This window comes from Saccoglossus kowalevskii, chromosome 5, assembly GCF_978046115.1.
Source record: "Saccoglossus kowalevskii chromosome 5, keSacKowa6.1, whole genome shotgun sequence".
In the NCBI taxonomy this organism is placed as follows: domain Eukaryota; kingdom Metazoa; phylum Hemichordata; class Enteropneusta; family Harrimaniidae; genus Saccoglossus; species Saccoglossus kowalevskii.
Window position 1 is genome coordinate 19,713,123 of NC_140645.1, and position 72,089 is coordinate 19,785,211.

Sequence of the window (72,089 nt, forward strand, 5' to 3'; positions counted from 1 at the left end):
TTTCATACCTTTTAGAGGGTCTATGTTGATACCAAATAATCCAATTATGTGGCAATATGGTGATGGCAGCGATGCTGCGCACAAGCAATCAGACTGATGTATACTTGGGAAAAGTTACTACAGAGGAGATTAATGTTGTTTTTATCATTATTGTTACTTCCATTATTAAACTAAAATTAGTTCGAGTGAATAACTCACAGGATGGCACACCCATTTCAAACCAAGTGTAACATATAAAACACATGATTAGAGACGAAATGACGCAACAGAGATATTTGATTTTGTGTGACGAACGTTTTTTTCAGGACGGGCATGCAAATATTCAATGAATATACCCACTTACAAAGAGCAAATGTTTTGTGGAATTAGCATTATTGATCGATCACATATAAATACTCTGTAGTAACTCTGTTACGGTGCAGTTGTCGTAAACCTCTGGCGCATGATATTTCACGGAGACAGAAACTTAACATTTACTTGTCCAACATTGTCACGATAGTTTTCAAGATCATCCTGTATAAACAACTTTGCCAATCAATATTTTATTCATTCCCACACAGATATGAATAAAATCGATTTGATCAAAATTGTATCTGGTATACTGGGACCTCTTGTGTTCCCACCTCCAAGCGTACGGGCTTTACCAGAACAATCATGCTATAACAAGCTTAACATAAACAATATCCTATTATGAATGCTTCAATTCACATTAACATTTATAACAAAGGAATGAAGGCGTTGCTAAATGGTTCCGTGACCTGTCTCTGTTCAGTGTGTCTTTCACCTCATTTTGAACTTTTGGCAATGACAAACAACATTTTCGAACGGTTTGAGATTTGTTAGGAAAGTACTGTTGATGTATTCGGGTTAATATAGTCACTAAGCGTTCTAAATATAGTCACTAAGCGTTCTACTGCAGTGTCGCATCCCAGATTATATACTAACTTTCTCACGCCACCTGTGTGTAAGATAGAACGAGATGAGATGTGATAAGATAAGATCAAATAAGATAATAACATGATCTGAGCAGATAAGATAACGATAAGATCAAACAAATTAAGATCATATAATCATAGTATTTGCTTGAATACTAAACGGAGTAAATTAAGAACGAGTCTTTCGTTTGAGTGAATCGATGAATTTACCTTTGTTTCAACACTAAACATACTAGTATCTTCATGTTCATTGCAAATGGAATACAGGTTTATGTGTTGTGGTGTTCTGTACAAATACTTGACACGTGTCTGGGCTCATCGTAATTGGTTGATATATTATTTTATTCAAGTAGGTTAAAATATATGCTATATCTAGGACGTTTATAACGTGACCCATAAACATCAATATCTCGTGAAAGTTAGCTGATTAGCCATTTCAACGGACCTAATTTCAAGGGAAAAGCATACTCAAAGAGTTACAAAAATGCAATAAAATATTATAAATTGACATTAAACAATAGTTACACATATGTTAAAAAGATCAAGTCAAAGTTGATTAAACTTTTTATCCGATTTAAATTTAAAACTGGACACAACGTTAGAAAGGCCAATGCACAGGTAGAAACCGCTCTATGCCTGGGCGATTTCACAGTAGTTATTGCTGGAGGTACATGTAGACATACATTCAGAATGCCCAGTATTATAATTGTGAACTTGCACATTCTTGTTAAATAGTTGAGAGAGATATCTAGGTATTGCGTGATGATACCCTGGTTCGCAGCAACATTTCATTATAGAAAGAGATGGATGTTGACTATACGTATATTATGGTTGCAGACTTCCTGTCTATTGTGCCCCGTATTACGGTGAATTGTATAACTAAATCGTTTCCAGCTTTTCATCTATATGCTTTTGTTGATGATGTAATATATAATTAAATTGGAAGACATCCAGACAGTTTAGTAAATCAGCGACGAAAGGTGAATGCCTTTTTTAGAATAACACAAACATGTTCCTGTATATTCACCACCACCACATCTCACTCGCTCGGTGTGAGTGAGTGAGAGTTACAGAAGATGGACACAGTTTAAAAGTGGTAAAACCTTAAAATCGGCTACAAGAAAAAAATGGTCACAGCTTTAAATAGACTATAACAAGAATATGGTCAGACTAAAAGAGAATGAGGATGAGAACAACTTGAAATGGCTAACCCAACTTGATATCGGCTACAGCGAGAGATTGCTGCAAGCATTCCCTCTATTGTGATCATTAGTTCAGCGTACTACTATGTCACGTTTTTAACCTGTGTGTGTTTGTTGACGATGTGAACGTGTTTAATCTCAATACATTCAGACAGTTTGGTGTAAAAAGGTGAAGGCTTATTTCAGATAGATGAACAGATGTGAATGTAATTAAACAAAGCCACCGTCATCAACTGTTGCGTTTCACATTAGGTCATCCAACGTTTTCGGTGGATATGTATTTTATTGAAAACTGTGTAATTTTATATTTTCCCAAGACTGCAGTAGAGTGTGAATAAGAACACTTTTTAAAAAGAAGGAACTGGTTAAAGCATTACTATAAATGTTTGTATTTAACAGGTATACATGACACACAATATATATATATATATATATATATATATATATATATATATATATATATATATATATATATATATATATATATATATATATATATATATATATATATATATATATATATATATATATTACTTCTTAAATCACTGAAAAAAACCCGGAAAGATCTGATGAGTAATACTCATTTAATTGATCATTTTGACTTCACAATTAAAACAAAGATATACACTTATTTGCATATTAACAGATGAATAGTGGCGTTGCTGCATTGTTTTTGTAAATGATCATAAAATATTCCATATCTAATGTTTTGATGTTCAGTATATTGTAGATGATAGGTAAGCATCTAAAGCTACTTCTGTGTAACTTGTTTATTTTGTAAATGCATTGGAATGTAAAAATTTAATAGTATTTCCATTTAGAGGTCTGAAATTTTCATAGAATAATAAGATATATATATGTATAGATTCTATAAAATATAGAAATTCTTTTTGATAAACATGTGCCAAAAAAAAAGTTTAACTTATAATCAAATTCGTATAACTTGGTTGTAAGCAATCAACTCATGTATGTGAGATACTACCTGAAGCCATTTAATTATAACTATTGTAAACTGGCTGATTTATGCAAATTAGTAATTTTTCCATTCGCGTTGTTTTCTTAAAACAAGAAGGCTCAAACTGAAATAGCTCCTAAAATTTTGCTATGTTTCCCATGAGACTTTTCAACTATGTTGGTGGATTTGAGTTCTGGATTTTGTGTTTTGTTCTCTTGCAACACTAATCACGCCTATTGAAAAACAAATGGCGCGTCTGACGCCATTATCTTGGATAACTTGGATGTTGTTTTGTAGATACACTCGCTATCGACGTATTACAAACGATTGTTTAAAAATAATGTTGGCACGTTTATATATCTCTCACCAACGAGTAATGCCACTGAGATGAGATGGCTCTATGCACTTAACAACAAATCGAACTGACATGAGTTGGCCGTTGCTACAACATTGTTCCTGCAACAAATACGTGTTCACAGTCTATCATGTTCATAAAGCTCAAGATAGTCAACGGTGTCAAGATGAGGTGTGAAAAAAACTACTGTTGATTGTGTAAGGCGAGAACTTATTAAACGTAGGTCACCAACCCAAAACACACACATGCCAGATCAAGCCATACAAATCAGTTCAGGCGGCGAATACATAAGACGAAAATAACAATGAACAATGTTTTAATAACAGCATGGGGTGTTATGATGGTTTTGCTTTAATGGTTTAATGGATTAATGATCGCACGTGCTTATCAGTTGCGTTCACGCACAGCTCCTTAGCACGGGCTAAGAGGTCAAATTCCTTAGCCCGTGCTAAGAAAACGTGCGTGAACGCTTAGCACGGGCTAAGGAATGCTAAGTACTGGTTAAATCTGATCCGAATTTAAGACGCGGTCTAGACCCTTAGCACGGGCTAACGAAGTATGCGCGAACGCTTAGCCCAGGGCTAAGCGCCCTCTGCGGCGACCTTTGGGTGTGAAATTGTCCCATGTTCGAGTCTATTTCTTCAGTCATTACTACGCGCTCGCTTCCACACTGATCGGGTCGCTGTAGTAGAGCGTACAGCAGCTCCAATTGTGGACAAAATAAATTTGGTTCGCTGTCTACGACATGCATTAATAAAACTCTGTATTCTGTTACGCCCGTTGTATACTGTTTCTGTGCATCCAAATAAGTTGGGTCCGTCTTCTCTCGCGTTCCTGTGCACGTCGCTTCAAAATTAGAACGAAACATGCCAGCAGCAGAAATAGAATCTCGCGCATATCATCCATTTTTCGTTCGTAAATAGCGGCTTACCAAAGGTCACCGTCTAATGGCACCCCTTAGCCCGTGCACAGTGGTGTTGAGGGACTGTGGCCCGTGCTAACGACTGGCCCTCCCTGTGCGTGGACGCAATTGGGTCTAGCCGAAATGCAAATATGCTAGATAAGCCTAAATCAGCTTAAATCTTAGCCCGTACTTCGTGTAACGTGAACACAACTAACAGGTCTCCAATTCACCCCACTGTGTTCTGTGTTGTCACCTAAATCACGGTTACTAAAATTGTATTACTAGTCTGAGCTAAAAGTAACCATGGAAACCTCATCTGTAGCCGATGAATTACAAAGACGCTATGAAAGAGAATTGGAAGTGGCGAATTGTCGCCTTACGACGGAGAAAATTTTAAATTACGTTTTTAACATCACCAGTTATACACGCATTTTCAGCGGCAATCCTTCCTATGGGGTATGCATTTTTTATCTTAGTTGCTGTTCCAAGGAGTTCAGGGCACACCTTCTAAATATACACGTGTAAAGTTTAACTTTACGGCGGTGACCTGAATTAATTGCGAAAAACTATTATGAATAACATTTTAAATTAGTATGTAATAGGACATTTATGGGTTTATGTGACTTGGTAGTTTTGTTTGTTACCATTATCCGCCATTTTATGGTCTCTGTTCGTTGTGGTTTGATGTAAAAGCTAATAGTTCCGTGACTATCCAATACTATACACCAAGTGTTTGCAGGTGAACGTTCGACTTAGAGTAGCGTCACAATTTGTAATAGTTTTGTAAAATTCGGGTAAGCATGAGTCGTTGACATTACTTGCCATGAACGAACTATGAACGTGGCTACTGTATTACTGACGTAATCGACTGAATCACGTGAATCCCGCAAACTGCATAACAGTTCTTAATCAGACGTGTAATATAACTATGCTAGGATGTACGTTATAACAACATTTTTATGAATAACTTTTCACGATTTTCACCGGCGATATTGCTGTTTATCTGCCCGGGAGTTTAAGTTGTCGTCTGCATTCTCCAGAGATAACAATGTCCCTCCGTTTATTCTCATTTTAAGAACATCATTTTAAAAAATCATTTAGTTGAAAATAAATAAACGAAATAGATAAACGGGATATACTGCGCATATCCATATACTGACAGCATCTCAAGAACATACTGACAACATCTCAAGAACATACTGACAACATCTCAATAACATACTGACAACATCTCAAGAACACACTGACAACATCTCAAGAACATACTGACAACATCTCAAGAACACACTGACAACATCTCAAGAACAAACTGACAACATCTCAAGAACATACTGACAACATCTCAAGAACACACTCACAACATCTCAGGAACATACTGACAACATCTCAAGAATATACTGACAACATCTCAAGAACACACTGACAACGTCTCAAGAACATACTGACAACATCTCAAGAACACACTGACAACATCTCAAGAACATACTGACAGCATCTCAAGAACACACTGACAACATCTCAAGAACATACTGACAACATCTCAAGAATATACTGACAGTATCTCAAGAACACACTGACAACATCTCAAGAACATACTGACAACATCTCAAGAATATACTGACAGCATCTCAAGAACACACTGACAACATCTCAAGAACACACTGACAACATCTCAAGAACACACTGACAACATCTCAAGAACATACTGACAGCATCTCAAGAACACACTGACAACATCTCAAGAACACACTAACAACATCTCAAGAACATACTGACAACACCTCAAGAACACACTGACAACATCTCAAGAACACACTGACAACATCTCAAGAACATACTGACAACATCTCAAGAACACACTGACAACATCTCAAGAACATACTGACAGCATCTCAAGAACACACTGACAACATCTCAAGAACATACTGACAACATCTCAAGAATATACTGACAGCATCTCAAGAACACACTGACAACATCTCAAGAACACACTGACAACATCTCAAGAACATACTGACAACACCTCAAGAACACACTGACAACATCTCAAGAACACACTGACAACATCTCAAGAACATACTGACAACATCTCAAGAACATACTGACAACATCTCAAGAACATACTGACAGCATCTCAAGAACACACTGACAACATCTCAAGAACATACTGACAACATCTCAAGAACATACTGACAACATCTCAAGAACACACTGACAACATCTCAAGAACATACTGACAGCATCTCAAGAACACACTGACAGCATCTCAAGAACACACTGACAACATCTCAAGAACATACTGACAACATCTCAAGAATATACTGACAGCATCTCAAGAACACACTGACAACATCTCAAGAACACACTGACAACATCTCAAGAACACACTGACAACATCTCAAGAACATACTGACAGCATCTCAAGAACACACTGACAACATCTCAAGAACATACTGACAACATCTCAAGAATATACTGACAGCATCTCAAGAACACACTGACAACATCTCAAGAACACACTGACAACATCTCAAGAACATACTGACAACACCTCAAGAACACACTGACAACATCTCAAGAACACACTGACAACATCTCAAGAACATACTGACAACATCTCAAGAACACACTGACAACATCTCAAGAACATACTGACAGCATCTCAAGAACACACTGACAACATCTCAAGAACATACTGACAACATCTCAAGAATATACTGACAGCATCTCAAGAACACACTGACAACATCTCAAGAACACACTGACAACATCTCAAGAACATACTGACAACATCTCAAGAACACACTGACAACATCTCAAGAACATACTGACAATATCTCAAGAACATACTGACAACATCTCAAGATGGAAATAAAGGACCACGCACTCATTATTTGAGCCCATCTTTTATCCAACAATAATAAACCTATATGGGACCCTTTATTTCAATTACAATACCTTTATTTCAATATCAAATGTCAAATTGAATAAACGCCGGTCGTAGCTTACGAACCGCCGAATGAAGTTGAAACTTGCTCTACGTGGTATTGACCGACCAATGAGAACGTCACGGTGACTTTGCGTAATCGGCAGCAAAACAAACTCATTGAACGATTTAAAAAAAAAAAAAAATTCTCACGAAATTAAGTAAATTTTCAGACTCCACAACGACTGGCGTAACGTAAAGTAAAACGAAGACGGTTGCGCCGATCCACCCTCTACCAGAGGACAATACCTGTAGAACACAGTTAACAGACAATAAAGAAGCTATAATCCATTCTACTCATTCAACTTATAACGGCAAACGAATGGTTCACCATAGCAAAGTCAACGAACCGAACAGTACCCACTCTTGTTTGTCGTCTTGATTTGATATAACATCAAGCAGTAACAACACATCGCCTCGGGGGGGGGGGGGACCAAGAGCGCAGCCAAACTTTGCTTATGCCTAGTTGTGCCGGTTGCATGTGGTTGGAATGGAGGGTAAACACAAAAAGTAATGCCACGTATGTAACAGTTCAACGTGGAGACGAATATTGCTACGCTTCAGTAACGCTTCGTGCTATGGCTGAAAGGGTGTGTGACTATATGCAAAACACAGAAGTTGGTCAACCACGGAAATCAACATGTAGGAGACGATTTTTCTAACAAAAGTCTTCCACGTTCCAGCTTGTTCGATATACTGCATTATCGTATAGCATAATCGTCCCTGTCATTATTCGCGTTTAAATTTGAGATGAAGCCGGTAAACAAAGCAAAAACAAAAACATTGTCATGAATTGAAAGCACCTTGCAAGTTTGACCTCTCGTGTCTGTAAACTGTTCTTATTAGTACCCTGGTTCTTTGAAGAGTGTTGTTGTATTGTGTCAGTCATAGCGTTGTTTACGTAGATAGTTTTGATGCGCACAATGTGTCTATAGTAGAACGTTGACTACGCATAACAACGCTACATGCATTTCGTAACAACACCGTTTCGCACCTGGTCGCAAATAACTTGTTTCATCAAACGATAATTGCCGCATCAGAGCTGCCGAACATCGTTATTATTTGAGATACAATCTCTGCCTCAAACTTTCCAGATATATTTCTTGAAAAATCTTCTCCTCCACGAACATTATGAAACAGAATATCACTAAACGGTATTCAAGTAGTTGAACGACATGAACGTTCCCGCCACAATTTTTCATATTGTTTTGTATCTTTTCTCTAATTTCTTTGATAATTCTGGTGGAATGGATATATTTCTATTTGCTTCATTTTTAGAAAAAATCGGAAAACATTAAGCAGATTTATTCGTATAATGAAAATGTCTTTATATATCTATGTTTTTTTTCTAGTGTGTGTTTTAATAGTGGCTGGACAAAACGATACTTTTACCTGCACCACATGCGAATACGACGAAGGTCTTTCCTATTCACTAAACCGAACATGTCTGACAGATCCAGGGTCAGTTTCGCTTATTTCAAACTGTACGACAAAGTGTTACACAGCAGCCGCCTACTACGGTAAGTTAAGAACCTCGATGCGTTCGTTGGAATCATAATAACCAAAGACAATAATGTCTTTGTAATAACACGGGCAGTCAATCAATTAAAAATGCGTGCCCTTAAAATTTGTATATAAATATTGTCATCATGTTCTTGAAATATTGTCATTATGTTCTAGAGCGTATTGCTGCACATGTTTTTTTTTTAATTTTTTTTTATGTTTCGAATGGAGATGTTCATTTCAATCATGATCGTCACTGCCTTTTCACTGTTTTGTGTTTGTTTAAATACATGTAATAGGTGATTTTCCGTTCAACTGCGAGAACTCGAGTATTGCGTAAAAGACGCGGACCGAACGTCTGCCGCAAAAATCGAACGATTTGATTCGAACTCGAATTTCCTTTTTTATAGCTCAAATTCGAAGACCGATCTTTGTCAGGAGAATATTAAGTTTAGATACCTTTATTTCATCGAAATTGACCATTATCAAATGTGTACAGCGGTGAAATATCTCCCAAAATACGATCGCGTTTGTCTAATCTCACAAGGTGTTTATCGTCACTACGACGCTGTGACCGTTGTTTGTCCCGACTTTACGTTGGATTTCACGCACAACGCGGGATCTCGCAGTGAATGGAAATATGGCCTATTATGAAGAATCCCTGCTGCGCGGGTGTGTATGTGTGTTGGGAGGGGGTGGTGAAAAACTTGTTTAAAAGAATATACATTTATGTTGACTTCTCTTCAAATGGTGAATCCCGTGACCACAGATGCAATGATCCATGTACGTTTATTGTATGTTTATTTAGTTAATGACGTCAACACGTTGCGATGTGGTGGGATGGAGGGAGGGGGCGGAAGTTCGTCAAGGTGCCAACCATCTCATAATTTATTCGAATAGCGCCCCAGCGAGCCCATCAATCATGCCTGAACAGTCGGCTTCTCTCCATTGTTTAGGCAACGATATGAAGAACTCTATCTCACTGAAGCTACCAGTGATTCGGGACTATACCTTATGTGTGTCCCCAAATCGTACAATATCATGGGATATATACGTATTGTGTCAATATAGACAGATATATAAGTATATACGGAAAAAGATATATATATATATAGAGAGAGGGATAACTTGAAAGAAAGAGAGAGAGAGAATGAGAGAGAAGGTTGTCCGCAGTTTTGGTTTGTATCTTCGCGCACGCGTGGCACGTCACGTGGTAACTAACGAAAGTCACACGATAACGGCTATATAGCGGTAATGTTTTTTGTCCTCGATAGGGAACAATCTGCGTGTCAGCAGAGGCTGTGATATTGACCTGGAATTCAGCTGGACAAACGATTGTGCATATTCTCAGTTTGGTGTTGTTTATGGCGGATATGTCTGTACATGTGACACCCAAGATAATTGTAATTCCGACGATACAGGTAAGGCTGTATATTTCATTCCAGATATTATTATACATCTGTCACCGTAACGCCATAAGTTACAGCGTACCGTAATTTTGCGGTATTTTACGGGGTATTTTCATCCCACCATATAAGGAAATGCGAATTCCAAATATGGAATGTTTACGCGCGTAGGCGTCCTATAATAATCATAAAAACAAACATGGCTGCCACCAGGGTTTGAAGAAGTTCGTTGATTCTGTTCTAAACATTTTGGATTTCGGCATTCCCATGGCGTGTCCTTGGAAGGAAAAGATGTATAATGATAAGGTTATTACGAGAATAGCTCAAAGTATGCTCTCAGACAGTACGCCGCACTGCGCTGCATACTTTGAGGTATTCTCGTAATAACATCATATTATATTTTATTATCATTTTTGTTTCGATACCGTGTTGATATACGACCTAAATTTTGACTTATATAATACTGATAATTTGCATAAAAAAAAAACTACTGAATTACGCATGCTCGTTTGATTAGTAGTACGTAACTATAATGTACAATTACACAGTTCATTGTACCATTTAACGAATGCTTGTTCTGCGAGTAACCAAAGCAACGTTTTTACTTTACTACGATGCATCATTATACTCAAGCTACCGATTATATGTGAAAAATTCTGTTTTGAACTTCGAACGCAGGGCATTTTAGATGCTACCAATGTGATTCAAGAGAAGACGATGATTGCTATGCCAATCTCAATACGAATCTACCTGTAGCGTGTTTGACCGGTCACACGAAGTGCATTATGGAGACCATGGAACCGTATCCAGAAACCGCTGCTCGTAAGTAGCAGCACCTTTCCTCTCACATTCCGCGATATAGTCGCGCCCTCTAGCGACGGAGAACTTATGTGACGTAAATCATCGCAAAGAGCGCCGTTCACAAGGTTGATGTGAGGTAGTCCGTTGAAGTTTCTTAATGAGTTTGCTATGTTTTAAATGGCGAAAAACTGCATAACCAGATTTATCTATTTGATCGTAAGAAGAATTGATTCGGCGACTTGTAGTTGATTAACATTAGTCCAAGGTTTATGTTAAAGCGCGGTGGTCGTCGCGCAGCGCATGTTCGAATTTCATGTAAATAAACAATGTATTTTACACGCGTTGTATACGTCGCTATGAGTCCCATATCGAACAGGACGCGGCACGACGACTGCCGCCCTTTGAATGCCATGAGCGGAGTGCCGTGACAGCTAGTGAGGGGACGTTCATATTTGAAACTTGTTTTGTTTTGTCTGATAACACTCATGCATACCTTTCTCAGGGAAAAGGTACACAGAGGTTGGTGTCAATCAGAGTACGTTCCCTAGAGAATGCAAAGAAACTCGTGATTAAATTGTGAAACTAGTACTGCATGACAATATACAGATTACCAGGCCCCTTCGGCAAACGACACACCCACCCTCGCCTGTAGAGGGCGCGCGACTTTGACTACACAGAAGTCCCGTGATTTGTTTAGTTGAACCATGGAAGGTACTACCTTCCATGTATGTACTTACGTAGTGTATTTTTTCATTTATCACAAGACGTTATTTAACATTTTTCTCAAACATTTCAGAGTACAGTGGACTAGATATATATGACTACGTCAGGCGTTATTGCGCTGACACCGACTACGGGAAGGAAGGCATATTCATAGATTTTCACCTGGCGTCGTTACATTGCTATCATTCGTGCGACACGTCAGCCTGCAACGACCAGCAAGACGGTAGGTAGACGCCAAGAGATATATTCTCTTCGAATACATTGTTAGGAAATCGTAAATAACATATGACGTCACGGAAATGGCTTTAAATTCGATGGTGGAAATTGTGATTGCTATGGCAACCGACGTTTGTCTGATGTTAAAGCGGAAGGGTCGTCACCTGCGCACGCGCGGGAATTGAGTCCCAACCGACGATAACAACACACGCTAAAAATGCTCATGGGTAGACGCTTGTGACAATGACACGCTATGGCCATCCAACGCATGCGCAGGTGACGACTCCCTCGCGTTAAATACTGTATTTGATTGCAGTACATAACCAAAAGAATACATTTTCGCGCTGTTCAGTCGTGCACCTTATGACGTCATGAAAACCGTACTACACAATTAATGATGACGTGGCACACAAAAAGGGGGGACTCGTACAACTGGGCAAACAAACCCCTTTACCTTAACAGTATAAACAGTCTGCCAGATAAATACAATTATTGCAATTAGCGAGATGGAGGTTTACTTTATATAACTGGGTATTAATGAAGTTGTGATGACAATGACACGCTACCATCGCCACATTGTTGCATACACCGTGACGACAACTAATCGCCATATTTTGCTTTCTAGTCTGCATAACTGTGAAAGCTATCACATGTCAAAGCTGTTTTTATATCGTCGGACGTCAGGCATCGGACAGCAATTGTCTGACCAATCCAAACGCCGTATCGACTATCCCGTGCTACAATAAATGCTACACGAAAGGCTGGCACAACAGTCTTGGTAAGTATACATTTTCTGTGACCTTAGTATATCCCATAATGCACTTTGACCCCGCGAGACTTCTGGTTTTCAAATGCAGAATTTTTTTTGGGAAGAAATGTTGAGAGGAGTAATAATACTGCAAATGTTTTATCGTGTCGACCATTTTTATATAAATCGTAAAAACCTACACTAACTAATTATTTCAGAAAAATGTCATTTGTGATGTAAAAAAGTCAGACGTAAAAATGTCTTTCAATAATCTGTCTGAAACCGTATATCGAATGTGATTGGCCATTAGACCGCGGATTTGGGGTGCTGGTGTATTACAGAGGAATTTAGAAAAACAGATATTTGTTTAAAACAAATAACACCACATACATTTGATGAAGGATATAGCAACGTGAAAATTAGCTAAAAAGCGGAGAAAACAAATAATTTAATAATTAGTTTTACCATATCCTCTCACAGCGTTTCTAAAGACCAACTATTATTAGACGATTTAAAAGTTGTTTTTATGACGGACTCATTTTACCCACAATGCATGTTTCGCCATAATGCAGCACATACCCTGTCAAATAAAACAAATCTATTTTTGGTTATTTTTTTTTCTGATTAGGTGGTCAGCAGATATCGCGTGGTTGCGACTCGGCATACAACTATGAATGGACAAACACGTGTAGATATGTAGTTGATGGCGTAGACCTGGTGTACACATGTACATGTGACGTCGATACATGTAATGCGGACGATTCAGGTACAAACAGAAACCTCCATAACCGGATCCGGAAAACCTCCATAACCGGATCCGGAAGTACATACACATCCTTTATTTAAACCTTTCTAGCTTACTATGGGGTATATCTCGGATGGGATAAATTAGGAGACGAACTAATCTGATTTTACTTGTTTTAGGCACACTGGGTGTTTCAGGTACTGCCCTTGTTTCTTATAGTAGATTTTATATATTAAAGGGCGGTGGTCGTCGCGTCGCGTCCTGTTCGATATGGGACTCATAGCGACGTATACAACTCGTGTAAAATACATTGTTTATTTACACGAAATTCGAGCACGCGCTGCGCGACGACCACCACGCTTTAAATATATCTGGCTGTTGTTTTCGAAGACAGATTACTACCCATAAAGATAGTTCCAGTTGCCATAGTCTTTTGAGTGTACAAATCTTTGTACTGGACAAAATCGTATGCCATAATAAAAAAAAAATCGTGACAATCAGAATTACCTGTCTTATGACAATATACTATTTTTTTCATTTTATGTCATCGTACGATATTTGTATAGATATATCGAGATCCAATGTGAATGGTTCAAACATCTTCGTTTTCTTGTTTTTTTAACCATTTTTTTCGCAAAAAGTAGTTCCGTGACCATACGTTTTATGTGAGTTATGTGAATAACAGCATGACATAAAACCACAGTGTGAAAATTACCGAAATCTCAATATCCGTTTTAATACTCGCGAATGATCTTATTGATCAATTATAGTTAATTAAATATTTAAATTATTTGAAGCAGAATGCTGCGACCACTGTTCTTATATTACTAATATACATCTGTAAATACCCGGATATGTGACATTTAGATGTCCCGCCCCGTATTTATTATCAGAGGAACCATCGTGTGTAATTCAATTATGTCAACAGATTATATGTGGTGTTATTATTGTGATTCTGCCGAAGATGACAATTGCTACGACGTTGAAAACAATCTCAATCTGTTATTACCCAGCGTTACCGGAAGTAGATACTGCACATTCGAAACTATGGCACCGTACGCGGACAAGATATCTAGTAAGTTGAAGCGGGGGAGTCGTCATCTCCGCCTGTTGCAAATGGCCATAGCGTGTCATTGTTTACAAACAAGCGTCTACCCATGAGGCTTTGCGGTTTTTAGCAAGTGTTGTTATCGTCACATAGGACTCAATTCCCGCGCACGCACAGGTGACGACCCCTCCGCTTCAAAACAAAACTTAAATTCTGTAAAATAATTTATTTCCGTTTTGAATTCATTTCGCTATTTTTGCTGAAGGAGTGAAAATAGAATATAACTTTTTCCTATATTTCACATTCAACACATCAAAAATTCAGAGAAAGTAAATTCCATACAAAACACCGTGACCCAAAAGGCCTTTTTAGCGAAAATTGATTCCAGCTAAAATAAATTACTAGTATTTTACAGTACACGGTAATCAGAACTCGTCGAAGAATTTTAGTAAAGTATGTCTAATACAAATGCAATTTTAGTTTACTTTACTTTACGTGCAAACAATATAACATTTTGCATTATTCATGCTTTCAGAATACATGTATCTAGGCAAATATATATATTCTGATTTCAGCTGTGTTTCTTGTGTTAGACCCTGTTATTTCAATGTAAGATATCCTGATATTGATAAACAAACACAAAATCGATTTGTTGATTGTTTTCTTGATTAGCTTTTGGCGATAACCAACTGTACAACTACATGAAGCGTTACAGCAGTGACATCTACTATGGCCCAGATGGCATATGTGTCGATTACAATAACGTCGCCCTGCGTTGCTACTATTCTTGCCACGAAGAGGGCTGTCACCAATATGAGGATTACCGTACGTTTTGTTTTCATTGTGTCTTTGTCTCATCATATTATACACTGTGCGCAATAGACTATGTTGCGTTCACTGCGAGATTCCGCGTTATTCGTGAAATCGAACGTCAAACAGAACAAACAAAGGTCATAGCGTCATAGTGCGTCAAAACATCGCCTGGGATTCGATAACCGCGAAAGCAGTTTGAGGATATTTCCACCCGTATTCGTTATACACATTTTGATGATGGTCGATTTTGATAAAATAAAGGTATTTCTAAATATCGGAATTTTGACAATGAGTTATAAAAACAACAAGTAATCAAAATCAAATCATTCGATTTTACGGCAGACGTTTAGTCCGCGCCTTTCACGAAATTCGCGAGATCTCGCAGTGAATGGATATTTATCTATCGACCACATACGCAAATGGCCGCCGAGACCTCGCCGAAAGCCACGCGACTTATTTCCCCAAATACTGTTTTTTGCGTCCACTGATTTTTAAAACATATATTTGAAACAGCGGTCGCGATGATGGAGAGAACGAAACACTATTTGGCTCTCTCGCTCTCGACGAGATTTCGACGGTCATTTGCGAAAATTAACATATCCACAAAACACATTCATTATAGCTTTTTTGTTTGTGATTGCGACTATTCTAAATACGATTTGGTAAAATTATGATTTGGCATTTGGGTTGAAAATATTTACATAAAACCTTCCGAAGATTTTTAAACAATCAGTCATAGACCTTATATACCATTGACCATGGTGTCAGCGTCTCGGCGGTGTATCAAGAATTGCCAGAGAAAACTATGCTGTATGACTAATTCAAACGCTAAATACCGCGAGAGTATGACACTATTAATCAGTACGTACCAATTAAGGTAGCGGGACTATTATTTGCATACTTGTTTTCATATTCTAATTGTGACCAAATGACCACAGATAGACCCAGGAAAGTATATATTTTTGGAATCGCCAGACTCCAAGCTTTTCAAAGGTGTGTTTGCCATGTCCGTATCTGCATTCTACGGTGCGTTACTTAATCAAAAGTAAAAAATTACTTTTTTTGTAAAAAAAATAATTACGCATTTATGCTGGTGATTAGAAGTTTTTTTCCACTTTTCCTAGTTGTTCAATAGTCTGGTAAATTGAATGTGTCTGGTCAGTTTGATTCAAGCAACGCGTTTTAAAAAGTAGTGTCCTGAATTTTAATTTCTGTTTTAGTCGCATTGCCCCCAACTCAAACCACAACACATTGGTAAATAATCCATGAAATAGTTTGTCTGGACACATTCAAGTTCCTCGCATTGTCACCTTAAAGCTGTGAAAATTTGGTGTTAATCCGACGACAATAAGTATACGTTATTTTTGATTAAAGACCTTGTATTTTGAAAAACATAAACTCTTAGAAAACGTCGATGAATTCACAGCAAAGATTTTCAAGCTTGTTTATCGGCACAAGCGACTTGTTTTCCCATCAAAGTCTGTTTTAACATGTGTAGGGGCATCCAAATGTGTAAGGCTATTGGAAACCAACAAAATAAAGGAATAGGATAGCTATAGTTCAATAAAATTGGCAGATGAAAACACCAAAATCAATGATTTTTTTCAGTGGCTGTGTGACCTTGGGTCTGACACATTCATATGCAAATGACTAATCTGTGAAATAAACAGGGGCGGAGACAAACCACTCAAATGTTTGGAAACACTAATTGTGTGTCAGATAGCTACTGATAACACATCCTAACATTGCTTTGTCTTGAGTTTATCTTTGAAACTTATAGGCATACAGATTAAACCCGTGTTGTTGATTTTGGAAAACACTACTGAAGCTGCCTTGCTTCCCTTCAGAAAATCTACATTTTAACCAACTTACATGACATTCTAGGTTACGTTGACTTTATCAGATGAAAGTTTATAGTGCATTTCACCAAATAATAAATAAATGTGAAAATCGTAATTTTCAACACAAATAATAGTCTCGCTACCTTAATACAAATGAAATACTGGTTATGTTTTTTTCAGAATGTATAAGTTCCATCGACATAAGTGAGCCAATCATGTGCGTGTCATGTGACTACAACTCGGCAGCTTATGACTACAACCGTGAATGCCTCACCGACCCGTCGTCCATGCCAACCACGGAATGCAACTCCACGTGCATTACGCGTGCATATTATTTGGACGGTAAGTGACACATATCCAATTCAGTTTTCCAACATCGTCATGTTTTGAGCGAAGCAGTCAAAGGAGAGATACTTAATGCAAATGATTTGTCTTGATTTTCAGGAAATCTTCAGATGCACCGTGGTTGTGATTGCAACAACATTTATACAGATATTAAAAATGAATGTCGGTATACCGAAGCCGAAGGCAAAGACGACATATACGTATGTACGTGTAGTGGCGAGGACCTGTGTAACAGTGACGATTCTCGTAAGTGTAACCGGGTTTCCGTCAATGGGTCGGGGCTTCTGTGAGCCCGTGTACTGGTTTGTCACGAAGACAATCTACATTCATATAGCTGTTTTGGTAACTGTGAAACCAATTATTTTCACTGCCATTCAACTTCACTATTTTGATGTTTTAAGTTTGAATTTTGCTTTTTGGCGGAGAAACAATAAGTTCTATTGTTATTCTACATGTTCACCTCGATTTAGATTGGTGAATTTTATTTATCAGCAAAAATAGCGAAATGCTTGCTGTTATAACGCCACTGGTGGCGCTGTTTACAATCGAGACTTATTGGGGCTTGCCGTAGTTCATTCAGATTTGAGTGTAAACCGTAGAAACAGTTGTTAAATTTGGTGACCAGTTTAGAATGATAGAATGTGTTTACAGTCTTCAAATAACCACAACTGATAGAGTAGGGTTAAATACCAAATATACGTGATTCCGGCGTTTCGTACTATATGCTTTCTATTAATAATTTCACTTTCAAATAATATTCATGTGATACTGTAAAACATGTCTTTTTCGCGAATTTAGCAAGAGAACTGATTCGCTAATTCAAGATGTCGCTAATGTCTTTATTATCAATTCAAAATGGCCGCTAAACAAAGAAATCAACAATGACAAGAGAGATTCGCTAAATCAACATTTCGGTATTACGTCATTTTACCACAATTCGCTAAAATTGCATACCGCTTTTTCAACATGTTTTACAGTATATTTACGTCATAACCTCGTTGAAGTTTATTAGCATATTGTGTACACAGTGCGCATGCTTCGGGCTCTTTATCCGTATTCCACAACGCATGCGTTATCACAGTGAGGTCAATTGAAGGTTGTGTTCGTATCGAAGCGACGCTACCAGCTATATACAAGAGCTAGCAAACCACACCAACCCAGCGAAAGCTGAGAATTTGTACACACTCTCACCATGTCATACGCTGTAATATGCAATTACAATTCCGGTTTCCCCATAACTCTGTGTACGTAGCAAGATACAATACTTTAGTGTGGAAGTGTCTCAGACTTTAAATTAAATTTCGAAGATACAAACTGTCAGGGCGCTAGTATCCCGAGTGTTATCTTTCCGGTAGATTGTGTATTTCGCACCTTAATGCAAAAATTAATTAGAAAATAAATATTCATCCACGCGTTTTAATCAATGTGCAATAATAACTGGCCGCTCATCTGTAAACGGTTTTCATGTTTATCTTCACTTTTTGTTTTCTCACTTGCTGCAGACTATCATCAATGTTACCAGTGCGATTCTAGAAATGACTTCTCTTGTTATAGTCAGTATTATTTAGATTCGCCGCAACCATGTGTCACAGGTCACAGAGCGTGCGTAACAGAAGTCATGGAGCCCTACGACCAGCGTAAGTGGATACTTTCTATGTAAACCCACAATGACTTCACAATATTTCTTTATTTTATGTTGCGCCCTCTATCGACAAAACGCCCCGTGGCGTTAAAATAACATTCATTGGTTTATGCAATGTCGTTCAGTTACACTCTGTTGGATTGCGTAGTCACTAAGAATGTATCAAATCTTTCAAAAATAGTATTTTATTTATTGACGGGCGAACGTCACAGAAGTACTTTGTCGTTAGAGGGCGCCACCTTCACCACAGCACAGAGGCCCAGGAGTCCATATTGTTAATAATTCTCAAGAATTTATCAACAATATCCAATAATCTTCCATGTTTGAAAAAAAAAACGGCCACTAAGGTCTCGCTCGAAGCGAGATAGCCACAATACTGTTTTTTTTTCAAATAGTCTTCTTTTATCGCGTCCAATGTTCTAAAATACCGCTGTATGGAACAGCGAATGCAATGACGCGAAAATGGAGCAATGTTAAAGTGGCAAGTCTCGTGGCCCTCTCACTATCAACGAGATTTCGGTGGCCATTTTGATCTTAGATATATTAAATGACATGCACTCGAATATTAACATTTGCGATTTTGTCATTTTTCCAAAATAGTTACTTACATGGCTGGGGTATCTTCATATGATTACGTCAACCGTTACTGTGGCAACGATGATTATGGAGCCGACGGCAACTGCATAGACAACATACGAATATCCCTGCGTTGTTATTCGTCATGTGACGAGGAAGCCTGCAACACAGTCATACCGAGTACGGGAAGTTTCATTAAGACATTTGAACTCTGGAGTTGTATTATTTTCTATTTTGGCTTCCATGCTTTGTTTTATTCCATGATTGTTGTTTGAAAATTGACATCAACAATATATGCATTATTCAAGAGAAGATTATTTACAGAGAAAAAATGTAAATCATTTGGAAATACATATTTTTAGACTAGAATTTAACTATAAACAATGCTTATAAGAACATAATTTTATCTCCCTATTGATATCGTCAATGCGATTGGTTACAATCTCGTCACGTGATACTCGTCAACACCTTATAAGGAGCCATGCATCTTGCATGTAATTCCATGCGTACTCGCTCAGTTGTACAGAAGTCACTAATTTTGAATATGGACATCGAGCCAACATTTGCCATGCATGTACGCACACTAGACTCCTAGTAACTGTCGAATGGAACCACATCTAACATGACGACGTGGCGCTTTATCACAAGTAAGGACCAAATTTGGGCTTCAGACATTGCTGGTCTAGATGCTAATCTACATCTACTGAGCTGGAAATTGGACAGACAAATATGACACTTTGCGGAAGAAATTAGTTCTTAATATATAATACACCAGAAGAGACGTGTACTACGTCGCAAGCCGATAATATGACGCGCCACTGACGCGCATAGAGTTGCTGTGACGCATCTAGTTGTGCCAATTCACAGGCACATCAATTAAATGACGTAAGAGAGAATCGCACATTGATACAGCGGTCTTGAGATCAAGGGTCACAACATGCATCAACCCATGAAGACCGACCTTTCCAACAGTGAACCAAGCTGATTCAACTTGAATTTTTCGGATTTATTTTTGACTCAGAAACCCTACGAAATCAGTCCTATTAGAGGGCACGCTGGTCACATAATTCAGAATTGAGCATGGTTATTTACACTTTATTCAGTACTATTTGTAATATGTATAACACTAACATATTAGGCACAAGTTGTAACTTTAAAGACGATATTTTTATAAGTGCGTCCACACAAGTGGGTATTAATCTGATATTGTGCTATTTTTTTCTATTCATTGCTTGTTTTGAAATAACTATGGAGGCACTTGTTTATTTGACCTAGAACAGTTGATTTATGTGGTTAATTCGTACAAACAAACAAACAAACATACACAGAAATAACAAACAAACAAACAAACAAACATGCTGATAATGAACAGACCGACTGGACAATCATATAACCAAGCAAACATACAAACATTAAACTAACACATTAATATCTTATTTTATAAAAAAACAAACAAGAAGACAAAGTGGTATTCGCAGATATCTTTCACTTACATTTAACTAAACTATTTTACTGATATGACGATAACTTTGCATACAAAAGTTGGAAATATATGACTTATATTTGTAAACTTTGTGTCATTAAAAAGTGAATATAATAAAAAAAATGTCGCCGTAGTATTATTTATTGATTGCAGTTGACATTTGATTAAATACTAAAGTCGTAGAGTATTTTATATCAATTTAAATTCAAAATGGCCGACTCTGTACGCGTGACTTATGAAATAGAGAACGAATTTCAGATTATGATTCACGAGTTATTATGATTTTGTTCCTTGCAGCTACGTTATCATTCGGTATCCAGTTGTTTAAAACCACATTGTCGTAACTGCGAATATTTGAATACGCCGATTTGACAATGTGTGGCTTTCATAACATTTACGCATTACACCATTGTTATGAATGAGAATATTTGAATACGCCGACTTGACAATGTGTGGCTTTCATAACATTTACGCATTACACCATTGTTATGAATGAGAATATTTGAATACGCCGATTTGACAATGTGTGGCTTTCATAACATTTACGCATTACACCATTGTTATGAATGAGAATATTTGAATACGCCTACTTGACAACCTGTGGCTTTCATAACGATTACGCATTACATCATTGTCATAAATGATGATATTTTTAATACGCCAACATTTACAGTTCATTGACAGTCATACGCCATTGGTTATACCGTCCGGTAACCACAGCATCACCACCTTATAAACGGGCAAAAAACACGCAAGAACAAAATGATATTATCTTCGGTAATACTATGGATTTAATAGTGCATTGCTCGTATATTATATTATATTGTTATTACCAGAGCCTCTTTAGTCGGCACAAATGTCCGCTTCCATCTCCCACGACGTGGACGCGAGGTTGGTTTTTTGGGAGACATAAATGTGAATTACATAACATCGAAGTTCTGAAATATGCGAACGAGTAAATACGAGGAAATCACATATCATCGAAGTTCTGAAAGAAACAAATAAATAAATAAAGTTTTGTATTATTTTCAGATAATGCGAATTACCATGGCTGCAACTAAATTGGATACTTACCTATATATTCCACAACTGCCAGCTTTTTCAAATGAGCCAGGCTGTCTCTACACTTCACTACTGTACTAATTCTTTTCCTGTAATTACAATCTCGTTTCAGTGCTACGTAATATCTTCTAAACGCAATGACATCGTCTTCATTCGGCTGCGGCTCTAGTGGTACACGCTTCCGCTTCACGTCCCTGCAATATACACCATCTTTCAAATCTACATAAAACTTTAGTCTGTCGTCTTCCATAATGTAGTGATGCGTTTTTCCAGATGATTTGGCATCCCAGGCTCCGCAGTCGTCTACATAAGTCATCTTCTTGTTCCTTTGTCTTCGGAGAAAATTAGATTCAAAATTCAACAGGAAGTGAACATTCTCTTTCACACCTGGTGGCACCGAGTTTGCACTAGGCTGATTTCGTGACATGCATTGAAACAAATCATCTGCATCCATAAATCGGCCATTACCGTGCATTGCACCAGGAAGTGAACGTATACTTGCCCGAATACTTACTACTTCAGATATGTCTGATTGCTGGTTATTGTCGTCTGGTAATATTGCCACATCACTTCTGATTTTCTCGATTGGCGTTGAGGTACTTGCATGTGAACTCGGAGATTTACTAAATACACCCATGGTCGGCTGAATATCTACCTGCAACAGAGGAACAAAATGGTTAGGTCTCCATGTTCCTGTATTATACTTACCTGGCATACTTACCGATGTCCACATAATTAATACATCGCTTCTGCCATGACCACCACTTAATACCCTTGGGGTGAATACAGTATTGAGTACACCGATATACTTGTCAAGTATCCCATTGACATTCGGATATACCGACAGTATACCGACCCCAAGAACAGTAGCGGCAGCATGAATCGTGAGGGCCGATGAATACCCACCACCGGTTACACAGTCACGTATACAATTTGCGTACTCTGGTGATATCTGAGCAATCATGCTTCCCTGGTGATAGTGGGTGTAATAGTCCTGGTTGTTGACCATCTCGATGCATGTCCTCAATCTAAGCTCGGTAGCGGCACTCTCATCTCCGACACAGGCAACAGATAGGGCGTTGAACAGGTAGTTACCGCCACCCATTACACTCACTGGTTTCAGACATTCGTCACCACCAGCCTTTTCCCATATCTTCAATGATGTACTGTCAACTACCTTTTCGCCCAACATGATCCCATTCTCCGGCATACTGATCTTTTCCACTCGTCTAATATAAATATCTTCCATCCTAGCAACATCTCGTAACGATATACCACTATAACATTCTGCTGCATGTAACCGATCGAGACCATCTTCAAAACTATAACGAGCTGTACAGAGAGAGCATAACAAATTGTTAGTCATAGCCCCCAGTGTTTCCATGTCGTGCGACGTGAGGTTTTGGCAGCGATCATGGAACCATACATGATACAAATGACAGCAAATAACTCCGTCATCACTACACGGGCTGCCACACTGACCACACGGCAACTGCACTGGAGACTGCTTGTGCTGAGAAGCCATGATTATAGTAATATAATATATACGACTGGGTATAACAGTAGAGAGAGAATGCGTTTCAAAGCAATGCCAAGATCAGCTGATCAGAAAGATCTAACCGAGTTGACAACACGAGTCTTTTTTATAGGGCGCTCCCTCGTGTGATTGGTTAACATTATACTTGATTTTAATTGGTTCGACAACTTTCATTTCTTGATATTAACCACTTAACACCACGTCGAGCGCATTGGGTAATTTAAATGAGTCACATGCCAAACAATGCCATTCTCTTTAACTCATTCAGCAACCGTTCACTTTACTTAAGTATGCCTACGTTTGAATAATATTTTTATTTATTTCAATTATATTCTCGTTTTTTTTTTCATATTTCATTTTCATTCTGTATATTTATGTCGCCTTCGTTCGCAGACCAATTGAAGTCATAGAGTAACCTTAAATATTTACAAATCATTAAAACCAAATTGATTTCACAAAAACTGCTGTTTGTCAGTAGTCAGCTCTGCCTCTATTTTTATTTTCCGCCGTATTCTGTCCTATACTTAAAGTCTGTGTGTGCCCGCGGACTTGACAATGTGTGGCTTTCATAACGATTACGCATTACATCATTGTCATAGGTGCGAATATTTGAATACGCCGACTTGACAATGTGTGGCTTTCATAACGATTACGCATTACATCATTGTCATAAATGCGAATATTTGAAGACGCCAACTTGACAATGTGTGGCATTCATAACGATTGCGCATTATATCATTGTCATCAATGCGAATATTTGAATACGCCGAGTTGACAATGTGTGGCATTCATAACGATTACGCATTACATCATTTTCATAAATGCGAATATTTGAACACGCCGACTTGACAATGTGTGGCATTCATAACGATTACGCATTACATCATTGTCATAAATGCGAATATTTGAATACACCGACTTGACAATGTGTGTCTTTCATAACGATTACGCATTACATCATTGTCATCAATGCGAATATTTGAATACGCCGACTTGACAATATGTGGCTTTCATAACGATTACGCATTACATCATTGTCATAAATGCGAATATTTGAATACGCCGACTTGACAGTGTGTGGCTTTCATAACGATTACGCATTACATCATTATCATAAATGCGAATATTTGAATACGCTGACTTTACAATGTGTGTCTTTCATAACGATTACGCATTACATCATTGTCATCAATGCGAATATTTGAATACGCCGACTTGACAATATGTGGCTTTCATAACGATTACGCATTACATCATTGTCATAAATGCGAATATTTGAATACGCCGACTTGACAATGTGTGGCATTCATAACGATTACGCATTACATAATTGTCATAAATGCGAATATTTGAATACGCCGACTTGACAATGTGTGGCTTTCATAACGATTACGCATTACACCATTGTCATAAATGCGAATATTTGAATACGCTGACTTCACAATGTGTGGCTTTCATAACGATTACGCATTACATCATTGTCATAAATGATGATATTTTTAATACCCCTACATTTACAGTTCATTGACAGTCATACGTCATTGGTTATACCGTCCAGTAACCACAGCATCACTACCTTATAAACGGGTAAAAAACACGCAAGAACAAAATGATATTTTTTTCGGTAATACTATGAATGTAATAGTGCATTGCTCGTATATTATATTATATTCTTATTACCAGAGCCTCTTTAGTCGGCACAAATGTCCGCTTCCATCTCCCACGACGTGGACGCGAGGTTGGTTTTTTGGGAGACATAAATGTGAATTACATAACATCGAAGTTCTGAAATATGCAAACGAGTAAATTATCCACTAGTTAATTATATAACATCGGAGTTTTGAAAGAAGGAACAAATAAAGTTCTGAAATATGCGAACGAGTAAATACGAGGAAATCACATATCATCGAAGTTCTGAAAGAAACAAATAAATAAATAAAGTTTTGTATTATTTACAGATAATGCGAATTACCATGGCTGCAACTAAATTGGATACTTACCTATATATTCCACAACTGCCAGCTTTTTCAAATGAGCCAGGCTGTCTCTACACTTCACAACTGTACTAATTCTTTTCCTGTAATTACAATCTCGTTTCAGTGCTACGTAATATCTTCTAAACGCAATGACATCGTCTTCATTCGGCTGTGGCTCTAGTGGTACACGCTTCCGCTTCACGTCCCTGCAATATACACCATCTTTCAAATCTACATAAAACTTTAGTCTGTCGTCTTCCATAATGTAGTGATGCGTTTTTCCAGATGATTTGGCATCCCAGGCTCCGCAGTCGTCTACATAAGTCATCTTCTTGTTCCTTTGTCTTCGGAGAAAATTAGATTCAAAATTCAACAGGAAGTGAATATTCTCCTTCACACCTGGTGGCACCGAGTTTGCACTAGGCTGATTTCGTGACATGCATTGAAACAAATCATCTGCATCCATAAATCTGCCATTACCGTGCATTGCACCAGGAAGTGAACGTATACTTGCCCGAATACTTACTACTTCAGATATGTCTGAATGCTGGTTATTGTCGTCTGGTAATATTGCCACATCACTTCTGATTTTCTCGATTGGTGTTGAGGTACTTGCATGTGAACTCGGAGATTTACTAAATACACCCATGGTCTGCTGAATATCTACCTGCAACAGAGGAACAAAATGGTTAGGTCTCCATGTTCCTGTATTATACTTACCTGGCATACTTACCGATGTCCACATAATTAATACATCGCTTCTGTCATGACCACCACTTAATACCCTTGGGGTGAATACAGTATTGAGTACACCGATATACTTGTCAAGTATCCCATTGACATTCGGATATACCGACCGTATACCGACCCCAAGAACAGTAGCGGCAGCATGAATCGTGAGGGCCGATGAATACCCACCACCGGTTACACAGTCACGTATACAATTTGCGTAGTCTGGTGATATCTGAGCAATCATGCTTCCCTGGTGATAGTGGGTGTAATAGTCCTGGTTGTTGACCATCTCGATGCATGTCCTCAATCTAAGCTCGGTAGCGGCACTCTCATCTCCGACACAGGCAACAGATAGGGCGTTGAACAGGCAGTTACTGCCACCCATTACACTCACTGGTTTCAGACATTCGTCACCACCAGCCTTTTCCCATATCTTCAATGATGTACTGTCAACTACCTTTTCGCCCAACATGATCCCATTCTCCGGCATACTGATCTTTTCCACTCGTCTAATATAAACATCTTCCATCCTAGCAACATCTCGTAACGATATACCACTATAACATTCTGCTGCATGTAACCGATCGAGACCATCTTCAAAACTATAACCAGCTGTACAGAGAGAGCATAAAAAATTGTTAGTCATAGCCCCCAGTGTTTCCATGTCGTGCGACGTGAGGTTTTGGCAGCGATCATGGAACCATACATGACACAAATGACAGCAAATAACTCCGTCATCACCACACGGGCTGCCACACTGACCACACGGCAACTGCACTGGAGACTGCTTGTGCTGAGAAGCCATGATTATAGTAATATAATATATACGACTGGGTATAACAGTAGAGAGAGAATGCGTTTCAAAGCAATGCCAAGATCAGCTGATCAGAAAGATCTGACCGAGTTGACAAGACGAGTCTTTTTTATAGGGCGCTCCCTTCGTGTGATTGGTTAACATTATACTTGATTTTAATTGGTTCGACAACTTTCATTTCTTGATATTAACCACTTAACACCACGTCGAGCGCGTTGGGTAATTTAAATGAGTCACATGCCAAACAATGCCATTCTCTTTAACTCATTCAGCAACCGTTCACTTTACTTAAGTATGCCTACGTTTGAATAATATTTTTATTTATTTCAATTATATTCTCGTTTTTTTTTCATATTTCATTTTCATTCTGTATATTTATGTCGCCTTCGTTCGCAGACCAATTGAAGTCATAGAGTAACCTTAAATATTTACAAATCATTAAAACCAAATTGATTTCACAAAAACTGCTGTTTGTCAGTAGTCAGCTCTGCCTCTATTTTTATTTTCCGCCGTATTCTGTCCTATACATAAAGTCTGTGTGTGCCCGCGGACTTGACAATGTGTGGCTTTCATAACGATTACGCATTACATCATTGTCATAGGTGCGAATATTTGAATACGCCGACTTGACAATGTGTGGCTTTCATAACGATTACGCATTACATCATTGTCATAAATGCGAATATTTGAAGACGCCAACTTGACAATGTGTGGCTTTCATAACGATTACGCATTACATCATTGTCATAAATGCGAATATTTGAACACGCCGACTTGACAATGTGTGGCTTTCATAACGATTACGCATTACATCATTGTCATATGTGCGAATATTTGAATACGCCGACTTGACAATATGTGGCTTTCATAACGATTACGCATTACATCATTGTCATCAATGCGAATATTTGAATACGCCGACTTGACAATGTGTGGCATTCATAACGATTACGCATTACATCATTGTCATAAATGCGAATATTTGAATACGCCGACTTGACAATGTGTGGCTTTCATAACGATTACGCATTACATCATTGTCATAAATGCGAATATTTGAATACGCTGACTTCACAATGTGTGGCTTTCATAACGATTACGCATTACATCATTGACATAAATGATGATATTTTTAATACGCCTACATTTACAGTTCATTGACAGTCATACGTCATTGGTTATACCGTCCGGTAACCACAGCATCACTACCTTATAAACGGGTAAAAAACTCGCAAGAACAAAATGATATTTTTTTCGGTAATACTATGAATTTAATAGTGCATTGCCCGTATATTATATTATATTCTTATTACCAGAGCCTCTTTAGTCTACACAAATGTCCGCTTCCATCTCCCACGACGTGGACGCGAGGTTGGTTTTTTGGGAGACATAAATGTGAATTACATAACATCGAAGTTCTGAAATATGCAAACGAGTAAATTATCCACTAGTTAATTATATAACATCGGAGTTTTGAAAGAAGGAACAAATAAAGTTCTGAAATATGCGAACGAGTAAATACGAGGAAATCACATATCATCGAAGTTCTGAAAGAAACAAATAAATAAATAAAGTTTTGTATTATTTTCAGATAATGCGAATTACCATGGCTGTGCAACTAAATTGGATACTTACCTATATATTCCACAACTGCCAGCTTTTTCTAATGAGCCAGGCTGTCTCTACACTTCACTACTGTACTAATTCTTTTCCTGTAATTACAATCTCGTTTCAGTGCTACGTAATATCTTCTAAACGCAATGACATCGTCTTCATTCGGCTGCGGCTCTAGTGGTACACGCTTCCGCTTCACGTCCCTGCAATATACACCATCTTTCAAATCTACATAAAACTTTAGTCTGTCGTCTTCCATAATGTAGTGATGCGTTTTTCCAGATGATTTGGCATCCCAGGCTCCGCAGTCGTCTACATAAGTCATCTTCTTGTTCCTTTGTCTTCGGAGAAAATTAGATTCAAAATTCAACAGGAAGTGAATATTCTCCTTCACACCTGGTGGCACCGAGTTTGCACTAGGCTGATTTCGTGACATGCATTGAAACAAATCATCTGCATCCATAAATCTGCCATTACCGTGCATTGCACCAGGAAGTGAACGTATACTTGCCAGAATACTTACTACTTCAGATATGTCTGAATGCTGGTTATTGTCGTCTGGTAATATTGCCACATCACTTCTGATTTTCTCGATTGGTGTTGAGGTACTTGCATGTGAACTCGGAGATTTACTAAATACACCCATGGTCTGCTGAATATCTACCTGCAACAGAGGAACAAAATGGTTAGGTCTCCATGTTCCTGTATTATACTTACCTGGCATACTTACCGATGTCCACATAATTAATACATCGCTTCTGTCATGACCACCACTTAATACCCTTGGGGTGAATACAGTATTGAGTACACCGATATACTTGTCAAGTATCCCATTGACATTCGGATATACCGACCGTATACCGACCCCAAGAACAGTAGCGGCAGCATGAATCGTGAGGGCCGATGAATACCCACCTCCGGTTACACAGTCACGTATACAATTTGCGTAGTCTAGTGATATCTGAGCAATCATGCTTCCCTGGTGATAGTGGGTGTAATAGTCCTGGTTGTTGACCATCTCGATGCATGTCCTCAATCTAAGCTCGGTAGCGGCACTCTCATCTCCGACACAGGCAACAGATAGGGCGTTGAACAGGCAGTTACCGCCACCCATTACACTCACTGGTTTCAGACATTCGTCACCACCAGCCTTTTCCCATATCTTCAATGATGTACTGTCAACTACCTTTTCGCCCAACATGATCCCATTCTCCGGCATACTGATCTTTTCCACTCGTCTAATATAAATATCTTCCATCCTAGCAACATCTCGTAACGATATACCACTATAACATTCTGCTGCATGTAACCGATCGAGACCATCTTCAAAACTATAACCAGCTGTACAGAGAGAGCATAAAAAATTGTTAGTCATAGCCCCCAGTGTTTCCATGTCGTGCGACGTGAGGTTTTGGAAGCGATCATGGAACCATACATGACACAAATGACAGCAAATAACTCCGTCATCACCACACGGGCTGCCACACTGACCACACGGCAACTGCACTGGAGACTGCTTGTGCTGAGAAGCCATGATTATAGTAATATAATAAATACGACTGGGTATAACAGTAGAGAGAGAATGCGTTTCAAAGCAATGCCAAGATCAGCTGATCAGAAAGATCTGACCGAGTTGACAAGACGAGTCTTTTTTATAGGGCGCTCCCTTCGTGTGATTGGTTAACATTATACTTGATTTTAATTGGTTCGACAACTTTCATTTCTTGATATTAACCACTTAACACCACGTCGAGCGCATTGGGTAATTTAAATGAGTCACATGCCAAACAATGCCATTCTCTTTAACTCATTCAGCAACCGTTCACTTTACTTAAGTATGCCTACGTTTGAATAATATTTTTATTTATTTCAATTATATTCTCGTTTTTTTTTCATATTTCATTTTCATTCTGTATATTTATGTCGCCTTCGTTCGCAGACCAATTGAAGTCATAGAGTAACCATAAATATTTACAAATCATTAAAACCAAATTGATTTCACAAAAACTGCTGTTTGTCAGTAGTCAGCTCTGCCTCTATTTTTATTTTCCGCCGTATTCTGTCCTATACATAAAGTCTGTGTGTGCCCGCGGACTTGACAATGTGTGGCTTTCATAACGATTACGCATTACATCATTGTCATAGGTGCGAATATTTGAATACGCCGACTTGACAATGTGTGGCTTTCATAACGATTACGCATTACATCATTGTCATAAATGCGAATATTTGAAGACGCCAACTTGACAATGTGTGGCTTTCATAACGATTACGCATTACATCATTGCCATAAATGCGAATATTTGAATACGCTGACTTCACAATGTGTGGCTTTCATAACGATTACGCATTACATCATTGTCATAAATGCGAATATTTGAATACGCTGACTTCACAATGTGTGGCTTTCATAACGATTACGCATTACATCATTGTCATAAATGATGATATTTTTAATACCCCTACATTTACAGTTCATTGACAGTCATACGTCATTGGTTATACCGTCCGGTAACCACAGCATCACTACCTTATAAACGGGTAAAAAACACGCAAGAACAAAATGATATTTTTTTCGGTAATACTATGAATTTAATAGTGCATTGCCCGTATATTATATTATATTCTTATTACCAGAGCCTCTTTAGTCGGCACAAATGTCCGCTTCCATCTCCCACGACGTGGACGCGAGGTTGGTTTTTTGGGAGACATAAATGTGAATTACATAACATCGAAGTTCTGAAATATGCAAACGAGTAAATTATCCACTAGTTAATTATATAACATCGGAGTTTTGAAAGAAGGAACAAATAAAGTTCTGAAATATGCGAACGAGTAAATACGAGGAAATCACATATCATCGAAGTTCTGAAAGAAACAAATAAATAAATAAAGTTTTGTATTATTTTCAGATAATGCGAATTACCATGGCTGCAACTAAATTGGATACTTACCTATATATTCCACAACTGCCAGCTTTTTCAAATGAGCCAGGCTGTCTCTACACTTCACTACTGTACTAATTCTTTTCCTGTAATTACAATCTCGTTTCAGTGCTACGTAATATCTTCTAAACGCAATGACATCGTCTTCATTCGGCTGTGGCTCTAGTGGTACACGCTTCCGCTTCACGTCCCTGCAATATACACCATCTTTCAAATCGACATAACACTTTAGTCTGTCGTCTTCCATAATGTAGTGATGCGTTTTTCCAGATGATTTGGCATCCCAGGCTCCGCAGTCGTCTACATAAGTCATCTTCTTGTTCCTTTGTCGTCGGAGAAAATTAGATTCAAAATTCAACAGGAAGTGAATATTCTCCTTCACACCTGGTGGCACCGAGTTTGCACTAGGCTGATTTCGTGACATGCATTGAAACAAATCATCTGCATCCATAAATCTGCCATTACCGTGCATTGCACCAGGAAGTGAACGTATACTTGCCAGAATACTTACTACTTCAGATATGTCTGAATGCTGGTTATTGTCGTCTGGTAATATTGCCACATCACTTCTGATTTTCTCGATTGGTGTTGAGGTACTTGCATGTGAACTCGGAGATTTACTAAATACACCCATGGTCTGCTGAATATCTACCTGCAACAGAGGAACAAAATGGTTAGGTCTCCATGTTCCTGTATTATACTTACCTGGCATACTTACCGATGTCCACATAATTAATACATCGCTTCTGTCATGACCACCACTTAATACCCTTGGGGTGAATACAGTATTGAGTACACCGATATACTTGTCAAGTATCCCATTGACATTCGGATATACCGACCGTATACCGACCCCAAGAACAGTAGCGGCAGCATGAATCGTGAGGGCCGATGAATACCCACCACCGGTTACACAGTCACGTATACAATTTGCGTAGTCTGGTGATATCTGAGCAATCATGCTTCCCTGGTGATAGTGGGTGTAATAGTCCTGGTTGTTGACCATCTCGATGCATGTCCTCAATCTAAGCTCGGTAGCGGCACTCTCATCTCCGACACAGGCAACAGATAGGGCGTTGAACAGGCAGTTACTGCCACCCATTACACTCACTGGTTTCAGACATTCGTCACCACCAGCCTTTTCCCATATCTTCAATGATGTACTGTCAACTACCTTTTCGCCCAACATGATCTCATTCTCCGGCATACTGATCTTTTCCACTCGTCTAATATAAATATCTTCCATCCTAGCAACATCTCGTAACGATATACCACTATGACATTCTGCTGCATGTAACCGATCGAGACCATCTTCAAAACTATAACCAGCTGTACAGAGAGAGCATAAAAAATTGTTAGTCATAGCCCCCAGTGTTTCCATGTCGTGCGACGTGAGGTTTTGGCAGCGATCATGGAACCATACATGACACAAATGACAGCAAATAACTCCGTCATCACCACACGGGCTGCCACACTGACCACACGGCAACTGCACTGAAGACTGCTTGTGCTGAGAAGCCATGATTATAGTAATATAATATATACGACTGGGTATAACAGTAGAGAGAGAATGCGTTTCAAAGCAATGCCAAGATCAGCTGATCAGAAAGATCTGACCGAGTTGACAAGACGAGTCTTTTTTATAGGGCGCTCCCTTCGTGTGATTGGTTAACATTATACTTGATTTTAATTGGTTCGACAACTTTCATTTCTTGATATTAACCACTTAACACCACGTCGAGCGCATTGGGTAATTTAAATGAGTCACATGCCAAACAATGCCATTGTCTTTAACTCATTCAGCAACCGTTCACTTTACTTAAGTATGCCTACGTTTGAATAATATTTTTATTTATTTCAATTATATTCTCGTTTTTTTTCATATTTCATTTTCATTCTGTATATTTATGTCGCCTTCGTTCGCAGACCAATTGAAGTCATAGAGTAACCTTAAATATTTACAAATCATTAAAACCAAATTGATTTCACAAAAACTGCCGTTTGTCAGTAGTCAGCTCTGCCTCTATTTTTATTTTCCGCCGTATTCTGTCCTATACATAAAGTCTGTGTGTGCCCGCGGACTTGACAATGTGTGGCTTTCATAACGATTACGCATTACATCATTGTCATAGGTGCGAATATTTGAATACGCCGACTTGACAATGTGTGGCTTTCATAACGATTACGCATTACATCATTGTCATAAATGCGAATATTTGAAGACGCCAACTTGACAATGTGTGGCTTTCATAACGATTACGCATTACATCATTGTCATAAATGCGAATATTTGAACACGCCGACTTGACAATGTGTGGCTTTCATAACGATTACGCATTACATCATTGTCATATGTGCGAATATTTGAATACGCCGACTTGACAATATGTGGCTTTCATAACGATTACGCATTACATCATTGTCATAAATGCGAATATTTGAATACGCCGACTTGACAATGTGTGGCTTTCATAACGATTACGCATTACATCATTGTCATAAATGCGAATATTTGAATACGCCGACTTGACAATGTGTGGCTTTCATAACGATTACGCATTACATCATTGTCATAAATGCGAATATTTGAATACGCTGACTTCACAATGTGTGGCTTTCATAACGATTACGCATTACATCATTGACATAAATGATGATATTTTTAATACGCCTACATTTACAGTTCATTGACAGTCATACGTCATTGGTTATACCGTCCGGTAACCACAGCATCACTACCTTATAAACGGGTAAAAAACTCGCAAGAACAAAATGATATTTTTTTCGGTAATACTATGAATTTAATAGTGCATTGCCCGTATATTATATTATATTCTTATTACCAGAGCCTCTTTAGTCGGCACAAATGTCCGCTTCCATCTCCCACGACGTGGACGCGAGGTTGGTTTTTTGGGAGACATAAATGTGAATTACATAACATCGAAGTTCTGAAATATGCAAACGAGTAAATTATCCACTAGTTAATTATATAACATCGGAGTTTTGAAAGAAGGAACAAATAAAGTTCTGAAATATGCGAACGAGTAAATACGAGGAAATCACATATCATCGAAGTTCTGAAAGAAACAAATAAATAAATAAAGTTTTGTATTATTTTCAGATAATGCGAATTACCATGGCTGTGCAACTAAATTGGATACTTACCTATATATTCCACAACTGCCAGCTTTTTCTAATGAGCCAGGCTGTCTCTACACTTCACTACTGTACTAATTCTTTTCCTGTAATTACAATCTCGTTTCAGTGCTACGTAATATCTTCTAAACGCAATGACATCGTCTTCATTCGGCTGCGGCTCTAGCGGTACACGCTTCCGCTTCACGTCCCTGCAATATACACCATCTTTCAAATCTACATAAAACTTAAGTCTGTCGTCTTCCATAATGTAGTGATGCGTTTTTCCAGATGATTTGGCATCCCAGGCTCCGCAGTCGTCTACATAAGTCATCTTCTTGTTCCTTTGTCTTCGGAGAAAATTAGATTCAAAATTCAACAGGAAGTGAACATTCTCCTTCACACCTGGTGGCACCGAGTTTGCACTAGGCTGATTTCGTGACATGCATTGAAACAAATCATCTGCATCCATAAATCTGCCATTACCGTGCATTGCACCAGGAAGTGAACGTATTCTTGCCCGAATACATACTACTTCAGATATGTCTGATTGCTGGTTATTGTCGTCTGGTAATATTGCCACATCACTTCTGATTTTCTCGATTGGTGTTGAGGTACTTGCATGTGAACTCGGAGATTTACTAAATACACCCATGGTCGGCTGAATATCTACCTGCATCAGAGGAACATAATGGTTAGGTCTCCATGTTCCTGTATTATACTTACCTGGCATACTTACCGATGTCCACATAATTAATACATCGCTTCTGCCATGACCACCACTTAATACCCTTGGGGTGAATACAGTATTGAGTACACCGATATACTTGTCAAGTATCCCATTGACATTCGGATATACCGACCGTATACCGACCCCAAGAACAGTAGCGGCAGCATGAATCGTGAGGGCCGATGAATACCCACCTCCGGTTACACAGTCACGTATACAATTTGCGTAGTCTAGTGATATCTGAGCAATCATGCTTCCCTGGTGATAGTGGGTGTAATAGTCCTGGTTGTTGACCATCTCGATGCATGTCCTCAATCTAAGCTCGGTAGCGGCACTCTCATCTCCGACACAGGCAACAGATAAGGCGTTGAACAGGCAGTTACCGCCACCCATTACACTCACTGGTTTCAGACATTCGTCACCACCAGCCTTTTCCCATATCTTCAATGATGTACTGTCAACTACCTTTTCGCCCAACATGATCCCATTCTCCGGCATACTGATCTTTTCCACTCGTCTAATATAAATATCTTCCATCCTAGCAACATCTCGTAACGATATACCACTATAACATTCTGCTGCATGTAACCGATCGAGACCATCTTCAAAACTATAACCAGCTGTACAGAGAGAGCATAAAAAATTGTTAGTCATAGCCCCCAGTGTTTCCATGTCGTGCGACGTGAGGTTTTGGCAGCGATCATGGAACCATACATGACACAAATGACAGCAAATAACTCCGTCATCACCACACGGGCTGCCACACTGACCACACGGCAACTGCACTGGAGACTGCTTGTGCTGAGAAGCCATGATTATAGTAATATAATAAATACGACTGGGTATAACAGTAGAGAGAGAATGCGTTTCAAAGCAATGCCAAGATCAGCTGATCAGAAAGATCTGACCGAGTTGACAACACGAGTCTTTTTTATAGGGCGCTCCCTCGTGTGATTGGTTAACATTATACTTGATTTTAATTGGTTCGACAACTTTCATTTCTTGATATTAACCACTTAACACCACGTCGAGCGCATTGGGTAATTTAAATGAGTCACATGCCAAACAATGCCATTGTCTTTAACTCATTCAGCAACCGTTCACTTTACTTAAGTATGCCTACGTTTGAATAATATTTTTATTTATTTCAATTATATTCTCGTTTTTTTTCATATTTCATTTTCATTCTGTATATTTATGTCGCCTTCGTTCGCAGACCAATTGAAGTCATAGAGTAACCTTAAATATTTACAAATCATTAAAACCAAATTGATTTCACAAAAACTGCTGTTTGTCAGTAGTCAGCTCTGCCTCTATTTTTATTTTCCGCCCTATTCTGTCCTATACATAAAGTCTGCGTGTGCCCGCGGACCTGACAATGTGTGGCTTTCATAACGATTACGCATTACATCATTGTCATAGGTGCGAATATTTGAATACGCCGACTTGACAATGTGTGGCTTTCATAACGATTACGCATTACATCATTGTCATAAATGCGAATATTTGAAGACGCCAACTTGACAATGTGTGGCTTTCATAACGATTACGCATTACATCATTGTCATAAATGTGAATATTTGAACACGCCGACTTGACAATGTGTGGCTTTCATAACGATTACGCATTACATCATTGTCAGAGGTGCGAATATTTGAATACGCCGACTTGACAATGTGTGGCTTTCATAACGATTACGCATTACATCATTGTCATGCATGCGAATATTTTAAGACGCCAACTTGACAATGTGTGGCTTTCATAACGATTACGCATTCCATCATTGTCATCAATGCGCATATTTGAATACGCCGACATGACAATGTGTGGCTTTCATAACGATCACGCATTACATCATTGTCATAAATGCGAATATTTTAACACGCCGACGTGACAATGTGTGGCATTCATAACGATTACGCATTACATCATTGTCATCAGTGCGAATATTTTAAGACGCCAACTTGACAATGTGTGGCTTTCATAACGATTACGCATTACATCATTGTCATCAATGCGAATATTTTAATACGCCGACTTGACAATGTGTGGCTTTCATAACGATTACGCATTACATCATTTTCATAAATGCGAATATTTGAACACGCCGACTTGACAATGTGTGGCATTCATAACGATTACGCATTACATCATTGTCATAAATGCGAATATTTGAATACGCCGACTTGACAATGTGTGGCTTTCATAACGATTACGCATTACATCATTGTCATAAATGCAAATATTTGAATACGCTGACTTCACAATGTGTGGCTTTCATAACGATTACGCATTACATCATTGTCATCAATGCGAATATTTGAATACGCCGACTTGACAATATGTGGCTTTCATAACGATTACGCATTACATCATTGTCATAAATGCGAATATTTGAATACGCCGACTTGACAATGTGTGGCATTCATAACGATTACGCATTACATAATTGTCATAAATGCGAATATTTGAATACGCCGACTTGACAATGTGTGGCTTTCATAACGATTACGCATTACATCATTGTCATAAATGCGAATATTTGAATACGCTGACTTCACAATGTGTGGCTTTCATAACGATTACGCATTACATCATTGTCATAAATGATGATATTTTTAATACCACTACATTTACAGTTCATTGACAGTCATACGTCATTGGTTATACCGTCCGGTAACCACAGCATCACTACCTTATAAACGGGTAAAAAACTCGCAAGAACAAAATGATATTTTTTTCGGTAATACTATGAATTTAATAGTGCATTGCTCGTATATTATATTATATTCTTATTACCAGAGCCTCTTTAGTCGGCACAAATGTCCGCTTCCATCTCCCACGACGTGGACGCGAGGTTGGTTTTTTGGGAGACATAAATGTGAATTACATAACATCGAAGTTCTGAAATATGCAAACGAGTAAATTATCCACTAGTTAATTATATAACATCGGAGTTTTGAAAGAAGGAACAAATAAAGTTCTGAAATATGCGAACGAGTAAATACGAGGAAATCACATATCATCGAAGTTCTGAAAGAAACAAATAAATAAATAAAGTTTTGTATTATTTACAGATAATGCGAATTACCATGGCTGCAACTAAATTGGATACTTACCTATATATTCCACAACTGCCAGCTTTTTCAAATGAGCCAGGCTGTCTCTACACTTCACTACTGTACTAATTCTTTTCCTGTAATTACAATCTCGTTTCAGTGCTACGTAATATCTTCTAAACGCAATGACATCGTCTTCATTCGGCTGTGGCTCTAGTGGTACACGCTTCCGCTTCACGTCCCTGCAATATACACCATCTTTCAAATGGACATAACACTTTAGTCTGTCGTCTTCCATAATGTAGTGATGCGTTTTTCCAGATGATTTGGCATCCCAGGCTCCGCAGTCGTCTACATAAGTCATCTTCTTGTTCCTTTGTCTTCGGAGAAAATTAGATTCAAAATTCAACAGGAAGTGAACATTCTCCTTCACACCTGGTGGCACCGAGTTTGCACTAGGCTGATTTCGTGACATGCATTGAAACAAATCATCTGCATCCATAAATCTGCCATTACCGTGCATTGCACCAGGAAGTGAACGTATTCTTGCCCGAATACATACTACTTCAGATATGTCTGATTGCTGGTTATTGTCGTCTGGTAATATTGCCACATCACTTCTGATTTTCTCGATTGGTGTTGAGGTACTTGCATGTGAACTCGGAGATTTACTAAATACACCCATTGTCGGCTGAATATCTACCTGCAACAGAGGAACAAAATGGTTAGGTCTCCATGTTCCTGTATTATACTTACCTGGCATACTTACCGATGTCCACATAATTAATACATCGCTTCTGTCATGACCACCACTTAATACCCTTGGGGTGAATACAGTATTGAGAACACCGATATACTTGTCAAGTATCCCATTGACATTCGGATATACCGACCGTATACCGACCCCAAGAACAGTAGCGGCAGCATGAATCGTGAGGGCCGATGAATACCCACCACCGGTTACACAGTCACGTATACAATTTGCGTAGTCTGGTGATATCTGAGCAATCATGCTTCCCTGGTGATAGTGGGTGTAATAGTCCTGGTTGTTGACCATCTCGATGCATGTCCTCAATCTAAGCTCGGTAGCGGCACTCTCATCTCCGACACAGGCAACAGATAGGGCGTTGAACAGGCAGTTACTGCCACCCATTACACTCACTGGTTTCAGACATTCGTCACCACCAGCCTTTTCCCATATCTTCAATGATGTACTGTCAACTACCTTTTCGCCCAACATGATCCCATTCTCCGGCATACTGATCTTTTCCACTCGTCTAATATAAATATCTTCCATCCTAGCAACATCTCGTAACGATATACCACTATAACATTCTGCTGCATGTAACCGATCGAGACCATCTTCAAAACTATAACCAGCTGTACAGAGAGAGCATAAAAAATTGTTAGTCATAGCCCCCAGTGTTTCCATGTCGTGCGACGTGAGGTTTTGGCAGCGATCATGGAACCATACATGACACAAATGACAGCAAATAACTCCGTCATCACCACACGGGCTGCCACACTGACCACACGGCAACTGCACTAGAGACTGCTTGTGCTGAGAAGCCATGATTATAGTAATATAATATATACGACTGGGTATAACAGTAGAGAGAGAATGCGTTTCAAAGCAATGCCAAGATCAGCTGATCAGAAAGATCTGACCGAGTTGACAAGACGAGTCTTTTTAATAGGGCGCTCCCTTCGTGTGATTGGTTAACATTATACTTGATTTTAATTGGTTCGACAACTTTCATTTCTTGATATTAACCACTTAACACCACGTCGAGCGCATTGGGTAATTTAAATGAGTCACATGCCAAACAATGTCATTGTCTTTAACTCATTCAGCAACCGTTCACTTTACTTAAGTATGCCTACGTTTGAATAATATTTTTATTTATTTCAATTATATTCTCGTTTTTTTTCATATTTCATTTTCATTCTGTATATTTATGTCGCCTTCGTTCGCAGACCAATTGAAGTCATAGAGTAACCTTAAATATTTACAAATCATTAAAACCAAATTGATTTCACAAAAACTGCTGTTTGTCAGTAGTCAGCTCTGCCTCTATTTTTATTTTCCGCCGTATTCTGTCCTATACATAAAGTCAGTGTGTGCCCGCGGACTTGACAATGTGTGGCTTTCATAACGATTACGCATTACATCATTGTCATAGGTGCGAATATTTGAATACGCCGACTTGACAATGTGTGGCTTTCATAACGATTACGCATTACATCATTGTCATAAATGCGAATATTTGAAGACGCCAACTTGACAATGTGTGGCTTTCATAACGATTACGCATTACATCATTGTCATAAATGCGAATATTTGAACACGCCGACTTGACAATGTGTGGCTTTCATAACGATTACGCATTACATCATTGTCATAAATGCGAATATTTGAATACGCTGACTTGACAATATGTGGCTTTCATAACGATTACGCATTACATCATTTTCATAAATGCGAATATTTGAACACGCCGACTTGACAATGTGTGGCATTCATAACGATTACGCATTACATCATTGTCATAGGTGCGAATATTTGAATACGCCGACTTGACAATGTGTGGCTTTCATAACGATTACGCATTACATCATTGTCATAAGTGCGAATATTTGAAGACGCCAACTTGACAATGTGTGGCTTTCATAACGATTACGCATTACATCATTGTCATAAATGCGAATATTTGAACACGCCGACTTGACAATGTGTGGCTTTCATAACGATTACGCATTACATCATTGTCATCAATGCGAATATTTGAATACGCCGACTTGACAATGTGTGGCTTTCATAACGATTACGCATTACATCATTTTCATAAATGCGAATATTTGAACACGCCGACTTGACAATGTGTGGCATTCATAACGATTACGCATTACATCATTGTCATAAATGCGAATATTTGAATACGCCGACTTAACAATGTGTGGCTTTCATAACGATTACATCATTGTCATAAATGCAAATATTTGAATACGCTGACTTCACAATGTGTGGCTTTCATAACGATTACGCATTACATCATTGTCATCAATGCGAATATTTGAATACGCCGACTTGACAATATGTGGCTTTCATAACGATTACGCATTACATCATTGTCATAAATGCGAATATTTGAATACGCCGACTTGACAATGTGTGGCATTCATAACGATTACGCATTACATAATTGTCATAAATGCGAATATTTGAATACGCCGACTTGACAATGTGTGGCTTTCATAACGATTACGCATTACATCATTGTCATACATGCGAATATTTGAATACGCTGACTTCACAATGTGTGGCTTTCATAACGATTACGCATTACATCATTGTCATAAATGATGATATTTTTAATACCCCTACATTTACAGTTCATTGACAGTCATACGTCATTGGTTATACCGTCCGGTAACCACAGCATCACTACCTTATAAACGGGTAAAAAACACGCAAAAACAAAATGATATTTTTTTCGGTAATACTATGAATTTAATAGTGCATTGCTCGTATATTATATTATATTCTTATTACCAGAGCCTCTTTAGTCGGCACAAATGTCCGCTTCCATCTCCCACGACGTGGACGCGAGGTTGGTTTTTTGGGAGACATAAATGTGAATTACATAACATCGAAGTTCTGAAATATGCAAACGAGTAAATTATCCACTAGTTAATTATATAACATCGGAGTTTTGAAAGAAGGAACAAATAAAGTTCTGAAATATGCGAACGAGTAAATACGAGGAAATCACATATCATCGAAGTTCTGAAAGAAACAAATAAATAAATAAAGTTTTGTATTATTTACAGATAATGCGAATTACCATGGCTGCAACTAAATTGGATACTTACCTATATATTCCACAACTGCCAGCTTTTTCAAATGAGCCAGGCTGTCTCTACACTTCACTACTGTACTAATTCTTTTCCTGTAATTACAATCTCGTTTCAGTGCTACGTAATATCTTCTAAACGCAATGACATCGTCTTCATTCGGCTGTGGCTCTAGTGGTACACGCTTCCGCTTCACGTCCCTGCAATATACACCATCTTTCAAATGGACATAACACTTTAGTCTGTCGTCTTCCATAATGTAGTGATGCGTTTTTCCAGATGATTTGGCATCCCAGGCTCCGCAGTCGTCTACATAAGTCATCTTCTTGTTCCTTTGTCTTCGGAGAAAATTAGATTCAAAATCCAACAGGAAGTGAACATTCTCCTTCACACCTGGTGGCACCGAGTTTGCACTAGGCTGATTTCGTGACATGCATTGAAACAAATCATCTGCATCCATAAATCTGCCATTACCGTGCATTGCACCAGGAAGTGAACGTATTCTTGCCCGAATACATACTACTTCAGATATGTCTGATTGCTGGTTATTGTCGTCTGGTAATATTGCCACATCACTTCTGATTTTCTCGATTGGTGTTGAGGTACTTGCATGTGAACTCGGAGATTTACTAAATACACCCATGGTCGGCTGAATATCTACCTGCAACAGAGGAACAAAATGGTTAGGTCTCCATGTTCCTGTATTATACTTACCTGGCATACTTACCGATGTCCACATAATTAATACATCGCTTCTGTCATGACCACCACTTAATACCCTTGGGGTGAATACAGTATTGAGAACACCGATATACTTGTGAAGTATCCCATTGACATTCGGATATACCGACCGTATACCGACCCCAAGAACAGTAGCGGCAGCATGAATCGTGAGGGCCGATGAATACCCACCACCGGTTACACAGTCACGTATACAATTTGCGTAGTCTGGTGATATCTGAGCAATCATGCTTCCCTGGTGATAGTGGGTGTAATAGTCCTGGTTGTTGACCATCTCGATGCATGTCCTCAATCTAAGCTCGGTAGCGGCACTCTCATCTCCGACACAGGCAACAGATAGGGCGTTGAACAGGCAGTTACTGCCACCCATTACACTCACTGGTTTCAGACATTCGTCACCACCAGCCTTTTCCCATATCTTCAATGATGTACTGTCAACTACCTTTTCGCCCAACATGATCCCATTCTCCGGCATACTGATCTTTTCCACTCGTCTAATATAAATATCTTCCATCCTAGCAACATCTCGTAACGATATACCACTATAACATTCTGCTGCATGTAACCGATCGAGACCATCTTCAAAACTATAACCAGCTGTACAGAGAGAGCATAAAAAATTGTTAGTCATAGCCCCCAGTGTTTCCATGTCGTGCGACGTGAGGTTTTGGCAGCGATCATGGAACCATACATGACACAAATGACAGCAAATAACTCCGTCATCACCACACGGGCTGCCACACTGACCACACGGCAACTGCACTAGAGACTGCTTGTGCTGAGAAGCCATGATTATAGTAATATAATATATACGACTGGGTATAACAGTAGAGAGAGAATGCGTTTCAAAGCAATGCCAAGATCAGCTGATCAGAAAGATCTGACCGAGTTGACAAGACGAGTCTTTTTAATAGGGCGCTCCCTTCGTGTGATTGGTTAACATTATACTTGATTTTAATTGGTTCGACAACTTTCATTTCTTGATATTAACCACTTAACACCACGTCGAGCGCATTGGGTAATTTAAATGAGTCACATGCCAAACAATGTCATTGTCTTTAACTCATTCAGCAACCGTTCACTTTACTTAAGTATGCCTACGTTTGAATAATATTTTTATTTATTTCAATTATATTCTCGTTTTTTTTCATATTTCATTTTCATTCTGTATATTTATGTCGCCTTCGTTCGCAGACCAATTGAAGTCATAGAGTAACCTTAAATATTTACAAATCATTAAAACCAAATTGATTTCACAAAAACTGCTGTTTGTCAGTAGTCAGCTCTGCCTCTATTTTTATTTTCCGCCGTATTCTGTCCTATACATAAAGTCAGTGTGTGCCCGCGGACTTGACAATGTGTGGCTTTCATAACGATTACGCATTACATCATTGTCATAGGTGCGAATATTTGAATACGCCGACTTGACAATGTGTGGCTTTCATAACGATTACGCATTACATCATTGTCATAAATGCGAATATTTGAAGACGCCAACTTGACAATGTGTGGCTTTCATAACGATTACGCATTACATCATTGTCATAAATGCGAATATTTGAACACGCCGACTTGACAATGTGTGGCTTTCATAACGATTACGCATTACATCATTGTCATAAATGCGAATATTTGAATACGCTGACTTGACAATATGTGGCTTTCATAACGATTACGCATTACATCATTTTCATAAATGCGAATATTTGAACACGCCGACTTGACAATGTGTGGCATTCATAACGATTACGCATTACATCATTGTCATAGGTGCGAATATTTGAATACGCCGACTTGACAATGTGTGGCTTTCATAACGATTACGCATTACATCATTGTCATAAGTGCGAATATTTGAAGACGCCAACTTGACAATGTGTGGCTTTCATAACGATTACGCATTACATCATTGTCATAAATGCGAATATTTGAACACGCCGACTTGACAATGTGTGGCTTTCATAACGATTACGCATTACATCATTGTCATCAATGCGAATATTTGAATACGCCGACTTGACAATGTGTGGCTTTCATAACGATTACGCATTACATCATTTTCATAAATGCGAATATTTGAACACGCCGACTTGACAATGTGTGGCATTCATAACGATTACGCATTACATCATTGTCATAAATGCGAATATTTGAATACGCCGACTTAACAATGTGTGGCTTTCATAACGATTACATCATTGTCATAAATGCAAATATTTGAATACGCTGACTTCACAATGTGTGGCTTTCATAACGATTACGCATTACATCATTGTCATCAATGCGAATATTTGAATACGCCGACTTGACAATATGTGGCTTTCATAACGATTACGCATTACATCATTGTCATAAATGCGAATATTTGAATACGCCGACTTGACAATGTGTGGCATTCATAACGATTACGCATTACATAATTGTCATAAATGCGAATATTTGAATACGCCGACTTGACAATGTGTGGCTTTCATAACGATTACGCATTACATCATTGTCATACATGCGAATATTTGAATACGCTGACTTCACAATGTGTGGCTTTCATAACGATTACGCATTACATCATTGTCATAAATGATGATATTTTTAATACCCCTACATTTACAGTTCATTGACAGTCATACGTCATTGGTTATACCGTCCGGTAACCACAGCATCACTACCTTATAAACGGGTAAAAAACACGCAAAAACAAAATGATATTTTTTTCGGTAATACTATGAATTTAATAGTGCATTGCTCGTATATTATATTATATTCTTATTACCAGAGCCTCTTTAGTCGGCACAAATGTCCGCTTCCATCTCCCACGACGTGGACGCGAGGTTGGTTTTTTGGGAGACATAAATGTGAATTACATAACATCGAAGTTCTGAAATATGCAAACGAGTAAATTATCCACTAGTTAATTATATAACATCGGAGTTTTGAAAGAAGGAACAAATAAAGTTCTGAAATATGCGAACGAGTAAATACGAGGAAATCACATATCATCGAAGTTCTGAAAGAAACAAATAAATAAATAAAGTTTTGTATTATTTACAGATAATGCGAATTACCATGGCTGCAACTAAATTGGATACTTACCTATATATTCCACAACTGCCAGCTTTTTCAAATGAGCCAGGCTGTCTCTACACTTCACTACTGTACTAATTCTTTTCCTGTAATTACAATCTCGTTTCAGTGCTACGTAATATCTTCTAAACGCAATGACATCGTCTTCATTCGGCTGTGGCTCTAGTGGTACACGCTTCCGCTTCACGTCCCTGCAATATACACCATCTTTCAAATCGACATAACACTTTAGTCTGTCGTCTTCCATAATGTAGTGATGCGTTTTTCCAGATGATTTGGCATCCCAGGCTCCGCAGTCGTCTACATAAGTCATCTTCTTGTTCCTTTGTCTTCGGAGAAAATTAGATTCAAAATCCAACAGGAAGTGAACATTCTCCTTCACACCTGGTGGCACCGAGTTTGCACTAGGCTGATTTCGTGACATGCATTGAAACAAATCATCTGCATCCATAAATCTGCCATTACCGTGCATTGCACCAGGAAGTGAACGTATTCTTGCCCGAATACATACTACTTCAGATATGTCTGATTGCTGGTTATTGTCGTCTGGTAATATTGCCACATCACTTCTGATTTTCTCGATTGGTGTTGAGGTACTTGCATGTGAACTCGGAGATTTACTAAATACACCCATGGTCGGCTGAATATCTACCTGCAACAGAGGAACAAAATGGTTAGGTCTCCATGTTCCTGTATTATACTTACCTGGCATACTTACCGATGTCCACATAATTAATACATCGCTTCTGTCATGACCACCACTTAATACCCTTGGGGTGAATACAGTATTGAGAACACCGATATACTTGTGAAGTATCCCATTGACATTCGGATATACCGACCGTATACCGACCCCAAGAACAGTAGCGGCAGCATGAATCGTGAGGGCCGATGAATACCCACCACCGGTTACACAGTCACGTATACAATTTGCGTAGTCTGGTGATATCTGAGCAATCATGCTTCCCTGGTGATAGTGGGTGTAATAGTCCTGGTTGTTGACCATCTCGATGCATGTCCTCAATCTAAGCTCGGTAGCGGCACTCTCATCTCCGACACAGGCAACAGATAGGGCGTTGAACAGGCAGTTACTGCCACCCATTACACTCACTGGTTTCAGACATTCGTCACCACCAGCCTTTTCCCATATCTTCAATGATGTACTGTCAACTACCTTTTCGCCCAACATGATCCCATTCTCCGGCATACTGATCTTTTCCACTCGTCTAATATAAATATCTTCCATCCTAGCAACATCTCGTAACGATATACCACTATAACATTCTGCTGCATGTAACCGATCGAGACCATCTTCAAAACTATAACCAGCTGTACAGAGAGAGCATAAAAAATTGTTAGTCATAGCCCCCAGTGTTTCCATGTCGTGCGACGTGAGGTTTTGGCAGCGATCATGGAACCATACATGACACAAATGACAGCAAATAACTCCGTCATCACCACACGGGCTGCCACACTGACCACACGGCAACTGCACTAGAGACTGCTTGTGCTGAGAAGCCATGATTATAGTAATATAATATATACGACTGGGTATAACAGTAGAGAGAGAATGCGTTTCAAAGCAATGCCAAGATCAGCTGATCAGAAAGATCTGACCGAGTTGACAAGACGAGTCTTTTTAATAGGGCGCTCCCTTCGTGTGATTTGTTAACATTATACTTGATTTTAATTGGTTCGACAACTTTCATTTCTTGATATTAACCACTTAACACCACGTCGAGCGCATTGGGTAATTTAAATGAGTCACATGCCAAACAATGTCATTGTCTTTAACTCATTCAGCAACCGTTCACTTTACTTAAGTATGCCTACGTTTGAATAATATTTTTATTTATTTCAATTATATTCTCGTTTTTTTTTCATATTTCATTTTCATTCTGTATATTTATGTCGCCTTCGTTCGCAGACCAATTGAAGTCATAGAGTAACCTTAAATATTTACAAATCATTAAAACCAAATTGATTTCACAAAAACTGCTGTTTGTCAGTAGTCAGCTCTGCCTCTATTTTTATTTTCCGCCGTATTCTGTCCTATACATAAAGTCTGTGTGTGCCCGCGGACTTGACAATGTGTGGCTTTCATAACGATTACGCATTACATCATTGTCATAGGTGCGAATATTTGAATACGCCGACTTGACAATGTGTGGCTTTCATAACGATTACGCATTACATCATTGTCATAAATGCGAATATTTGAAGACGCCAACTTGACAATGTGTGGCTTTCATAACGATTACGCATTACATCATTGTCATAAATGCGAATATTTGAACACGCCGACTTGACAATGTGTGGCTTTCATAACGATTACGCATTACATCATTGTCATAAATGCGAATATTTGAATACGCTGACTTGACAATATGTGGCTTTCATAACGATTACGCATTACATCATTTTCATAAATGCGAATATTTGAACACGCCGACTTGACAATGTGTGGCATTCATAACGATTACGCATTACATCATTGTCATAAATGCGAATATTTGAATACGCTGACTTGACAATATGTGGCTTTCATAACGATTACGCATTACATCATTTTCATAAATGCGAATATTTGAACACGCCGACTTGACAATGTGTGGCATTCATAACGATTACGCATTACATCATTGTCATAGGTGCGAATATTTGAATACGCCGACTTGACAATGTGTGGCTTTCATAACGATTACGCATTACATCATTGTCATAAGTGCGAATATTTGAAGACGCCAACTTGACAATGTGTGGCTTTCATAACGATTACGCATTACATCATTGTCATAAATGCGAATATTTGAACACGCCGACTTGACAATGTGTGGCTTTCATAACGATTACGCATTACATCATTGTCATCAATGCGAATATTTGAATACGCCGACTTGACAATGTGTGGCTTTCATAACGATTACGCATTACATCATTGTCATAAATGCGAATATTTGAACACGCCGACTTGACAATGTGTGGCTTTCATAACGATTACGCATTACATCATTGTCATAAATGCGAATATTTGAATACGCTGACTTGACAATATGTGGCTTTCATAACGATTACGCATTACATCATTTTCATAAATGCGAATATTTGAACACGCCGACTTGACAATGTGTGGCATTCATAACGATTACGCATTACATCATTGTCATAAATGCGAATATTTGAATACGCCGACTTGACAATGTGTGGCTTTCATAACGATTACGCATTACATCATTGTCATAAATGCGAATATTTGAATACGCTGACTTCACAATGTGTGGCTTTCATAACGATTACGCATTACATCATTGTCATCAATGCGAATATTTGAATACGCCGACTTGACAATATGTGGCTTTCATAACGATTACGCATTACATCATTGTCATAAATGCGAATATTTGAATACGCCGACTTGACAATGTGTGGCATTCATAACGATTACGCATTACATAATTGTCATAAATGCGAATATTTGAATACGCCGACTTGACAATGTGTGGCTTTCATAACGATTACGCATTACATCATTGTCATAAATGCGAATATTTGAATACGCTGACTTCACAATGTGTGGCTTTCATAACGATTACGCATTACATCATTGTCATAAATGATGATATTTTTAATACCCCTACATTTACAGTTCATTGACAGTCATACGTCATTGGTTATACCGTCCGGTAACCACAGCATCACTACCTTATAAACGGGTAAAAAACACGCAAAAACAAAATGATATTTTTTTCGGTAATACTATGAATTTAATAGTGCATTGCTCGTATATTATATTATATTCTTATTACCAGAGCCTCTTTAGTCGGCACAAATGTCCGCTTCCATCTCCCACGACGTGGACGCGAGGTTGGTTTTTTGGGAGACATAAATGTGAATTACATAACATCGAAGTTCTGAAATATGCAAACGAGTAAATTATCCACTAGTTAATTATATAACATCGGAGTTTTGAAAGAAGGAACAAATAAAGTTCTGAAATATGCGAACGAGTAAATACGAGGAAATCACATATCATCGAAGTTCTGAAAGAAACAAATAAATAAATAAAGTTTTGTATTATTTACAGATAATGCGAATTACCATGGCTGCAACTAAATTGGATACTTACCTATATATTCCACAACTGCCAGCTTTTTCAAATGAGCCAGGCTGTCTCTACACTTCACTACTGTACTAATTCTTTTCCTGTAATTACAATCTCGTTTCAGTGCTACGTAATATCTTCTAAACGCAATGACATCGTCTTCATTCGGCTGTGGCTCTAGTGGTACACGCTTCCGCTTCACGTCCCTGCAATATACACCATCTTTCAAATCGACATAACACTTTAGTCTGTCGTCTTCCATAATGTAGTGATGCGTTTTTCCAGATGATTTGGCATCCCAGGCTCCGCAGTCGTCTACATAAGTCATCTTCTTGTTCCTTTGTCTTCGGAGAAAATTAGATTCAAAATCCAACAGGAAGTGAACATTCTCCTTCACACCTGGTGGCACCGAGTTTGCACTAGGCTGATTTCGTGACATGCATTGAAACAAATCATCTGCATCCATAAATCTGCCATTACCGTGCATTGCACCAGGAAGTGAACGTATTCTTGCCCGAATACATACTACTTCAGATATGTCTGATTGCTGGTTATTGTCGTCTGGTAATATTGCCACATCACTTCTGATTTTCTCGATTGGTGTTGAGGTACTTGCATGTGAACTCGGAGATTTACTAAATACACCCATGGTCGGCTGAATATCTACCTGCAACAGAGGAACAAAATGGTTAGGTCTCCATGTTCCTGTATTATACTTACCTGGCATACTTACCGATGTCCACATAATTAATACATCGCTTCTGTCATGACCACCACTTAATACCCTTGGGGTGAATACAGTATTGAGAACACCGATATACTTGTCAAGTATCCCATTGACATTCGGATATACCGACCGTATACCGACCCCAAGAACAGTAGCGGCAGCATGAATCGTGAGGGCCGATGAATACCCACCACCGGTTACACAGTCACGTATACAATTTGCGTAGTCTGGTGATATCTGAGCAATCATGCTTCCCTGGTGATAGTGGGTGTAATAGTCCTGGTTGTTGACCATCTCGATGCATGTCCTCAATCTAAGCTCGGTAGCGGCACTCTCATCTCCGACACAGGCAACAGATAGGGCGTTGAACAGGCAGTTACTGCCACCCATTACACTCACTGGTTTCAGACATTCGTCACCACCAGCCTTTTCCCATATCTTCAATGATGTACTGTCAACTACCTTTTCGCCCAACATGATCCCATTCTCCGGCATACTGATCTTTTCCACTCGTCTAATATAAATATCTTCCATCCTAGCAACATCTCGTAACGATATACCACTATAACATTCTGCTGCATGTAACCGATCGAGACCATCTTCAAAACTATAACCAGCTGTACAGAGAGAGCATAAACAATTGTTAGTCATAGCCCCCAGTGTTTCCATGTCGTGCGACGTGAGGTTTTGGCAGCGATCATGGAACCATACATGACACAAATGACAGCAAATAACTCCGTCATCACCACACGGGCTGCCACACTGACCACACGGCAACTGCACTAGAGACTGCTTGTGCTGAGAAGCCATGATTATAGTAATATAATATATACGACTGGGTATAACAGTAGAGAGAGAATGCGTTTCAAAGCAATGCCAAGATCAGCTGATCAGAAAGATCTGACCGAGTTGACAAGACGAGTCTTTTTAATAGGGCGCTCCCTTCGTGTGATTGGTTAACATTATACTTGATTTTAATTGGTTCGACAACTTTCATTTCTTGATATTAACCACTTAACACCACGTCGAGCGCATTGGGTAATTTAAATGAGTCACATGCCAAACAATGTCATTGTCTTTAACTCATTCAGCAACCGTTCACTTTACTTAAGTATGCCTACGTTTGAATAATATTTTTATTTATTTCAATTATATTCTCGTTTTTTTTCATATTTCATTTTCATTCTGTATATTTATGTCGCCTTCGTTCGCAGACCAATTGAAGTCATAGAGTAACCTTAAATATTTACAAATCATTAAAACCAAATTGATTTCACAAAAACTGCTGTTTGTCAGTAGTCAGCTCTGCCTCTATTTTTATTTTCCGCCGTATTCTGTCCTATACATAAAGTCTGTGTGTGCCCGCGGACTTGACAATGTGTGGCTTTCATAACGATTACGCATTACATCATTGTCATAGGTGCGAATATTTGAATACGCCGACTTGACAATGTGTGGCTTTCATAACGATTACGCATTACATCATTGTCATAAATGCGAATATTTGAAGACGCCAACTTGACAATGTGTGGCTTTCATAACGATTACGCATTACATCATTGTCATAAATGCGAATATTTGAACACGCCGACTTGACAATGTGTGGCTTTCATAACGATTACGCATTACATCATTGTCATAAATGCGAATATTTGAATACGCTGACTTGACAATATGTGGCTTTCATAACGATTACGCATTACATCATTTTCATAAATGCGAATATTTGAACACGCCGACTTGACAATGTGTGGCATTCATAACGATTACGCATTACATCATTGTCATAGGTGCGAATATTTGAATACGCCGACTTGACAATGTGTGGCTTTCATAACGATTACGCATTACATCATTGTCATAAATGCGAATATTTGAAGACGCCAACTTGACAATGTGTGGCTTTCATAACGATTACGCATTACATCATTGTCATAAATGCGAATATTTGAACACGCCGACTTGACAATGTGTGGCTTTCATAACGATTACGCATTACATCATTGTCATAAATGCGAATATTTGAATACGCTGACTTGACAATATGTGGCTTTCATAACGATTACGCATTACATCATTTTCATAAATGCGAATATTTGAACACGCCGACTTGACAATGTGTGGCATTCATAACGATTACGCATTACATCATTGTCATAAATGCGAATATTTGAATACGCCGACTTGACAATGTGTGGCTTTCATAACGATTACGCATTACATCATTGTCATAAATGCGAATATTTGAATACGCTGACTTGACAATGTGTGGCTTTCATAACGATTACGCATTACATCATTGTCATCAATGCGAATATTTGAATACGCCGACTTGACAATGTGTGGCTTTCATAACGATTACGCATTACATCATTGTCATAAATGCGAATATTTGAATACGCCGACTTGACAATGTGTGGCATTCATAACGATTACGCATTACATAATTGTCATAAATGCGAATATTTGAATACGCCGACTTGACAATGTGTGGCTTTCATAACGATTACGCATTACATCATTGTCATAAATGCGAATATTTGAATACACTGACTTCACAATGTGTGGCTTTCATAACGATTACGCATTACATCATTGTCATAAATGATGATATTTTTAATACGCCTACATTTACAGTTCATTGACAGTCTTACGTCATTGGTTATATCGTCCGGTAACCACAGCATCTCCACCTTATAAACGGGTAAAAAACACGCAAGAACAAAATGATATTTTTTTCGGTAATACTATGAATTTAATAGTGCATTGCTCGTATATTATATTATATTCTTATTACCAGAGCCTCTTTAGTCGGCACAAATGTCTGCTTCCATCTCCCACGACGTGGACGCAAGGTTGGTTTTTTGGGAGACATAAATGTGAATTACATAACATCGAAGTTCTGAAATATGCGAACGAGTAAATACGAGGAAATCACATATCATCGAAGTTCTGAAAGAAACAAATAAATAAATAAAGTTTTGTATTATTTACAGATAATGCGAATTACCATGGCTGCAACTAAATTGGATACTTACCTATATATTCCACAACTGCCAGCTTTTTCAAATGAGCCAGGCTGTCTCTACACTTCACTACTGTACTAATTCTTTTCCTGTAATTACAATCTCGTTTCAGTGCTACGTAATATCTTCTAAACGCAATGACATCGTCTTCATTCGGCTGTGGCTCTAGTGGTACACGCTTCCGCTTCACGTCCTTGCAATATACACCATCTTTCAAATCGACATAACACTTTAGTCTGTCGTCTTCCATAATGTAGTGATGCGTTTTTCCAGATGATTTGGCATCCCAGGCTCCGCAGTCGTCTACATAAGTCATCTTCTTGTTCCTTTGTCTTCGGAGAAAATTAGATTCAAAATTCAACAGGAAGTGAATATTCTCCTTCACACCTGGTGGCACCGAGTTTGCACTAGGCTGATTTCGTGACATGCATTGAAACAAATCATCTGCATCCATAAATCTGCCATTACCGTGCATTGCACCAGGAAGTGAACGTATACTTGCCCGAATACTTACTACTTCAGATATGTCTGAATGCTGGTTATTGTCGTCTGGTAATATTGCCACATCACTTCTGATTTTCTCGATTGGTGTTGAGGTACTTGCATGTGAACTCGGAGATTTACTAAATACACCCATGGTCTGCTGAATATCTACCTGCAACAGAGGAACAAAATGGTTAGGTCTCCATGTTCCTGTATTATACTTACCTGGCATACTTACCGATGTCCACATAATTAATACATCGCTTCTGTCATGACCACCACTTAATACCCTTGGGGTGAATACAGTATTGAGTACACCGATATACTTGTCAAGTATCCCATTGACATTCGGATATACCGACCGTATACCGACCCCAAGAACAGTAGCGGCAGCATGAATCGTGAGGGCCGATGAATACCCACCACCGGTTACACAGTCACGTATACAATTTGAGTAGTCTGGTGATATCTGAGCAATCATGCTTCCCTGGTGATAGTGGGTGTAATAGTCCTGGTTGTTGACCATCTCGATGCATGTCCTCAATCTAAGCTCGGTAGCGGCACTCTCATCTCCGACACAGGCAACAGATAGGGCGTTGAACAGGCAGTTACTGCCACCCATTACACTCACTGGTTTCAGACATTCGTCACCACCAGCCTTTTCCCATATCTTCAATGATGTACTGTCAACTACCTTTTCGCCCAACATGATCCCATTCTCCGGCATACTGATCTTTTCCACTCGTCTAATATAAATATCTTCCATCCTAGCAACATCTCGTAACGATATACCACTATAACATTCTGCTGCATGTAACCGATCGAGACCATCTTCAAAACTATAACCAGCTGTACAGAGAGAGCATAAAAAATTGTTAGTCATAGCCCCCAGTGTTTCCATGTCGTGCGACGTGAGGTTTTGGCAGCGATCATGGAACCATACATGACACAAATGACAGCAAATAACTCCGTCATCACCACACGGGCTGCCACACTGACCACACGGCAACTGCACTGGAGACTGCTTGTGCTGAGAAGCCATGATTATAGTAATATAATATATACGACTGGGTATAACAGTAGAGAGAGAATGCGTTTCAAAGCAATGCCAAGAACAGCTGATCAGAAAGATCTGACCGAGTTGACAAGACGAGTCTTTTTCATAGGGCGCTCCCTTCGTGTGATTGGTTAACATTATACTTGATTTTAATTGGTTCGACAACTTTCATTTCTTGATATTAACCACTTAACACCACGTCGAGCGCATTGGGTAATTTAAATGAGTCACATGCCAAACAATGCCATTGTCTTTAACTCATTCAGCAACCGTTCACTTTACTTAAGTATGCCTACGTTTGAATAATATTTTTATTTATTTCAATTATATTCTCGTTTTTTTTCATATTTCATTTTCATTCTGTATATTTATGTCGCCTTCGTTCGCAGACCAATTGAAGTCATAGAGTAACCTTAAATATTTACAAATCATTAAAACCAAATTGATTTCACAAAAACTGCTGTTTGTCAGTAGTCAGCTCTGCCTCTATTTTTATTTTCCGCCGTATTCTGTCCTATACATAAAGTCTGTGTGTGCCCGCGGACTTGACAATGTGTGGCTTTCATAACGATTACGCATTACATCATTGTCATAGGTGCGAATATTTGAATACGCCGACTTGACAATGTGTGGCTTTCATAACGATTACGCATTACATCATTGTCATAAATGCGAATATTTGAAGACGCCAACTTGACAATGTGTGGCTTTCATAACGATTACGCATTACATCATTGTCATAAATGCGAATATTTGAACACGCCGACTTGACAATGTGTGGCTTTCATAACGATTACTCATTACATCATTGTCATAAATGCGAATATTTGAATACGCTGACTTGACAATATGTGGCTTTCATAACGATTACGCATTACATCATTTTCATAAATGCGAATATTTGAACACGCCGACTTGACAATGTGTGGCATTCATAACGATTACGCATTACATCATTGTCATAAATGCGAATATTTGAATACGCCGACTTGACAATGTGTGGCTTTCATAACGATTACGCATTACATCATTGTCATAAATGCGAATATTTGAATACGCTGACTTCACAATGTGTGGCTTTCATAACGATTACGCATTACATCATTGTCATCAATGCGAATATTTGAATACGCCGACTTGACAATATGTGGCTTTCATAACGATTACGCATTACATCATTGTCATAAATGCGAATATTTGAATACGCCGACTTGACAATGTGTGGCATTCATAACGATTACGCATTACATAATTGTCATAAATGCGAATATTTGAATACGCCGACTTGACAATGTGTGGCTTTCATAACGATTACGCATTACATCATTGTCATAAATGCGAATATTTGAATACGCTGACTTCACAATGTGTGGCTTTCATAACGATTACGCATTACATCATTGTCATAAATGATGATATTTTTAATACCCCTACATTTACAGTTCATTGACAGTCATACGTCATTGGTTATACCGTCCGGTAACCACAGCATCACTACCTTATAAACGGGTAAAAAACTCGCAAGAACAAAATGATATTTTTTTCGGTAATACTATGAATTTAATAGTGCATTGCCCGTATATTATATTATATTCTTATTACCAGAGCCTCTTTAGTCGGCACAAATGTCCGCTTCCATCTCCCACGACGTGGACGCGAGGTTGGTTTTTTGGGAGACATAAATGTGAATTACGTAACATCGAAGTTCTGAAATATGCAAACGAGTAAATTATCCACTAGTTAATTATATAACATCGGAGTTTTGAAAGAAGGAACAAATAAAGTTCTGAAATATGCGAACGAGTTAATACGAGGAAATCACATATCATCGAAGTTCTGAAAGAAACAAATAAATAAATAAAGTTTTGTATTATTTACAGATAATGCGAATTACCATGGCTGCAACTAAATTGGATACTTACCTATATATTCCACAACTGCCAGCTTTTTCAAATGAGCCAGGCTGTCTCTACACTTCACTACTGTACTAATTCTTTTCCTGTAATTACAATCTCGTTTCAGTGCTACGTAATATCTTCTAAACGCAATGACATCGTCTTCATTCGGCTGTGGCTCTAGTGGTACACGCTTCCGCTTCACGTCCCTGCAATATACACCATCTTTCAAATCGACATAACACTTTAGTCTGTCGTCTTCCATAATGTAGTGATGCGTTTTTCCAGATGATTTGGCATCCCAGGCTCCGCAGTCGTCTACATAAGTCATCTTCTTGTTCCTTTGTCTTCGGAGAAAATTAGATTCAAAATTCAACAGGAAGTGAATATTCTCCTTCACACCTGGTGGCACCGAGTTTGCACTAGGCTGATTTCGTGACATGCATTGAAACAAATCATCTGCATCCATAAATCTGCCATTACCGCGCATTGCACCAGGAAGTGAACGTATACTTGCCCGAATACTTACTACTTCAGATATGTCTACTTTAGATTTACTAAATACACCCATGGTCTGCTGAATATCTACCTGCAACAGAGGAACAAAATGGTTAGGTCTCCATGTTCCTGTATTATACTTACCTGGCATACTTACCGATGTCCACATAATTAATACATCGCTTCTGTCATGACCACCACTTAATACCCTTGGGGTGAATACAGTATTGAGTACACCGATATACTTGTCAAGTATCCCATTGACATTCGGATATACCGACCGTATACCGACCCCAAGAACAGTAGCGGCAGCATGAATCGTGAGGGCCGATGAATACCCACCACCGGTTACACAGTCACGTATACAATTTGCGTAGTCTGGTGATATCTGAGCAATCATGCTTCCCTGGTGATAGTGGGTGTAATAGTCCTGGTTGTTGACCATCTCGATGCATGTCCTCAATCTAAGCTCGGTAGCGGCACTCTCATCTCCGACACAGGCAACAGATAGGGCGTTGAACAGGCAGTTACTGCCACCCATTACACTCACTGGTTTCAGACATTCGTCACCACCAGCCTTTTCCCATATCTTCAATGATGTATTGTCAACTACCTTTTCGCCCAACATGATCCCATTCTCCGGCATACTGATCTTTTCCACTCGTCTAATATAAATATCTTCCATCCTAGCAACATCTCGTAACGATATACCACTATAACATTCTGCTGCATGTAACCGATCGAGACCATCTTCAAAACTATAACCAGCTGTACAGAGAGAGAGCATAAAAAATTGTTAGTCATAGCCCCCAGTGTTTCCATGTTTCCATAACGATTACGCATTACATCATTGTCATAGGTGCGAATATTTGAAGAAGCCAACTTGACAATGTGTGGCTTTCATAACGATTACGCATTACATCATTGTCATAGGTGCGAATATTTGAATACGCCGACTTGACAATGTGTGGCTTTCATAACGATTACGCATTACATCATTGTCATAAATGCGAATATTTGAAGACGCCAACTTGACAATGTGTGGCTTTCATAACGATTACGCACTACATCATTGTCATAAATGCGAATATTTGAACACGCCGACTTGACAATGTGTGGCTTTCATAACGATTACGCATTACATCATTGTCATAAATGCGAATATTTGAATACGCTGACTTGACAATATGTGGCTTTCATAACGATTACGCATTACATCATTGTCATAAATGCGAATATTTGAATACGCCGACTTGACAATGTGTGGCATTCATAACGATTACGCATTACATCATTGTCATAAATGCGAATATTTGAATACGCCGACTTGACAATGTGTGGCTTTCATAACGATTACGCATTACATCATTGTCATAAATGCGAATATTTGAATACGCTGACTTCACAATGTGTGGCTTTCATAACGATTACGCATTACATCATTGACATAAATGATGATATTTTTAATACGCCTACATTTACAGTTCATTGACAGTCATACGTCATTGGTTATACCGTCCGGTAACCACAGCATCACTACCTTATAAACGGGTAAAAAACACGCAAGAACAAAATGATATTTTTTTCGGTAATACTATGAATTTAATAGTGCATTGCTCGTATATTATATTATATTCTTATTACCAGAGCCTCTTTAGTCGGCACAAATGTCCGCTTCCATCTCCCACGACGTGGACGCGAGGTTGGTTTTTTGGGAGACATAAATGTGAATTACGTAACATCGAAGTTCTGAAATATGCAAACGAGTAAATTATCCACTAGTTAATTATATAACATCGGAGTTTTGAAAGAAGGAACAAATAAAGTTCTGAAATATGCGAACGAGTTAATACGAGGAAATCACATATCATCGAAGTTCTGAAAGAAACAAATAAATAAATAAAGTTTTGTATTATTTACAGATAATGCGAATTACCATGGCTGCAACTAAATTGGATACTTACCTATATATTCCACAACTGCCAGCTTTTTCAAATGAGCCAGGCTGTCTCTACACTTCACTACTGTACTAATTCTTTTCCTGTAATTACAATCTCGTTTCAGTGCTACGTAATATCTTCTAAACGCAATGACATCGTCTTCATACGGCTGTGGCTCTAGTGGTACACGCTTCCGCTTCACGTCCCTGCAATATACACCATCTTTCAAATCGACATAACACTTTAGTCTGTCGTCTTCCATAATGTAGTGATGCGTTTTTCCAGATGATTTGGCATCCCAGGCTCCGCAGTCGTCTACATAAGTCATCTTCTTGTTCCTTTGTCTTCGGAGAAAATTAGATTCAAAATTCAACAGGAAGTGAATATTCTCCTTCACACCTGGTGGCACCGAGTTTGCACTAGGCTGATTTCGTGACATGCATTGAAACAAATCATCTGCATCCATAAATCTGCCATTACCGCGCATTGCACCAGGAAGTGAACGTATACTTGCCCGAATACTTACTACTTCAGATATGTCTGAATGCTGGTTATTGTCGTCTGGTAATATTGCCACATCACTTCTGATTTTCTCGATTGGTGTTGAGGTACTTGCATGTGAACTCGGAGATTTACTAAATACACCCATGGTCTGCTGAATATCTACCTGCAACAGAGGAACAAAATGGTTAGGTCTCCATGTTCCTGTATTATACTTACCTGGCATACTTACCGATGTCCACATAATTAATACATCGCTTCTGTCATGACCACCACTTAATACCCTTGGGGTGAATACAGTATTGAGTACACCGATATACTTGTCAAGTATCCCATTGACATTCGGATATACCGACCGTATACCGACCCCAAGAACAGTAGCGGCAGCATGAATCGTGAGGGCCGATGAATACCCACCACCGGTTACACAGTCACGTATACAATTTGCGTAGTCTGGTGATATCTGAGCAATCATGCTTCCCTGGTGATAGTGGGTGTAATAGTCCTGGTTGTTGACCATCTCGATGCATGTCCTCAATCTAAGCTCGGTAGCGGCACTCTCATCTCCGACACAGGCAACAGATAGGGCGTTGAACAGGCAGTTACTGCCACCCATTACACTCACTGGTTTCAGACATTCGTCACCACCAGCCTTTTCCCATATCTTCAATGATGTATTGTCAACTACCTTTTCGCCCAACATGATCCCATTCTCCGGCATACTGATCTTTTCCACTCGTCTAATATAAATATCTTCCATCCTAGCAACATCTCGTAACGATATACCACTATAACATTCTGCTGCATGTAACCGATCGAGACCATCTTCAAAACTATAACCAGCTGTACAGAGAGAGCATAAAAAATTGTTAGTCATAGCCCCCAGTGTTTCCATGTTTCCATAACGATTACGCATTACATCATTGTCATAGGTGCGAATATTTGAAGAAGCCAACTTGACAATGTGTGGCTTTCATAACGATTACGCATTACATCATTGTCATAGGTGCGAATATTTGAATACGCCGACTTGACAATGTGTGGCTTTCATAACGATTACGCATTACATCATTGTCATAAATGCGAATATTTGAAGACGCCAACTTGACAATGTGTGGCTTTCATAACGATTACGCACTACATCATTGTCATAAATGCGAATATTTGAACACGCCGACTTGACAATGTGTGGCTTTCATAACGATTACGCATTACATCATTGTCATAAATGCGAATATTTGAATACGCTGACTTGACAATATGTGGCTTTCATAACGATTACGCATTACATCATTGTCATAAATGCGAATATTTGAATACGCCGACTTGACAATGTGTGGCATTCATAACGATTACGCATTACATCATTGTCATAAATGCGAATATTTGAATACGCCGACTTGACAATGTGTGGCTTTCATAACGATTACGCATTACATCATTGTCATAAATGCGAATATTTGAATACGCTGACTTCACAATGTGTGGCTTTCATAACGATTACGCATTACATCATTGACATAAATGATGATATTTTTAATACGCCTACATTTACAGTTCATTGACAGTCATACGTCATTGGTTATACCGTCCGGTAACCACAGCATCACTACCTTATAAACGGGTAAAAAACTCGCAAGAACAAAATGATATTTTTTTCGGTAATACTATGAATTTAATAGTGCATTGCCCGTATATTATATTATATTCTTATTACCAGAGCCTCTTTAGTCGGCACAAATGTCCGCTTCCATCTCCCACGACGTGGACGCGAGGTTGGTTTTTTGGGAGACATAAATGTGAATTACATAACATCGAAGTTCTGAAATATGCAAACGAGTAAATTATCCACTAGTTAATTATATAACATCGGAGTTTTGAAAGAAGGAACAAATAAAGTTCTGAAATATGCGAACGAGTAAATACGAGGAAATCACATATCATCGAAGTTCTGAAAGAAACAAATAAATAAATAAAGTTTTGTATTATTTTCAGATAATGCGAATTACCATGGCTGTGCAACTAAATTGGATACTTACCTATATATTCCACAACTGCCAGCTTTTTCTAATGAGCCAGGCTGTCTCTACACTTCACTACTGTACTAATTCTTTTCCTGTAATTACAATCTCGTTTCAGTGCTACGTAATATCTTCTAAACGCAATGACATCGTCTTCATTCGGCTGCGGCTCTAGTGGTACACGCTTCCGCTTCACGTCCCTGCAATATACACCATCTTTCAAATCTACATAAAACTTTAGTCTGTCGTCTTCCATAATGTAGTGATGCGTTTTTCCAGATGATTTGGCATCCCAGGCTCCGCAGTCGTCTACATAAGTCATCTTCTTGTTCCTTTGTCTTCGGAGATAATTAGATTCAAAATTCAACAGGAAGTGAACATTCTCCTTCACACCTGGTGGCACCGAGTTTGCACTAGGCTGATTTCGTGACATGCATTGAAACAAATCATCTGCATCCATAAATCTGCCATTACCGTGCATTGCACCAGGAAGTGAACGTATTCTTGCCCGAATACATACTACTTCAGATATGTCTGATTGCTGGTTATTGTCGTCTGGTAATATTGCCACATCACTTCTGATTTTCTCGATTGGTGTTGAGGTACTTGCATGTGAACTCGGAGATTTACTAAATACACCCATGGTCGGCTGAATATCTACCTGCATCAGAGGAACATAATGGTTAGGTCTCCATGTTCCTGTATTATACTTACCTGGCATACTTACCGATGTCCACATAATTAATACATCGCTTCTGCCATGACCACCACTTAATACCCTTGGGGTGAATACAGTATTGAGTACACCGATATACTTGTCAAGTATCCCATTGACATTCGGATATACCGACCGTATACCGACCCCAAGAACAGTAGCGGCAGCATGAATCGTGAGGGCCGATGAATACCCACCTCCGGTTACACAGTCACGTATACAATTTGCGTAGTCTAGTGATATCTGAGCAATCATGCTTCCCTGGTGATAGTGGGTGTAATAGTCCTGGTTGTTGACCATCTCGATGCATGTCCTCAATCTAAGCTCGGTAGCGGCACTCTCATCTCCGACACAGGCAACAGATAAGGCGTTGAACAGGCAGTTACCGCCACCCATTACACTCACTGGTTTCAGACATTCGTCACCACCAGCCTTTTCCCATATCTTCAATGATGTATTGTCAACTACCTTTTCGCCCAACATGATCCCATTCTCCGGCATACTGATCTTTTCCACTCGTCTAATATAAATATCTTCCATCCTAGCAACATCTCGTAACGATATACCACTATAACATTCTGCTGCATGTAACCGATCGAGACCATCTTCAAAACTATAACCAGCTGTACAGAGAGAGCATAAAAAATTGTTAGTCATAGCCCCCAGTGTTTCCATGTCGTGCGACGTGAGGTTTTGGCAGCGATCATGGAACCATACATGACACAAATGACAGCAAATAACTCCGTCATCACCACACGGGCTGCCACACTGACCACACGGCAACTGCACTGGAGACTGCTTGTGCTGAGAAGCCATGATTATAGTAATATAATATATACGACTGGGTATAACAGTAGAGAGAGAATGCGTTTCAAAGCAATGCCAAGATCAGCTGATCAGAAAGATCTGACCGAGTTGACAACACGAGCTTTTTTTATAGGGCGCTCCCTCGTGTGATTGGTTAACATTATACTTGATTTTAATTGGTTCGACAACTTTCATTTCTTGATATTAACCACTTAACACCACGTCGAGCGCATTGGGTAATTTAAATGAGTCACATGCCAAACAATGCCATTCTCTTTAACTCATTCAGCAACCGTTCACTTTACTTAAGTATGCCTACGTTTGAATAATATTTTTATTTATTTCAATTATATTCTCGTTTTTTTTCATATTTCATTTTCATTCTGTATATATATGTCGCCTTCGTGCGCAGACCAATTGAAGTCATAGAGTAACCTTAAATATTTACAAATCATTAAAACCAAATTGATTTCACAAAAACTGCTGTTTGTCAGTAGTCAGCTCTGCCTCTATTTTTATTTTCCGTCGTATTCTGTCCTATACATGAAGTCTGCGTGTGCCCGCGGACTAGACAATGTGTGGCTTTCATAACGATTACGCATTACATCATTGTCATAGGTGCGAATATTTGAATACGCCGACTTGACAATGTGTGGCTTTCATAACGATTACGCATTACATCATTGTCATAAATGCGAATATTTGAAGACGCCAACTTGACAATGTGTGGCTTTCATAACGATTACGCATTACATCATTGTCATAAATGCGAATATTTGAACACGCCGACTTGACAATGTGTGGCTTTCATAACGATTACGCATTACATCATTGTCATAGGTGCGAATATTTGAATACGCCGACTTGACAATGTGTGGCTTTCATAACGATTACGCATTATATCATTGTCATGCATGCGAATATTTTAAGACGCCAACTTGACAATGTGTGGCTTTCATAACGATTACGCATTACATCATTGTCATCAATGCGAATATTTGAATACGCCGACTTGACAATGTGTGGCTTTCATAACGATTACGCATTACATCATTTTCATAAATGCGAATATTTGAACACGCCGACTTGACAATGTGTGGCATTCATAACGATTGCGCATTACATCATTGTCATAAATGCGAATATTTGAATACGCCGACTTGACATTGTGTGGCTTTCATAACGATTACGCATTACATCATTTTCATAAATGCGAATATTTGAACACGCCGACTTGACAATGTGTGGCATTCATAACGATTACGCATTATATCATTGTCATCAATGCGCATATTTGAATACGCCGACATGACAATGTGTGGCTTTCATAACGATTACGCATTACATGATTGTCATAAATGCGAATATTTTAACACGCCGACTTGACAATGTGTGGCATTCATAACGATTACGCATTACATCATTGTCATCAGTGCGAATATTTTAAGACGCCAACTTGACAATATGTGGCTTTCATAACGATTACGCATTACATCATTGTCATAAATGCGAATATTTGAATACGCCGACTTGACAATGTGTGGCTTTCATAACGATTACGCATTACATCATTGTCATGCATGCGAATATTTTAAGACGCCAACTTGACAATGTGTGGCTTTCATAACGATTACGCATTCCATCATTGTCATCAATGCGCATATTTGAATACGCCGACATGACAATGTGTGGCTTTCATAACGATCACGCATTACATCATTGTCATAAATGCGAATATTTTAACACGCCGACGTGACAATGTGTGGCATTCATAACGATTACGCATTACATCATTGTCATCAGTGCGAATATTTTAAGACGCCAACTTGACAATGTGTGGCTTTCATAACGATTACGCATTACATCATTGTCATCAATGCGAATATTTGAATACGCCGACTTGACAATGTGTGGCTTTCATAACGATTACGCATTACATCATTTTCATAAATGCGAATATTTGAACACGCCGACTTGACAATGTGTGGCATTCATAACGATTACGCATTACATCATTGTCATAAATGCGAATATTTGAATACGCCGACTTGACAATGTGTGGCTTTCATAACGATTACGCATTACATCATTGTCATAAATGCGAATATTTGAATACGCCGACTTGACAATGTGTGGCATTCATAACGATTACGCATTACATAATTGTCATAAATGCGAATATTTGAATACGCCGACTTGACAATGTGTGGCTTTCATAACGATTACGCATTACATCATTGTCATAAATGCGAATATTTGAATACACTGACTTCACAATGTGTGGCTTTCATAACGATTACGCATTACATCATTGACATAAATGATGATATTTTTAATACGCCTACATTTACAGTTCATTGACAGTCATACGTCATTGGTTATACCGTCCGGTAACCACAGCATCACTACCTTATAAACGGGTAAAAAACTCGCAAGAACAAAATGATATTTTTTTCGGTAATACTATGAATTTAATAGTGCATTGCCCGTATATTATATTATATTCTTATTACCAGAGCCTCTTTAGTCGGCACAAATGTCCGCTTCCATCTCCCACGACGTGGACGCGAGGTTGGTTTTTTGGGAGACATAAATGTGAATTACATAACATCGAAGTTCTGAAATATGCAAACGAGTAAATTATCCACTAGTTAATTATATAACATCGGAGTTTTGAAAGAAGGAACAAATAAAGTTCTGAAATATGCGAACGAGTAAATACGAGGAAATCACATATCATCGAAGTTCTGAAAGAAACAAATAAATAAATAAAGTTTTGTATTATTTTCAGATAATGCGAATTACCATGGCTGTGCAACTAAATTGGATACTTACCTATATATTCCACAACTGCCAGCTTTTTCTAATGAGCCAGGCTGTCTCTACACTTCACTACTGTACTAATTCTTTTCCTGTAATTACAATCTCGTTTCAGTGCTACGTAATATCTTCTAAACGCAATGACATCGTCTTCATTCGGCTGCGGCTCTAGTGGTACACGCTTCCGCTTCACGTCCCTGCAATATACACCATCTTTCAAATCTACATAAAACTTTAGTCTGTCGTCTTCCATAATGTAGTGATGCGTTTTTCCAGATGACTTGGCATCCCAGGCTCCGCAGTCGTCTACATAAGTCATCTTCTTGTTCCTTTGTCTTCGGAGAAAATTAGATTCAAAATTCAACAGGAAGTGAACATTCTTCTTCACACCTGGTGGCACCGAGTTTGCACTAGGCTGATTTCGTGACATGCATTGAAACAAATCATCTGCATCCATAAATCTGCCATTACCGTGCATTGCACCAGGAAGTGAACGTATTCTTGCCCGAATACATACTACTTCAGATATGTCTGATTGCTGGTTATTGTCGTCTGGTAATATTGCCACATCACTTCTGATTTTCTCGATTGGTGTTGAGGTACTTGCATGTGAACTCGGAGATTTACTAAATACACCCATGGTCGGCTGAATATCTACCTGCATCAGAGGAACATAATGGTTAGGTCTCCATGTTCCTGTATTATACTTACCTGGCATACTTACCGATGTCCACATAATTAATACATCGCTTCTGCCATGACCACCACTTAATACCCTTGGGGTGAATACAGTATTGAGTACACCGATATACTTGTCAAGTATCCCATTGACATTCGGATATACCGACCGTATACCGACCCCAAGAACAGTAGCGGCAGCATGAATCGTGAGGGCCGATGAATACCCACCTCCGGTTACACAGTCACGTATACAATTTGCGTAGTCTAGTGATATCTGAGCAATCATGCTTCCCTGGTGATAGTGGGTGTAATAGTCCTGGTTGTTGACCATCTCGATGCATGTCCTCAATCTAAGCTCGGTAGCGGCACTCTCATCTCCGACACAGGCAACAGATAAGGCGTTGAACAGGCAGTTACCGCCACCCATTACACTCACTGGTTTCAGACATTCGTCACCACCAGCCTTTTCCCATATCTTCAATGATGTACTGTCAACTACCTTTTCGCCCAACATGATCCCATTCTCCGGCATACTGATCTTTTCCACTCGTCTAATATAAATATCTTCCATCCTAGCAACATCTCGTAACGATATACCACTATAACATTCTGCTGCATGTAACCGATCGAGACCATCTTCAAAACTATAACCAGCTGTACAGAGAGAGCATAAAAAATTGTTAGTCATAGCCCCCAGTGTTTCCATGTCGTGCGACGTGAGGTTTTGGCAGCGATCATGGAACCATACATGACACAAATGACAGCAAATAACTCCGTCATCACCACACGGGCTGCCACACTGACCACACGGCAACTGCACTGGAGACTGCTTGTGCTGAGAAGCCATGATTATAGTAATATAATATATACGACTGGGTATAACAGTAGAGAGAGAATGCGTTTCAAAGCAATGCCAAGATCAGCTGATCAGAAAGATCTGACCGAGTTGACAACACGAGCTTTTTTTATAGGGCGCTCCCTCGTGTGATTGGTTAACATTATACTTGATTTTAATTGGTTCGACAACTTTCATTTCTTGATATTAACCACTTAACACCACGTCGAGCGCATTGGGTAATTTAAATGAGTCACATGCCAAACAATGCCATTCTCTTTAACTCATTCAGCAACCGTTCACTTTACTTAAGTATGCCTACGTTTGAATAATATTTTTATTTATTTCAATTATATTCTCGTTTTTTTTCATATTTCATTTTCATTCTGTATATATATGTCGCCTTCGTGCGCAGACCAATTGAAGTCATAGAGTAACCTTAAATATTTACAAATCATTAAAACCAAATTGATTTCACAAAAACTGCTGTTTGTCAGTAGTCAGCTCTGCCTCTATTTTTATTTTCCGCCGTATTCTGTCCTATACATGAAGTCTGCGTGTGCCCGCGGACTAGACAATGTGTGGCTTTCATAACGATTACGCATTACATCATTGTCATAGGTGCGAATATTTGAATACGCCGACTTGACAATGTGTGGCTTTCATAACGATTACGCATTACATCATTGTCATAAATGCGAATATTTGAAGACGCCAACTTGACAATGTGTGGCTTTCATAACGATTACGCATTACATCATTGTCATAAATGCGAATATTTGAACACGCCGACTTGACAATGTGTGGCTTTCATAACGATTACGCATTACATCATTGTCATAGGTGCGAATATTTGAATACGCCGACTTGACAATGTGTGGCTTTCATAACGATTACGCATTATATCATTGTCATGCATGCGAATATTTTAAGACGCCAACTTGACAATGTGTGGCTTTCATAACGATTACGCATTACATCATTGTCATCAATGCGAATATTTGAATACGCCGACTTGACAATGTGTGGCTTTCATAACGATTACGCATTACATCATTTTCATAAATGCGAATATTTGAACACGCCGACTTGACAATGTGTGGCATTCATAACGATTGCGCATTACATCATTGTCATAAATGCGAATATTTGAATACGCCGACTTGACATTGTGTGGCTTTCATAACGATTACGCATTACATCATTTTCATAAATGCGAATATTTGAACACGCCGACTTGACAATGTGTGGCATTCATAACGATTACGCATTCCATCATTGTCATAAATGCGAATATTTGAATTACATAACATCGAAGTTCTGAAATATGCAAACGAGTAAATTATCCACTAGTTAATTATATAACATCGGAGTTTTGAAAGAAGGAACAAATAAAGTGCTGAAATTATACTTGATTTTAATTGGTTCGACAACTTTCATTTCTTGATATTAACCACTTAACACCACGTCGAGCGCATTGGGTAATTTAAATGAGTCACATGCCAAACAATGCCATTCTCTTTAACTCATTCAGCAACCGTTCACTTTACTTAAGTATGCCTACGTTTGAATAATATTTTTATTTATTTCAATTATATTCTCGTTTTTTTTCATATTTCATTTTCATTCTGTATATATATGTCGCCTTCGTGCGCAGACCAATTGAAGTCATAGAGTAACCTTAAATATTTACAAATCATTAAAACCAAATTGATTTCACAAAAACTGCTGTTTGTCAGTAGTCAGCTCTGCCTCTATTTTTATTTTCCGCCGTATTCTGTCCTATACATGAAGTCTGCGTGTGCCCGCGGACTTGACAATGTGTGGCTTTCATAACGATTACGCATTACATCATTGTCATAGGTGCGAATATTTGAATACGCCGACTTGACGATGTGTGGCTTTCATAACGATTACGCATTACATCATTGTCATAAATGCGAATATTTGAAGACGCCAACTTGACAATGTGTGGCTTTCATAACGATTACGCATTACATCATTGTCATAAATGCGAATATTTGAACACGCCGACTTGTCAATGTGTGGCTTTCATAACGATTACGCATTACATCATTGTCATAGGTGCGAATATTTGAATACGCCGACTTGACAATGTGTGGCTTTCATAACGATTACGCATTACATCATTGTCATGCATGCGAATATTTTAAGACGCCAACTTGACAATGTGTGGCTTTCATAACGATTACGCATTACATCATTGTCATCAATGCGAATATTTGAATACGCCGACTTGACAATGTGTGGCTTTCATAACGATTACGCATTACATCATTTTCATAAATGCGAATATTTGAACACGCCGACTTGACAATGTGTGGCATTCATAACGATTGCGCATTACATCATTGTCATAAATGCGAATATTTGAATACGCCGACTTGACAATGTGTGGCTTTCATAACGATTACGCATTACATCATTTTCATAAATGCGAATATTTGAACACGCCGACTTGACAATGTGTGGCATTCATAACGATTACGCATTCCATCATTGTCATCAATGCGCATATTTGAATACGCCGACATGACAATGTGTGGCTTTCATAACGATTACGCATTACATCATTGTCATAAATGCGAATATTTTAACACGCCGACTTGACAATGTGTGGCATTCATAACGATTACGCATTACATCATTGTCATCAGTGCGAATATTTTAAGACGCCAACTTGACAATATGTGGCTTTCATAACGATTACGCATTACATCATTGTCATAAATGCGAATATTTGAATACGCCGACTTGACAATGTGTGGCATTCATAACGATTACGCATTACATCATTGTCATAAATGCGAATATTTGAATTACATAACATCGAAGTTCTGAAATATGCAAACGAGAAAATTATCCACTAGTTAATTATATAACATCGGAGTTTTGAAAGAAGGAACAAATAAAGTGCTGAAATTATACTTGATTTTAATTGGTTCGACAACTTTCATTTCTTGATATTAACCACTTAACACCACGTCGAGCGCATTGGGTAATTTAAATGAGTCACATGCCAAACAATGCCATTCTCTTTAACTCATTCAGCAACCGTTCACTTTACATAAGTATGCCTACGTTTGAATAATATTTTTATTTATTTCAATTATATTCTCGTTTTTTTTCATATTTCATTTTCATTCTGTATATTTATGTCGCCTTCGTTCGCAGACCAATTGAAGTCATAGAGTAACCTTAAATATTTACAAATCATTAAAACCAAATTGATTTTACAAAAACTGCTGTTTGTCAGTAGTCAGCTCTGCCTCTATTTTTATTTTCCGCCGTATTCTGTCCTATACATAAAGTCTGCGTGTGCCCGCGGACTTGACAATGTGTGGCTTTCATAACGATTACGCATTACATCATTGTCATAAATGCGAATATTTGAAGACGCCAACTTGACAATGTGTGGCATTCATAACGATTGCGCATTACATCATTGTCAT

At 38.6% G+C, this 72,089-nt stretch overlaps 1 protein-coding gene across 1 annotated transcript; it reads left to right on the plus strand.

Annotated features, from left to right (window-relative positions):
* Positions 1 to 1,911: 1,911 nt before the first annotated feature.
* On the plus strand, positions 1,912 to 21,350 carry LOC100377440 (uncharacterized). The gene is made up of 13 exons (XM_002740011.3): positions 1,912 to 2,406; positions 8,690 to 8,857; positions 10,115 to 10,261; positions 10,925 to 11,068; positions 11,844 to 11,993; positions 12,612 to 12,764; positions 13,363 to 13,500; positions 14,408 to 14,554; positions 15,200 to 15,352; positions 17,362 to 17,523; positions 17,626 to 17,772; positions 19,029 to 19,163; positions 19,769 to 21,350. The coding sequence occupies exons 4-13, from the start codon at positions 11,032 to 11,034 to the stop codon at positions 20,017 to 20,019; spliced, it is 1,473 nt and encodes a 490-aa protein (XP_002740057.3). The 5' UTR covers positions 1,912 to 2,406; positions 8,690 to 8,857; positions 10,115 to 10,261; positions 10,925 to 11,031; the 3' UTR covers positions 20,020 to 21,350.
* The last annotated feature ends 50,739 nt before the right edge of the window (positions 21,351 to 72,089 follow it).

Coding starts and splice junctions, on each gene's coding strand:
- LOC100377440 (XM_002740011.3), top strand. CDS start 11,032: ATGGAGACCATGGAACCGTATCCAGAAACCGCTGCTC. Junction 11,994..12,611: donor CTGCAACGACCAGCAAGACG/GTAGGTAGACGC, acceptor TTTGCTTTCTAG/TCTGCATAACTGTGAAAGCT. Junction 14,555..15,199: donor GTACGCGGACAAGATATCTA/GTAAGTTGAAGC, acceptor TTTCTTGATTAG/CTTTTGGCGATAACCAACTG.